Source organism: Oncorhynchus clarkii, chromosome 5 (assembly GCF_045791955.1).
Source record: "Oncorhynchus clarkii lewisi isolate Uvic-CL-2024 chromosome 5, UVic_Ocla_1.0, whole genome shotgun sequence".
NCBI classification, from domain to species: Eukaryota; Metazoa; Chordata; class Actinopteri; order Salmoniformes; family Salmonidae; genus Oncorhynchus; species Oncorhynchus clarkii.
In genome coordinates, this window is record NC_092151.1 from 40,029,130 (window position 1) to 40,096,416 (window position 67,287).

The window sequence follows — 67,287 nt, forward strand, 5'->3', positions numbered from 1 at the left end:
TGCATTTTGGTACACCAGAATTACATTCATTTCCAATGAACCGCTGCGTTGCCTTGCAGCATTGTGTTGCAGATACAGCTCGTTCGGTATGGTACATATGTTGGATTTACCGAACGTGTATGAGTAGATGGCTTGACAAAAATGGTATGATGAACTTTTGTTGAGCGCATATCCAGATGACGCTGCATACTATTTTTCAAAGCGTTACGCTTCGATCACACCAACAGTATCATTACCTTTTGGTACACCAGAATTACATTCATTTCCAATGAAACGCTGCATTTGCCTTGCAACATTGCATTGCAGTTGCAGTGCGTTCGTTTGTGGTGCATACATTGGATTTATCGAACGTATGATAAACTGTGTGCGTAGACGGCTTTACAGAAATAGTAGCAGAAATTGAATGTTGATGATGCTGCGTACTATTTAGCACAAATTCACTGTCGGGGTGTTCGAAGCGTTATTGCATTTTGGTACACCAGAATTACATTCATTTCCAATGAAACGCTGCGTTTGCCTTGCAGCATTTCATTGCAGAGACGTAGACAGCTTGCGCTAGAACGACGTGACGTCATTGGGTCAAAGTTTACAGCTATGGCGTCGGGAAATGGAATTGCTTCTCTGGTGAGAATCCACAAGATTAAATAACAGTATTTTAACTGAATGTACATGTAATATACGGGTATATTGTAGCTGCATATATAAGTGAACTGTTAAAGTATATGATGCATGTTTTATTTGGACTGATGCCGGCCTGCTGTTTAAAATGCCGCTGGCTAAACGAGGACAACGTTGATTGAGTTAAACATGTGCTTACCATTACACTGCAGCAATATTGAATTACTAATGCTAATGACATTTTGTCGTTATATAGGGTGTGATATCAATTGTAATACTTTTCTTTTGTAATGGTTATGTTATTCAGGGCGTGGAGGGAGCTACAGCAGCCGCCCAGGCTCTGTCTCTACCAGCTGAGGCTTATGGGAACGATGTGAGTAACACACCGGTGCTATTTAGGTTTCCTCTCTGACACAAACTCACAACACAATAGTTTTCTAGTGTGTTAGTTTCAAAGTTTATTCGCCACGTGCACAGGATACAACAGGTGTAAAACAGTCAAATTAAATTCTTACCTAGAGAACTCTTTCCCAACATTGCAACTAACCTGTGTGTGTGTGTGTGCCTCAGCCTCAACTGGAGGTGATGTGGGCGATGAAGGCTTACAATCATGCAGAGATCTACTTTAATGTGAGTATCTCTTTCTCACAAGCACCTGAAATCAGGTAAACTACCCACATGGAAAAAATACTACAGTTTACTATAGAATAGTACAGTATTATCCACAAAAAAAACTGTAGTAAATACTACAGTTGTGTGCAAAAACACTACAGTATTTAATTTGCATATACCCTGCCTATTTCCCTCCCCCGATATCCCAATTTGTGCCACCCATAAGTGAGAAACCTACATGCTAAGTATAACCATATTGTGTGCCATACAGGTTATAGAGAAAACTACAGTAAATACTACAGTATATTATTAGTCCTCAAAAACACTACAGTAAATACTACAGCAGTGGATCTACAAGTTTTGCCTCGGGACCCAAATTGAGCCAGGTTGCCTCAGTCGCGACCCAATATACAATCTGGAAAACTATATTTAATGCTATATTGATAGTAAATGTGTAAATTATGACAAGGGAACAACATTCTCACCTCTCATTTTCAATAAATACATTTTGCCCATATTCTTCAAGAATGTTAAACTCACTGGCTTGAGACCACAAAATCAACCAAAATAGTGCTGCTAATAGATCTATTTTGAAACATTGATAGTTCATATTTTCTTCCAGGTTTGTAGTTTTTTTCATTAAAATATAAACTGTATGTATATATTCAAAACCTCCCCGGACCCGAACTGGGGTCACGACCCACCAGTTGAGAATAGCTGTACAACAGTATACAACAGTCCACAAAAACACTACATTAATTACTTTAGTATAAATACTGTAGTAAACACAAGTTAACAGTAAAGTCTGCAAACGCACTATAATACTACAGTATTTAGACCATAGTATGTTTTTTTTATGTGGGTAGGTGGAGCATAATACCAATAATAGCAGCCACATTGCACTGATCTAGTCCTTCCCTCCAGCTAATCGTGTCTGTCTGTGTGTAGCTGATCTCGTCGGTAGACCCCAGTAATCTGAAGCTGACCAAGGTGGATGACCAGATCTATACGTCCTTCAGAGAATCCTTCTCAGACCTCAACATCAAGAACTTGGACCCAGACATGCTCAAAACGGCCGATGCCAAAGAGGTAGGGGACTGGGTGTGTTATAGGTGTCAGAAATACAAAAAGGGACGGCGGAAGAGTGAGAGAGAAACTAACTTAGTCTCTGTGTTGGTGTCTAGAAGTGGCGTCCGTTCTGTAACCAGTTCGACGGGGTGGTGGAGGACTTTAACTACGGGACTTTGCTACGACTTGACTGTGAGAAGGACTACACAGAGGAAAACACCATATTTGGTATGTTCAGCGAGTCACTATTACACATACAAAACGTTGTCACTGTTAAAAAGTGGCATGAGGAGCATAGCAGTGTAAGGGTCCTGTGTAGCCCAGTGACTACACCAGTGTTAACTGCGATCATGTTGTTCCTGCAGCCACCAGGATCCAGTTCTTTGCCATCGAGATCGCTAGGAACAGAGAAGGATTCAACGCCCCTGTTTTTCAGGCCAAAAAACAGCCTTCTTAACCCATACCCTATAACCTTCTTAGCCTAGTCTCCAACACCCTTGTAAACCCAACCAAGGAAGAGTTTCAACAGCCCTGGTTTGACACCCTACCTTTTGACCTAGGTATGGGATACTCTGAACCCCACATCACCTACAACCTCTAACCCAGGAAACAGATAACATTTCAACAGCCCTGGTTACCAGGCTTAACATCCCCATTGCTTGACATCCATCTCCTTACACCTTTCCTGTGTGATTGTCGACTGGATACTAGACCAGTGGCACGTTCAGCAGGGCACCATGTTGTGGAACGTTCATAGATATATAGAACAATGACTTATCTGCAACGTTTGCTTACTGGGGGTGGCCCAGAGGTCCACACTGCAGCCTGCATCCCACTGTGCATGAGTGCGTGTACTGATGTCCAAACTGAGCATGGTAGCTACAGAGCCTTCAGAAAGTATTCACACCCCTTGATTTTCCACATCTTGTTACAGCCTGAATTTAAAGTGGAAGTTGTGATTGTGTCACTGGCCTACACAATACCCCATAATGTCAGTGGAATAATGTTTTTAGAAAATCTAAAGCCTTGAGTCAAGTATTCAACCCCTTATATGGCCAGCCTAAATAGGTTCAGGAGTAGAAATGTGTTTAACATGATTTAACGACTACCTCATCTCTGTAACCCACAGATAATTAAGGTCCCTCAGACGAGCAGTGAATTTCAAACACAGATTTATCCAGATCAGGGAGGTTTTCCAATGTCGCAAAGGGTAGATGGGTAAAAAAAAAAAGACATTGAATATCCATTTGAACATGGTTAAGTTATTACACTTTGGCTGGTGAATTGATACACCCAGTCACAAGGATAAATGCATCCTTCCTAACTCAGTTGCCGGAGAGGAAGGAAACCGCTCAGGGATTTCACCATGAGGCCAATAGTGCATTTAAAACCGTTAGTTTAATGGCTGTGATAGAAAATTGAGGATGGATCAACATTGTAGTTACTCCACAATAACTGAAATGACAGAGTGAAAACACATTCTCCCAAAAATGTATACTGTTTGCAATAAGGCACCAACGTAAAACTGCAAACAATTGGCTAAGAAATTAACTTTGTCCTGAATACAAAGCATTGTTTGAGGCAAATCCAACATCACTGAGTACCACTTAATATTTATGACTAGGGAGTTTGGGATACAAATAAACAAGAGCTAAGCACAGGCGAAAACCTGGTTGTCTGCTTTCCAACATACACTGGGAGACATTCACCTTTCAGCAGGACAATAACCTAAAACAAGGCTAAATATGGTTGCTTACCAAGACGACATTGAATGTTACTGAGTGGCATAGTTGACTTAAATGGCTGTCTAACAATGACCAACTTGACAGAGCTTGAAGAATTTAAGAGAATGTGCAAAGATGATTCTAACATGAATTGACTCGGAGTTGAATACTTGTCTAAAAGATATCATTTTCCCACTTTGACATGAGTATTGTGTAGATTGTTCACACAAAAAATGACTTTTTTTATCCCAGTGTGAATACTTTAAGGCGTTGTAAATGTAATTAGGTTCTCTAATTTGTGGCAATTTCTGGGTATGTTCTTGTACAGTTTGTTTCAAATGACATTCTTTATAGTGAACCACTTTGACCAGTGTGCTGACTAAAAGTGGTGCACTATAAAGGAAAATGGGGTGTCCTTTTTGATTTGCCCGGTGTGTGTATCCGACCGCATTCACTGACTGGTTGCGTGAATGGTAAAAATACAAATCTGAATAAATGGATGTCTGGAATCAGCATGTAGCCTGTGTATGTTTAATCCTTATGACAATATTATCTTGCTAGTCTGCACCACACACTAAAGACATTACCCCATGTTGTGCAGTGGAAGAACTGACAGCGCGGTATACAAACCAAATGACGTTTATTTGCAGTCAATGATGACACTATAATATGTAGCCGACATCCACACAACTCAACCAAGCTACCGATCCAACACACACTCACATCAGAGAACCAAGCTACTGATCCAACACACACACACAAACTTCAGGGAACCAAAACAATAGAAACCAGAAGTCAAATCAACATGGTTAGAGATGAGCTAGTCGTCACAAACAGTTAGCAGCAACATCTGTAGAGTAGCACAAGTTGCTAATGAACTCTGAACCCCCATCTCCTCTAATACACAGTTCTGTATTCTTATTCCTATCATCCATATCCCTGTAATACACAGCTCTGTTCTACTAAAGGTTGCATTCTTCATTTAATCATTTAGAAATAAACAATCCTTCAGGGAGCTTGGAGACGAGTGCTGAAAGTTCTAGAATTTCCTGGTAGGTTCTGGCTGGAGCTCACCACTCCTTCACAGCACCCTAGGAGGCCACACACACACACACACACCTCACACTAACACACCAGAGACTGCAGTGACGCTCCGATCTGTGACCCCTACACACTAGCCTGCTCAGACACTTCACCCCTCCCCTAACCCAACTAACTCCCTTAAGGTTAGTGTCAGCTCCAACCAGCCTACCAGAGGGTAAAGTGGAGCATAACCTTAACCCATTTAACCCTGCCCCACACCCAAATCCTAATGGAACAAGTAATCATTTTCTAGGCAAAGTGTCTCGGTGCTAGGGTTAGTGTCTAGGGAGTAAAGCGGGGTGGGTATTTACAGCACTCCAACTAAAAGGCCAGAGGAAATGTACAACACAGCCACTCTTTCTCTGCCCCTTTGCAGCTCTAGTGCTCTCTCATCCCCTGTAGAAAGTTTGCTCCCCACAGACAAACAGGTGCACTGACTCACTACACTGTAAAAAGTTCAATCACACGTTTCTCATTTTGTTTTAAATTCAATCAATATAAACATTGTTCAAAATGTTATGAAAAAAAATGTACACTTGTTTTGTTGTTTCTATACAAGGCAGGCAGAAGCAGAGAACTACATTTACCAGCTTCCCCATTTTCACCCGCTCTCCTCTTTCACCCCCCCCATTCCTCTCCCGCTAGAATGTGTAGAGGTATCCTCCGTCCATCCTCCTTCTCCTCCCAGCAGAGCGACCTGCGGTGACCTCTACAAACTGGCTTTAAAATAGATCTGTATATTTATAGGCTTCTATAAAAAAGGAGGGGGGAACCAAAAGGGGGAGGAGAGGAAGGGTGAGAGGAGGGGTTGAGTTGGGAGGGGGAAGCTGCTCTGTGTGGAGCAGGAGTGCGTGGAAGGTCAGCTCATCATGTCATTGCTGTTGACGCCGTAAGAAGAGTTCTTCATGCTGTCGTTCACCTCCCTCCGGAACACCGACAAATTCTGGGTGAACCTGCACAGATTAATACAGAGAGAGTTAACAGTGACTGTGCACACCGATAACACGTGTGGAGAGAGGGTCGCTGGGATTGTGTGTACCTGTCTCGGTTCTTGGTTAGCAGGTTGCGTTCTATCCCCTCCATCAGGTTTTCAAAGCAGAGATGCATGGCCTGCTGCTTCTCTGGAGGCTGGCTGTTCACAATACTGTTTCTCAAGTCTGCAAAATACTACACACCCAGACAAAAATTCAGCTTCTCTGATCGGACAAATACTGCAGGAATGGAGGTATACACACACACACGGGTAGAGGCTGTTTTTTTTTACCAGGATCGTCCACTCAGCAACAAGCAAAAAAATCCCATGACAAACGTAAGTCGATCTCAGATGGATTGTCTGGGGCCAAGTTAACCTCCCCTTTCATGTAAGATAGTAATTAACATAATGCTTTTAGGGAAAGGGGTTCATTTTGAACATGTATTTAACTTGCTTAGGGGGTCTGGGGTCTTCCCCGGGATCATTTTTATGTAGGACAGAAGCTAAAAAAACAATCTAATCCAAAATTAATTAAAAATAATGACACCATCTAAAATATAATTTCCACCTCCAGAAATGAGCCCAATAACATACGGGACCATACATAGCCTACACATGGTCTATACTATCAAAGGTGTTATAAGCAATAAGCATGATCATCTGTAGCCCAACTAATGCAGCATAATGGCAAAAAAGAAATGTACATAGGCTGAAGCATGGGGTTTGTTCTTCTGCATTTACCCCACTGGACACAACCTCATTATTATTAACTCCCCAAAAAGTTATGTTGGGGGGGGTTTCTATTACAAAGTATGTGATTGCACTTTTAAAGACACTGTTGCCCCTTTAAGAGCTCTGTTGCGCAGCTGCACCTAAATCTCACTTGTAACTGCATTTGTAAAATGTCACACGCACAATTGAAGGAGTAGAAGAGAATTCAACGTGATATGGTGGTAGCAATGGAAAACTGGGATCAACAGTCAAGGTCAAAAATCCTTCTTTAACCCGTGTCCTCCCCTTCATCTACACTGGGATCATTGCTTTCACCTGGTCAGTCATGGAATGAGACTAACCAGGTGTTCCTAATGTTTTGTATGTCAGTTCAGTGCACACAAGATAAAATATACACTATCGTCTAAAAGTTTGTGGTCACTTAGAAAATGTCCTTGTTTTTGAAAGAAAAGCAATTATTTTGTCCGTTAAAATGACATCAAATTGGTCATATACAGTGTAGACATTGTTAATGTTGTAAATGACTATTGTAGCTGGAAACGGCAGATTTTTTATGGAATATCTACACAGGCTCATTATCAGCAACCATCACTACTGTGTTCCAATGGCACGTTGTGTTAACTAATCCAAGTTTATCATTTTAAAAAGGCTAATTGATCATTAGAAAACCCTTTTGCAGTTATGTTAGCACAGCTGAAGACTTGCGCCGATTAAAGAAGCAATGGCCTTCTTTAGACTAGTTGAGCATCTGTAGCATCAGCATTTGTGGGTTCTATTCCATGTAAGAAATTGCCAAGAAACTGAAGATCTCGTACAACGCTGTGTGCTACTCCCTTTACAAAACGGCACTAACCAGAATAGAAAGAGGAGTGGGAGGCCCCGGTGCACAACTGAGCAAAAGGACAAGTACATTAGAGTGTCTAGTTAGAGAAACAGACACCTCAAGTATTCAACTGGCAGCTTCATTAAATAGTACCCGCAAAACACCAGTCTCAATGTCAACAGTAAAGAGACGACTCCGGGATGCTGGCCTTCTAGGCATAGTTGCAAAGAAAAAGCCATTCTCAGACTGGCCAATAAAAATAAAATATTAAGATGGGCTAAAGAACAGACACTGGATAGAGGAAGATTAGAAAAAAGTGATATGGCCAGACAAATCTGCTTTGGTGGTGGTAAAGTGGGAAATTTAAGAGTATCACTCCATTTTGCAACACCATGCCATACCTTGCACTTAATTGGAGCCAATTTCCTCCTACAACAGGACAATGACCCAAAGCACAGCTCCAAATTATGCAATAACTATTTAGGGAAGAAGCAGTGAACTGGTATTCTGTCTATAATGGAGTGGCAAGCACAGTCACCGGATCTCAACCCTATTGAGCTGTTGTTGGTACATCTTGACCATATGGTACGTAAGAAGTGCCCATCAAGCCAATCCAACTTGTGGGAGGTGCTTCAGAAAGCATGGGGTGAAATCTCTTCAGATTATCTCAACAAATTGACAACTAGAATGCCAAAGGTCTGCAAGGCTGTAATTGCTACAAATGGAGGATTCTTTGACGAAAGCAAAGTTTGAAGGACACAATTATTATTTCAATGAAAAATAATTATTTATAACCTTGTCAATGTCTTGACTATATTTCCTATTCATTTTGGAACTCATTTCATGTATGTTTTCATGGAAAACAAGGACATTGCTAAGTGACCCCAAACTTTTGAACGGTATAGTGTATTTCATAAAACAGACATGATTCTGATTTAGGCCATGTCATTTTCAAACAAGCACCACAGAGATTTTTCTTGCAGATCTCAAAAATGGCCTCTCCAGAATCCATATGACGAAAAATCCTTTAACCCCTGTACATGTGTTCCAGGGAGTGGTGGGATAGTGGGTGTGTGGTTGTGTACCTGTACCTTCTCGTTGAGCAGGATGAGGCCCAGTAGAGGTCTGGACATGGACCACTGGTTCCTGCAGTCCTCAAAGATGATGATGTTCAACACCGTGGACAGCATCTGTAGGACAAACACACAGATTGATTAGTGTGTGTTTGTGTTAGTGATGCGCAGGTCAGCTGTTTGTTCACCAGCACCCACCCGTAATTACTAATAACCCATCTGCCCAACTATGTGATCGTGAAATCCTGAGGCCTGACCCTAACCCGCAAATATAGAAATTGCACTGTACAGTTAGTTCCCTTTTTGTCTCTTCAACAATTACGTTTTTATTCAACATTTTTGTATTGAACAGTAGCCTATTGTTTTCTGAAACCAAAAAAAATGGTAAACAAAAGCCTAAACCAGGGATGGGAAACTGGCAGCCCGCTCAGATCATTGATTTTGTTAGTCTCACTCAGATACACTACATGATGAAAAGTATGCTTGTCAAACATCCCATTCCAAAATCATTGGCATTAAGATGGTCCCACCTTTCCTGCTATAACAGCCTTTACTGTTCTGGGAACATCACTGCGGGGACTTGTTTCCATTCAGTCACAAGAGCATTAGTGAGGTCGGGCACTGATGTTGGCCGATTATGCCTGGCTCGCAGTCGGTGTTCTAATTCATCCCAAAGGTGTTCGATGGTGTTGAGGTCAGGGCTCTGTGTAGGCCAGTCAAGTTGCTCCACACCGATTGACAAACCATTTCTGTATGGACCTCCCTTTGTGCACTGGGGCATTCTCATGCTAAAAAAGGAAACGACCTCCCCCAACCTGTTGCCACAAAGTCGGAAGCACAGAATAGTCTTCAGCACTCGACGGTCCTGTTCTGTGAGCTTGTGGCCTACCATTTCGCGGCTCACCCGTTGTTGCTCCTAGATGTTTCCACTTCACAATAAAAGCACTTACAGTTGAACAGGGCAGCACTTGCAGGGCAGACACTTGTTGGAAATGGGGCATTCTATGACGGTGCAACGTTGAAAGTCACTGAGCTCTTCAGTAAGGCCATTCTACTGTCAATGTTTGTCTATGAAGATTGCACGGCTGGTGGGCTCGATTTTATACACCTGTCAGCAACAGGTGTGGCTGAAATAGCAGAATCCACTAATTTGAAAGAGTGTCCACATACTTTTGTATATATAGTGTATCATATTAAAACCTGCAAACATCTCTCTCCACACTATGGAACATGCTGTAAAAAAAGCTACTTTCTCTCTATGCCCCAAGACAAAATGTGTAGAATTTCACAAAATTAACTCTGTGGATCCCACCCCCAAAGTTGCCCATCCCTGGCCTAAACTGACACCATGTGCATGCCTTTGTGAAAATGCACTGTACAATGAGGCGATTTGCCTACTTTGTCTTCCTTTCTTTTGCAGCACAGTTGAGAAACAGAATAGTACCCATTAGAGGTCTTCACAGGTCCAAAATGTTGGACCAGTGGCTTTCCCACCTAACCCAATATGCATAAATAGAAATAAATAAAACTAGGGCCTGTTCCGAATGGACTCAAGGACAGTCAGACCAGTTCGGAAAAAGGACTGTGGAAAAACAGACCCAGATCGTCTACTACAAAGAGATAGGCGTACAGAAGGAGACTAAATAGTTAATTTAAATCAGAATATTTTTGATAAAGATGAGCATTATATATTGTTACATTAAAGAAGTTACTCTGGTAGGCCTAAAACATTCTTCCTCACATCAAGTTCAACTGTCGAGGCAGTTGGAGCACCGGTTTACACAGGCCTGCTGTAGCTAAAGCCTATCATAGCCACAACACACCAAATGTTCACAAAAGTTTCCAAAATGTATTAGGGTAATAACAAAAGTAAGTAAAGCCATTGTTTATAGGGAAAATATGAACAGGTTATTAAAATGCAGCATTACATTGTTCATTTTTTCATCTCGGTCTACTTGGTTTTTTCTTTTCATGGTTTGAGTGCGATTAACAAATCATAATCCCATTATACTGCTGCAAACACAACATTAAAGTTAGAACTTAATTTAGCCAAAGAAAATGGCTCAACAGAATGAAAAAAATACTTGTTGCATATTTAAAGAAACTGGTTTAAACCTTCACAAAAGTTTTGAACAGCCTATATTGCAGCAATTAGGCTTACCAACAAAATGTGAGTGCCTGTACTATAGGCTACCAAACAAAATGACAGCAATAGGCTAATGATATTTATTTTACAACTGGCCTACTTACAGTGCATTCGGAAAGTATTCAGACCCCGGGATTTTTCCCAAATATTGTTGCTCTAAAATGGAATCTATTTTTATCTACACACAATACCCCATAATGACAAGGCAAAAACCGGTTCTGACATTTTCTGTAAATGTACTCAAAATAAAAAACTGAAATATCATGTGTGTTTGTACCTGTTGGATCATCTCTGGGTGTTGCTGCATGATGTGTAGGAAGCGGTCATCTGTTGCCATAGCTGCAGGTCGTTTCTTAGTGGAGCGAGACAGCTGAATAGAAATAAGACATTTTATTTACATTCATAACAACACAGAACTTACAGGTATAATGTCATATGAATAGATTATAGAGCTACATGGAGGCAGTTGTTACCTGTTTGAACAGGTAGGTGACAATGTGGTCCAGACTGGAACAACACCCAGTACACACCATGGTATCTATAACAAAACACACAAACACATGTTAGTCACACACGTTTTTCAACCACTCCACAAATTTCTTGTTAAACTATAGTTTTGGCAAGTCAGTTAGGACATCTTTGTGCACTACATGTAATTTTTCCAACAATTGTTTACAGACAGATTATTTCACTGTATCACAATTCCAGTGGGTCAGAAGTTTACATACACTAAGTTGATTGTGCCATTAAACAGCTTGGAAAATTACAGAAAATGTAGCCATGGCTTTATAAGCTTCTGATAGGCTAATTGACATCATTTGGGTCAATTGGAGGTGTACCTGTGGATGTATTTCAAGGCTTACCTTCACACTCAGTGCCTCTTTGCTTGACATCATGGGAAAATCAAAAGAAATCAGCCAAGACCTCAGGAAAAAAAATTGTAGACCTTCACAAGTCTTGTTCATCATTGGGAGCAATTTCCAAACGCCTGAAGGCACCACGTTCATCTGTACAAACAATAGTACGCAAGTATAAACACCATGGGACCACGCAGCCGTCATACCGCTCAGGAAGGAGACGCGTTGTCTCCTAGAGATGAACGTACTTTGGTGCGAAAAGTGCAAATCAATCCCAGAACAGGAAAGGACCTTGTGAATATGCTGGAGGAAACAGGTACAAAAATATCTATATCCACAATAAAACGAGTCCTATATCGACATAACCTGAAAGGCCGCTCAGCAAGGAAGAAGCCACTGCTCCAAAACTGCCATAAAAAAGCCAGACTACGGTTTGCAACTGCACATGAGGACAAAGATCGTACTTTTTGGAGAAATGTCCTCTGGTCTGATGAAACAAAAATAGAACTCGTCGGCCATAATGACCATCGTTATGTTTGGAGGAAAAAGGGGGAGGCTTGCAAGCCGAAGAATACCATCCCAACCGTGAAGCACGGGGGTGGCAGCATCATGTTGTGGGGGTGCTTTTCTGCTGAAGGGACTGGTGCACTTCACAAAATAGATGGCATCATGAGGCAGGAAAATTAGGTGGATATATTGAAGCATCATCTCAAGACATCAGTCAGGAAGTTAAAGCGTTGTCGCAAATGGGTCTTCCAAATGGACAATGACCCCAAACATACTTCCAAAGTTGTGCCAAAATGGCTTCAGGACAACAAAGTCAAGGTATTTGAGTGGCCATCACAACGCCCTGACCTCAATCCCATAGAATATTTGTGGGCAGAACTGAAAAAGCATGTGCGAGCAAGGAGGCCTACAAACCTGACTCAGTTACACCAGCTCTGTCAAGAGAAATGGTCCAAAATTCACCCGACCTATTGTGGGAAGCTTGTGGAAGGCTACCCGAAACATTTGACCCAAGTTAAACAATTTAAAGGCAATGCTACAGAATACTAATTGAGTGTATGTAAACTTCTGACCCACTGGGAATGTGATGAAAGAATTCAGACCTGAAATAAATCATTCTCTCTACTATTATTCTGACATTTCACATTCTTAAAATAAAGTGGTGATCCTAACTGAGCTAAAACAGGGAATTTTTACTAGGATTAAATGTTAGGAATTGTGAAAAACTGAATTTAAATGTATTTGGCTAAGGTGTATGTAAACCTCCGACATCAACTGTATACAGTGGGGTAAAAAAGTATTTAGTCAGCCACCAATTGTGCAAGTCCTCCCACTTAAAAGATGAGGCCTGTAATTTTCATCATAGGTAAGCTTTAACTATGACAGACAAAATTAAGAAAAAAAAAACTCCAGAAAATCAGATTGTAGGATTTTTAATGAATTTATTTGCAAATTATGGTGGAAAATAAGTATTTGGTCACCTACAAACAAGCAAGATTTCTGGCTCTCACAGACCTGTAACAACTTATTTAAGAGGCTCCTCTGTCCTCCACTCGTTACCTGTATTAATGGCACCTGTTTGAACTTGTTATCAGTATAAAAGACACCTGTACACAACCTCAAACAGTTACACTCCAAATTCCACTATGGCCAAGACCAAAGAGCTGTCAAAGGACACCAGAAACAAAATTGTAGACCTGCACCAGGCTGGGAAGACGGAATCTGCAATAGGTAAGCAGCTTGGTTTGAAGAAATCAACTGTGGGAGCAATTATTAGGAAATGGAAGACATACAAGACCACTGATAATCTCCCTCGATGTGGGGCTCCACGCAAGATCTCACCCCGTGGGGTCAAAATGATCACAAGAACGGTGAGCAAAAATCCCAGAACCACACCCCCCGTGAACTCTAGTGAATGACCTGCAGAGAGCTGGGACCAAAGTAACAAAGCCTACCATCAGTAACACACTATGCCGCCAGGGACTCAAATCCTGCAGTGTCAGACGTGTCCCCCTGCTTAAGCCAGTACATGTCCAGGCCGTCTGAAGTTTGCTAGAGAGCATTTGGATGATCCAGAAGAAGATTGGGAGAATGTCATATGGTCAGATGAAACCAAAATATAACTTTTTGGTAAAAACTCAACTTGTTGTGTTTGGAGGACAAAGAATGCTGAGTTGCATCCAAAGAACACCATACCTACTGTGATGCATGGGGGTGGAAACATCATGCTTTGGGGCTGTTTTTCTGCAAAGGGACCAGGACGACTGATCCGTGTAAAGGAAAGAATGAATGGGGCCATGTATCGTCAGATTGAGTGAAAACCTCCTTCCATCAGCAAGGATATTGAAGATGAAACGTGGCTGGGTCTTTCAGCATGACAATGATCCCAAACACACCGCCTGGGCAACGAAGGAGTGGCTTCGTAAGAAGCATTTCAAGGTCCTGGAGTGGCCTAGCCAGTCTCCAGATCTCAACCCCATAGAAAATCTTTGGAGGGAGTTGAAAGTCCGTGTTGCCCAGCAACAGCCCCAAAACATCACTGCTCTAGAGGAGATCTGCATGGAGGAATGGGCCAAAATACCAGCAACAGTGTGTGAAAACCTTGTCAAATGTTTTCTGTAAGTCTTCACCTCTGTCATTTGCAACAAAGGGTATATAACAAAGTATTGAGATAAACTTGTGTTATTGACCAAACACTTACTTTCCACCATAATTTGCAAATAAATTCATAAAAAAATCCTACAATGTGATTTTCTGGATTCTTTCCCCTCATTTTGTCTGTCATAGTTGAAGTGTACCTATGATAAATTACAGGCCTCTCTCATCTTTTTAAGTGGGAGAACTTGCACAATTGGTGGCTGACTAAATATTTTTTTGCCCCACTGTATACTACCCAGTGCAGTGTGGTGCAGTGTGTGTGTATGTGTATATATATTACCCAGTGCAGTGAGTCCCTCGGAGATAGATGACAGTATGTACATGACGACATGCGGCTCTAGAGAAGCAATGAAGTTCATGTGATCCTGAGTCAACACCTCCAACAGACTGTAGAACGACTGGCTCAACTTGGGATAGTCCTGGAGGGAGGGATGCAGACAGGAGAGCAAAGGAGAGTTGGTGCAAGTTTTGCTGGAACTGCCATTGTCAGATTGTATATTTACAATGTTCAGAGAAATAGATCACTGTATGTATGCATCTACCAGCAGGTCGCTGTGTGGTATGGACAGCAGCAGTTTGATGAAGGTTTGTAGTGCGTTGTCCAGTGCGTCATCTCCATAGAGACGGAACACCCCGAAATTGACGTAGTTCCCAGAAAGCACAGCCTTCAGCATAGAGAAGCACACACTGACACCCTTCAGCTTCACACTGTACACCTGGTCCTTAGGCACCTCCCCGATGGTCAGGATACGATTACCTGGAGAAGGGGAGAGGGAGAACCAAGGAAATGAACATAAAATTGTGTGGCTGACCAACCAAATCACAATGCTCCAGTGAACAGCAACTGTTGCAATAAGACACTTAAATGTTTTACCATAGGTGGTGATCATCTTGCTGGTTTCTCTGAACAGCAGGATTCCGTTAGGCGACGACACGTCAAACTGTAACCTCTGTGACCTGGAAACAAACAGAGTTCGGGATTCCTATTTTCCAGAAAAATCTAACAAATTTTCCATCCCAAGACTTTCCCAGATATCCCGAGATTCTAGTTCAAACCGGAAATAGTATCTAAAAGCCTATAATACCAGCAAGGGGAAAATGGACAATTATACCACTGTAAATTGAGAAATACACAGAGGAATCTAACGGTTTCTTGTTGTGTTGCAATTGAATCAACTCAAAGTTCTTTCAAAGTCATCCTACTACTTAGTTGCTGTAGCTTATAGTTTTAATGTAGGCCTATGAAGCACTGTTGGCCAAATGGTCAAATAATTGTAGGTTATTACAGCTAGTGAAAATTGTAATTTTACCATCGACAGAAAGATGTCACCCAGCTTGTATGCTCTCTCCTCTCCCCTTTAAGAACAGCTGCCTGGCTATCAGGGAAATTGGGAAGATTCTGACTGTATATACTATGATAAGCGAGTTATGTAGTGACTTTGTTTAGCGCAGCATTAGATACACCATATATACACAAGAGTATGTGGACACCCCTTCAAAATGAGGGAATTCAGGTATTTCAGCCACACCCGTTGCTGACAGGTGTATAGAATTGAGCACATAGCCATGAAATCTCCATAGACAAACATTGGCAGTAGAATGACATTACTGAAAAGCTCAGTGACTTCCAACATGGCACTGTCATAGGATGCCACCTTTCCAACAAGTTCGTCAAATCTCTGCCCTGTTAGAGCTGCCCCGGTCAACTTTAAGTGCTGTTATTGTGAAGTGGAAACGTCTAGGAGCAACAGCTCAGCCGCAAAGTGGTAGGCCACACAAACTCACAGAATGGGACCGGCGAGTACTGAAGCGCGTAGCATGTGAAAATCGCCTGTCCTCGGTTGCAACCCTCACTTCAGAGTTCCAAACTATCTCAGGAAGAAACGTCAGCACAAGAACTGTCTGGAGGTTCACGAAATGGGTTTCCATGGCCGAGAACATCACTATGCGCAACGTCATGCGCCGGCTGGTGTGGTGTAAAGCTCACCGCCATTGGACTCTGGAGCAGTGGAAATGCGTTCTCTGGAGTGATGAATCACGCTTCACCATCTGGCAGTCTGACGGACAAATCTGGGTTTGGCGGATGCCAGGAGAACGCTACCTGCCTCAACGCATAGTGCCAACTGTTAAGTTTGGTGGAGGAAGAAAAATAGTCGGGGTCTGTTTCATGGTCCGGGCTAGGGCCCTTGGTTCCAGTGACGGGAAATCTCAACGCTACAGCATACAATGACATTCTAGACGATTCTGTGCTTCCAACTTTGTGGCAACAGTTTGAGGAAGGCCCTTTCCTGTTTCAACATGACAATGCCTCCATGCACAAAGCAAGGTCCATACAGAAATGGTTTGTCACGATCGTTCTGGAAGAACACGACTAGCCTGCACAGAGCCCTGACCTCAACCCCATCGAACACCTTTGGGATGAATTAGAACACTAACTGCGAGCCAGGCATAATTGGCCTACATCAATGCCCAACCTCACTAATGCTTGTGGCTGAATGGAAGCAAGTCCCCGCAGAAATGTTTCAACATCTAGTGGAAAGCCTTCCCAGAAGAGTGGAGGCTATCAAAGCAGCATAGGGGGGGGACCAATACCATAATAATGCCCATGATATTGGAATGAGAAGTTCGACGAGCAGGTGTCAACATACAAACAGTTGAAATCTGATTTTTACATACAGTGACGTTTTTCAACCACTCCACAAATATCTTAACTATAGTTTTGGCAAGTCGGTTAAGACATCTACTTTGTGCATGACAATTTTTCCAACAATTGTTTACAGACCAATTATTTAACTGTATCACAATTCCAATGGTAAGAAGCAAACATACACACAATTAGTATTTGGTAGCATTGCCTTTAAAATGTTTACCTTGGGTCAAACATTTTAGGTAGCTTCCACAAGCTTCCCACAATAAGATGGGTGAATTTTGGACCATTCCTCCTGACAGAGCTGGTGTAACTGAGTCAGGTTTGTCAGCCTCCTTACTCGCACAGACCTTTTCAGTTCTGCCTACAAATTTTCTATGGGATTGAGGTCAGGGCTTTGTGATGGCCACTCCAATACCTTGACTGTGTTGTCCTTAGACCATTTTGCCACAACTTTGGAAGTATGCTTGGGTCATTGTCCATTTGGAAGACCCATTTGTGACCAAGCAAATGCTGATGTCTTGAGATGTTGCTTCAATATATCCACCTAATTTTCCTGCCTCACGATGCAATCTATTTTGTGAAGTGCACCAGTCCCTCCTGCAGCAAAGCACCTCCACAACATGATGCTGCCACCCCCGTGCTTCACGGTTGGGATGGTGTTTTTTGGCTTGCAAGCCTCCCCTTTTTTCCTCCCCCAAACATAACGATGGTCATTATGGCCAAACAGTTCTATTTTTGTTTCATCAGACCAGAGGACATTTCTCCAAAAAGTACGATCTTTGTCCCCATGTGCAGTTGCAAACCGTAGTCCGGCTTTTTTATGCCGGTTTTGGAGCAGTGGCTTCTTCCTTGCTGAGCGGCCTTTCAGGTTATGTCGATATAAGATTAGTTTTACTCTGGATTTGGATACTTTTGTGCTCGTTTCCTCCAGCATCTTCACAAGGTCCTTTGCTGTTGTTCTGGGATTGATTTGCACTTTGCGCACATCTCTAGGAGACAGAACACGTCTCCTTCCTGAGCGGTATGACGGCTGCGTGGTCCCATACTTTTATACTATATATTGTTTGTACAGATGAGCGTAGTACCTTCAGGCGTTTGGAAATTGCTCCCAAGGAAAAAACAGACTTGGAGGTCTACACATTTTTGCTGAGGTCTTGGCTGATTCCTTTTGATTTTCCCATGACGTCAAGCAATGAGGCACTGAGTTTGAAGGTAGGCCTTAAAATACATCCACAGGTACACCTCCAATTGACTCAAATGATGTCAGTTAGCCTATCAGAAGCTTTAAAGCCATGACATAATTTTATGGAATTTTCCAAGCTGTTTAAAGGCACAGTCATCTTGTAAACTTCTGACCCACTGGAATTAGTGAATAGTGAATTATCACTTATATTATAAGTGAATTATAAGTGAAATAAACTGTCTGTAAACAATTGTTGGAAAAATTACTTGTGTCATGCACAAATTAGATGTCCTAACCGACTTGCCAAAACAATTGTTTGTTAACAAGAAATTTGTGGAGTGGTTGAAAAATGGGTTTTAATGACGCCAACCTAAGTGTATGTAAACTTCTGACTTATACTGTATGTTCACTGTGACAGACAAGCAAACAGCGTCAAATAGTAGTGTTGGGTTCTGAAAATATGAAATATATTTATTCATATCCCTGAGGGAGAGAGGGGAATGTATAACGTTTACATTCTGTCCGTATGCATTATTGTTAGCCAGAAGGGACCATATGGTAGGAAGAGACACATTCTGGGAAGAGTCAACATGACAGCCGTGAGTAGGAATGAGTGAGCACTTTGGGGCAGAGGTCAGGTCAGCTGAAGTGAGGAAGAACAGATATCATTAAGGTTCTATCTAGCAACAGAGATGCATTGGCTGTTCAGATGTGTAGGAGGAGACTCAGCATAGGAAAAAGGGTAAAAAAATAAAGGTTTATTTTTTTTTGTAACTTTAATTTAACTAGGCCAGTCAGTTATTAAGAACAAATTCTTATTTTCAATGACGGCCTCGGAACAGTGGGTTAACTGCCTTGTTCAGGGGCAGAACAACAGATGTTTACCTTTCAGCTCTGGGATTTTTACCTATCAGCTCGAGGATTCAATATTGCAACCTTTCGGTGACTTGTCCAACGCTCTAACCACTAGGCTACATGCCTCCCCATATGAGTGCTTGTGTGAATATGTTTGTCTTATGCAGCTGTATTGACCCAATGGGTGAACAAACTTGGTTTAAGCTTTACTAATCACCCGTGAGTTTTAATAGGTTAATTTAGAACCTAACAGTACTAATAGCATAAAATCAGCACCATGGACAGCTTTCGGTCAATTCCCCAGTAAATCTGAGCCATCGCTTTTGTTAGTGTAACATGGAACATTTTTGCGAATGTCTATTTCCTTGAGCGCTTTTGCAGACAATGTATTAGGCCTTTTGTTAGCAGCCGCTGTTTATATTTTGGTGCAACCAGCGTTGCACTACACTGAAACCGGCGTTGAAGATACGGCCCTATGGCCGTTATTGTTTTGCTGACGAAGCAGAGTTGGGGAGAGTCGCGCATCGTGATGAAAAAGAAAGTGCAGTACACCGCTGTTCTATTGCACATGCAATGATGTCAGAGGGGAATAAACAGTGTTCGTTGTCTACAGAACCCTCATTGTCATTACACAAACGGACATCGCAGTTTCACCATTAAGAATTCCAGCTTTTAACCCCAACACAGGGTTAGAGGTCGAGGGAGAAGTGTCAGGGTTCTGGTAGCATTGCATATTTTGTATTTCCACATAAGTGCGACATCGAAAATTGTACATATTTGTTCCAGTTGCCAAAAACAATTTCCCTTCGGGAATCGGGGATGCACTTGGTCAGAAAAAAAAAAAAAAAAAAATCAGGGCTAGAAGTGTGTGCATGTTTGTGTACCTGTTGTGGACGAGCTCAGCCATGAGCTTTAGGACAGGAGTGGTGCATGCTGGTACGTGGTACCAGAGTTCTATTGCTCTCTGCAGAATGGGCATGTAGGCTGGGTAGCTGGTGGAGGGGTTAAGGACAAAACTGTCAACCAATCACATCTCCGCTGCTACAGTGATTCCCTATTCTGCGACAGACGGTCTTATTTCTTCTAGACAACGCATTCCTAACATTCTGTAACCTTGCAACCTCCTACACCCTGGTCAGTAAAGGTCAGGGGTTACAGGTCAGAGGACAGGATTGAGAGTGTATAGAGGTCTGGGGGCAGTGAAGGATACATCCAGTCGAAGAGCATCATGAAGCTGGTCTTGGCGTTGAAGGCAAAGGCGATACCTCTCAGGTCTCTGACCAGCCCCACCAACGTCCTCTTGGCCTCCTGCTCGTTGAACGTGTTGGTGCTGAACATCTGAGCAACCGCTTCAAACGCTGCCGTCAGGGGCAGCATGAACTGTTCAAACTGGTCCTCATCCTCACCTACACATACACACGAAAAGGTGAAAGAATGAAAAGTTATCCAAATAAGAAATATTACTGATAATTGTGTAGATAGGCGTGTGTGTCTACCTAGGTCGACCATCAGCAGACGTCCCAGCGCGGTGTAGAATGTGGTGCGGCATCTCATGTCGCTGAGGTTTGATTGGTTGTTCACACCCAGGAAGGAGAAGTGCTCGCTCTGACATAGGAGAAAAGCAAAAGGCATTACCGAAAAATAACTGGATCAAAAGGCATAAATTGAGTTTCAGGCGGTTAGGGGTCGGGGTCAGGGTTCTTACTGTGTGGTTGTTCAGCATGAACTGAACAGCGCTGAGTTTCACCAACTTCCTCACACTGCTGTATGTACACACACACCGTCAAGGAGACAACACAGGAGCTGGAATATAACAGAAAACGAAACCCCACCCCTTTTCACACACACGGTAAAGGATATCCTATGGAAAGGTCGTTGAGTAACTGAAGCGTCTTGGAGGTGATCGGTTCACACTGGCCCCAGTACTTCAGATTGGTGATGCTGCAATCACAAATGGTAATCAATCAATCGTTATTTCATAGTACCAGTACTAGTACCAATACCACAGTAGACTCACATTTTTCCGATGAAGACGCTCAGTACCATGGTCTCATCATTTAGCCCCAGAACCTCTGACAGCCGCCGGTACAGCTGGGACACACAGACACACGTCATTAACCATTGGAACACCCCCTAGAGAGAGAGCAGCTACACAGCTAAAGTAGGAGAGAACTAGGATATAATCATCTGCTAGCAGCGTGACACCAGCCATACATCTCCACAGGGTTGAAGACAACACGCACCCATCAACTCTGCTCTCATCTCCCCAGCATGGCCGTACATTCCACCTCAGCTCGGAGGTATATTAGTGTGTGTGAGCAAAATGCCCTTTGTGAACAAACATGTGCACTTCACCCCCCCCCCCCCCCCCTTACTGGCTCTGAATTTGCTGATAGTAAACTACTTTATTTAAGAAAAGTGTACTATTAATGAGAACGTGCATACGGAAAGTATTCAGACCCCTTCTCCACAATTTGTTACATTAAATCCATTTTAGAATAATTGTTTTTTTCCCCGTCAATCTACACACAATACCTCATAATGACAAAGCAAAAAAACAGGTTGACATTTTTGCTAATGTATATCAAATAAAACAATAATATTACATTTTCATAAGTATTCAGACCCTTAGTTGAAGCACCTTCGGCAGTGATTACAGCCTCGAGTCTTCTTGGGTACTTTTTAAAAATGTATTTGACCTTTATTTAACTAGGCAAGTCAGTTAAGAACAAATTCTTATTTTCAATGACGGCCTTGTTCAGGGGCAGAACGACAGATTTTTACCTTGTCAGTTCGGGGATTCGATCCAGCAACCTTTCGGTTACTTGTCCAACGCTCTAACCACTAGGCTACCTGATGCTACAAGCTCAGCACACCTGTATTTGGGGAGTTTCTCCAATTCTTCTCTGCAGATCCTCGTAAGTGCTGTCAAGTTGGATGGGGAGGGTAGCTGCACAGCTATTTTCAGGTCTCTCTAGAGATGTTCGATCAGGTTCAAGTCTGGGCTCTGGCTGGGCCACTCGAGATTCAGAGACTTGTCCGGAAGCAGGTTTTCATCAAGGATGTCTCTGTACTTTGCTCCGTTCATTTTTCCCTTGATCCTGACTAGTCTTCCAGTCCCTGAACAACATCCCAGCAGCATAATGCTGCCACGTTTCACCGTAGGGATGGTGGCAGGTTTCCTCCAGATGTGACGCTTGGCATTCAGGCCAAAGAGTTCAATCTTGGTTTCATTCATTCTCATAGTCAGAGTTCTTTAGATTCCTTTTAGAAAACTCCAAGCGGGCTGTCATGTGCCTTTTACTGAGGAGTGGATTCCGTCTGGCCACTCTACCATAAAGGCCTGATTAGTGGAGTGCTGCAGAGATGGTTGTCCTTCTAGAAGGTTCTCCCATCTCCACAGAGGAACTCTGAAGCTCTGTCAGAGTGACGGGTTCTTTGTCACCTCCCTGACCAAGGCCCTTCTCCCTCGATTGCTCAGTTTGGCAGGACGGACTGCTTTAGGAAGAGGTGGTTCCAAACTTCTTCCATTTAACTATGATGGAGGCCAGTGTTCTTGAAGACCTTCAATGCTGCAGACATTTTTTGGTACCATTCCCCACATCTGTGCCTTGACACAATCCTGTCTCGGAGCTCTATGGACTATTAATTTGACCTCATGGCTTGGTTTTTGCTCTGACATGCACTGTCAACTGTGGGACCTTATATAGACAGGTGTGCCTTTCCAAATCATGTCCAATCAATTGGATTTTACACAGGTGGACTCCAATCAAGTTGTAGTAACATCTCAAGAATGATGGAAACAGGATGCACCTGAGCTCAATTTCCAGTCTCATAGTAAAAGTTCTTAAGATTTATGTAAATAAGGTATTTCTGTTTTGTCATTATGGGGTAGTGTGTAGATTGATGAGGAAAATGTTTTTATTTAATCAATTTTAGAAACGTAACAAAATGTAGAAAAGGGGAAGGGGTCTGAATACTTTCCGAATGCACTGTATGTGGTTTTCCAACCTAGCTATCTTAAGATGAAATCTCTAAATAAGTCGCTAAATGTTTAAAATGTCAAATGAAAATGTGAGGTAGTGTGTGTGTGGTAGAGTGTTAAATTGAGCAGAGCTGAGGGTGATTTGCCTAAGTAGCGGGAGGGAGGGGGGATTAGAGTGAAGGGTATTATAGAGGGGTATGTATGTATCATCTGCTGGTCTTTATTGTTCTTTAATCTGACAGGTCAGACTCATACGGTCCATCTCACACATACACAACTTGAAATATCAGACATTCCAGAGCCCTCATCATACAAATTATTCTAGAACTCCCCTGCCTCCACCCCACTTCCATTGGGCTCTCTCTGGCTAGCCATGTTAGCAGTAACACTGACCATGTCACTAGGAAGGGGTAGGAGAGGATTACTATAACACCAAACAGACATGTAGCGCGGGGGGGGGGGGGGCTGCTCTCTCTACTGTCGCCACTTATCTGGGCTGTTCACATTTTGCAGCCTCTGCCCAGCACAAAGAAAACGCAGTCAGTCAGCCCAAGTTGTATTGTAGAAAGGCTGTGTCTGCTCTAACATACCCACAGACAATGGAGTCTGGGACAAAAGAGCTGCTAGTTAAAATATAACACATAACTCTCACTAGTAACAGTCTAAGAGAGGGAGGGAGAGAGAGAGAGAGAGAAAGAGGGAGGGAAAGGGAGAGAGATTAACAAAGTTAGTCAGACATTTAATAGGATAGGATAAACTGTATTGTCTAGGCTTGGGCACTATCCAGATTTTCATATCGTCCTTCTCTCATCCCGGGATTTATGGTATTACTGGCATAGCACACAAGGGGGTGCTAAAAACGCAAGAAAAGTCCATTGGGCATCCATTACCAGAATGCTAACAAATTTAGCACACACAAATAGCGAAATCACAGATGCTGTTAGCTAAATGCTAACAAGCGAAAACAAACATAAAATAATTGCAAAGACAGGAAAATCCAGCCTATAAAGTTATACAATAGTGGCCAGTAGCTACCAAATATCATTTTTGGTGAGTGTGGCCATTTACAAGAGAAATTGTGTAAATGAACAAAGGGGATGCAGCATGTGTACACGGAGCAGATGGGAGAACAGAGGGGATTTTTTTTAAATATTCATTTATTTAAAAAAATAAAGTAAAATCGCTAGTAAGAAGCAAAGGAAAACAAAATGGTAGCTGTACAGACAACTCATCCAGAGCTCTAACTGGCAGAAATCCATTACAAAATATCTGATGGCAAACACTTAGTAGTTTCATACACGTTTAACTTCACCCACGTTTAACTTCACGTTTAACTTCAACTTCACCTTATGTGCGCTGTACAGGTACAGACTCGCCAATAGATACAGAACGCCATCAGCTCGCTTTCTCCCATTGTGCTATTTACTGTACTAACACGTGACTGGCTCAACTGTTTCCCGGGGAACTACGGTAAGCTTCATAATATGACAGGCGAAATGAAGAACGCAATCAGCTTAATCTCCAAACGTATTGCACAAGTTGACTGAAGGTATTCACTTAAAAAGTAGCTATTCAAGTGTATTGAAAAACTGCAAAGAAAAACCATCCTGTGGCTTTTTCCAAACACCCTGGTATACGGTATACCGCTCAAGCCTAGCATTGTCCTTGGTGGGGGAAATTGTCCTAGACACAACATTGCTGTGGATCATCTCAACATTAGATCACGTTTCAGGTCTGAAGCATAACAGTGTGTGTGTGGTAACAGTACTTACCTTGGAGGACTTTTGCACCTGGTCTCCGATGTAGATTTTCCTGAACTGTTCGAAGAAGCTGAGCATGGCCAACTCCAACCGCTCGTTACCCGCCTGGGCCAGCCGCGAGTCTGTTAGGTTCATCAGCTGGAGCACCCTGAGACGACACACACACACACTGATCAATTCATCTGCTGCAGCATCCATAGCAGGGCTGTCCCAGACAACAACAAATCTTCGACCGAGAGCGGTCCTGTTCTTTCCACTGATCGAAATGTTTCTTTCCATTTATTGACAGACACACCCCCTATGTGTTTGAATAAAAACTACATATGCAATGAGCTTGTCCGACGCTTTAAGCACACCGTTTGATCATTACGACACAGATGACTCAAAAGAGCCCGATGGTCACACTTTAAAAAAAAATGACAGTGAGTGCCTGTGTGACTGGCGCACGTTGTCTCGCTCTCCTCCCTACTGCAGCGAAAAGGTACCACAGCAACTGTTTATTGCGCTGTCCGTGCTGATGCTGCACCATCATTACAGCCATTTAGTTGTTTTACTTGTTTCTAACTGAAAAGTTTTGGTTACCGAAATCCCTAAATTGTTTAGGAAAAACATTCCCTATTCCCTCAACCCTTGCTCTCGTACGTGAAACATGTAAGCATCGTATCCGACCAATATGGCCTGACCTATAATCACATAAACACTGGTAATAAACTCAGAACACTGCTGTTAGATTACCATATAATTTTTTCTGACCATTTAGAAGTGTAAACAAAGTGTCCGTTCTAACCCAAAAATATATTTATAAAGCCTTTATTACAGCAGACTAAACACTGCTGCATGCATTCGTGAATTGCGGTTTATTTATTGCTTAGGCTAATTATTCAACACTCCCCCCGGAATTTAATTTTAAAACTAAAATGCTTGATTGCATTTCAAAAGACTGAATGTCTCGTACGGTGTGTGATGGCATGAACAAATGAATGATTGATACAGTAGCCTATACATTGAAATATAGGCCTAAGTTAGTTACATTATTAAGTCTAAACAGGACACGGTCTTCAGCCTCCAGTTTGATGGTGGTTATACAAGGCTACGATACAAAGCCTATTAATGATAATCACATTACTTATTATAACGATGATCATAATAACAATATGAAGGGGATCAAGAAAAAGGAGGGTATAGGAGCGACAGCTGCGTGCGTATTATGTGACAAACAGGTGCTGTTAGATTACAATATAATTGTTATGCCTGTTTGGAATGGTGTAAACAAAACTAAATAAATTATAAGTAATACCAGTCTATTCTAATGAAAAATAAAGTGTGAAGCCTTTATTAAAGCAATGAAAAGCGTAAAGAAAAACAGCCGAATCTGTGAAATTGCTTTATCCAACATTTTGTCGCTGCATGAGGCTTGGTGCACACGGAATCAGTAAGCTATTAAGCACATTTAACAGTTAGGCTATTGATTATAGACCCAATTTTCTTAGACAATTAGGCAAGGGCTGTTTCCTCGTCTGCTGCCTCCGCCGCAATGTCCTCAATCCCCATATATTATGCACATAGCAACATAGGGAAAAGAGCCAATTCTACAGCGCACTAAATACAATGTTTCAGAACCGTTGACAATGACCGTATCCAACATGGGAGAAAGAGCATGTTATAAAATAATATTTGATTTATTAGTGTTGAGACATTATTTTTTACAGCCTATCGACCAATCAATGGGCCAGTCAACTAAATGGGGTCAGCCCTAATCCGGACAAATATTTCCAATAGGACATGTAGGTGGCGGTATTGGTTAGGGTGAGGTTGTTGTGTGCGGACATACCGACAGACTAGTTCTCCGTCCATGGCATCTTGTTCATCTGTGGAGGCGAAGGACACTCTTCCTCCAATGACCGCCCCGATTATATACACCAACCATGTTAACCTTCCTGTAGAGATATAATTATATACACCAACCGTGTTAACCTTCCTGTAGAGATATAATTATAAACACCAACAACAGCAACCTGCCTGGTAACAAAAACATGTTTGTTTAAAGCGCTATTTTGTCACATATTTCTTTGATTGATTGATAGGGAGAGAGACTCACCCTCCTGGACAGTGATGTCGATGGTACTAGAGTTGGTAGACTGCAGTAGTTCCTGGTAGGTCTGTGCTGATTGGTCAAAGAGCTGGACCAATAGGGCACAGGTCTTCTCGTATTCACAGCGACCGATGGTGGAGAGCTGGTCTAACTGCTGCTGGACTAAACCTGCGTCATCTAGAGGGTCCTCAAGCCCATCCCTACACAGACACACACACATGCGTGAAAATGGTTTCAAAGTTCCACAATTTGACCTGTGAGTTTGAGACAGTTACCTGAGGATGATGCAGACAGACTCGAGGCGGGAGGTGATGTAGGCCTTGGTGACTTCAGGTGTGTATGTCTCTAGCAGGTGAGGCTCGGTGGCTTTAACGTAAGGGACCGACGCTGCCAGGCGCTGCCACAGGCTCAACAGGTAGTGGACAGAGTTAGGGGCAAACTCCCAGTGCTGAAACACACACAATATAAAAAGGTTAACATACAACAACGACAATCTTTTTCTGATATATCAATAAGGAGGAAAAAGGTTTCAGCAGAACATTAACGCTTGCATCTAACATACCATCCCACCCCACGCACAAGTGACATGACTAAGGCATAGGAGCTCACACACACAGTACCTGTAAACTGGTGACAGTGAAGTTGGCTATAAGCCTGATGACTTCTGGGTAGTTTTCTACTTTGACCAGCTCTCCTAGCTGGTAGTTACTCTTCAGCCGCGCCAACAGACGACAAAACTCATGGTAGTTGTTAGGGTCTGACAGGCTCTGGAACACAAGCACAGCGGCGCTGGTTGAGGCACACGATGTGGTATCAGAGAGATATGGGTCAGCAAGAAAAAGAACCCAAAAAGCAAGGATGGATCTGAAGGGAGAACATCATTTCACACAGCACAGGGGCATGTAGCCTAGTGGTTAGAGCGTTGGACAAGTAACTGAAAGGTTGCAAGACCGAATCCCCGAGCTGACATGGTAAAAATCTGTCGTTCTGCCCCTGAACAAGCCAGTTAAACCCACTGTTCCTAGGCCGTCGTTGAAAATAAGAATTTGTTCTTTACTGACTTGTCTAGTTAAATAAAGGTAAAAAAACAAAAACAAATGTTTTACATGTAACACGCAACAGTGTGTGTAATACCTGCGGGTTCTCTAGTATCCTCTTGACTCCGTCCACCAGGTGAGAGAGGAACTTGGCTCGCTCTGCGTTGTTGAACAGAGACCTCCGCACCGACGCTATCTGGACTAGACACGACAACACCTACACACACACACACACACACCATTAAACACTACATCCATTATGCTCTGAAGTGAATATACCAGACACACATTCAGCTTTACTCACCAACGGGGAGAGGGATGGAGGGATGGAATGATACAAATCAAAAAAGAGCTGGAGAGTGGAGGAATCCAAAAACGCTGCGAGAGAAAGAGAGACCGGTTAGGTTACTACACAGTAATGGGTGGCACAGCACAGCTATTTTACAGAATTGGCAAAAGGTGTCACCTGATCTCCAGGAGGTGGGGATCTGAACAGTGCAGAGGTCATCAGAGGACTCGTCTGTGGACGTTCCGATGAAGTCATAGTTCAGACAGTTGTGGCTGAGCTTCAGCAGCTGCATCAGCAGACCATGCTGACTCTCATCATTCAGGTTCAGGTTTTTACCCGACGCCTACACACACAGGTCACAAGAACGACTGGAAATGTCAATACCTTACTACAATCTCTAACACACAGGCTGCTGCTACTACGACTATTGCTACTGCCACCACCACTAAACACACACCTGTTTGAGGAGATTGCAGGACAGGGTGAATATGTCGAAGAGGGACGAGTCTCTGAACGACGACGCAATCTTCCTGTGTTTGGTCAGTGGGTGGCTGGTGTCTGCCTGTACATGCAAACACAGATTTAACTCACACACACTTTCAAAAACAAATACAACACCACCACTTTAAATGAGAGGAAAGAAGGCAAAATAAGAGTAGCTCATTTTCCCCTAACATTGGACACCCCCTAACATCGGACACCCCCTAACATCGGACACTCTCTAGCGGTTGGAGGATTAAAATCAACTCGAGCTCAACATTTAAACGGCCTGGAAAATAAGTGCGTTTTGCGACTAAAGACACCCTTCTAGCTAGCTGACCACCGATTTCCATTGCAGTTTATGCAAGTTAGGTTTTAAGAGTTTTCAACAACAACAAAAAAGTCACATTTTGTGGGACACGCTGTATATTGTAAAATTCGACTGCACGACAGACCAGACATTTAATATCAAACTTTTACCTAAATTATTCATGCTCATGTATATGTGAATATTAAACCGTTATCTACTTTCTCAAAACATAAGATGAATGTGTAAAACACTGAAGAAGACGTTGGTGAAGAACCATTAAGAGTCTACAGGAGGGCGCGCTGGGCTGCGCAATGGAAAGTTGACAGGCAAGCCATTGTTGTTTTTTACTGGAAGGCTAGCCAACTAGTCAACTATCTAGTAAACACTTTGGATACGAGGTTGTTGTCTCTTTTTTTAAACTAAATTAAAAACAGACAGATCTTGTAATTTAACAAAATAGTACGGTGGCCAATAACTGGGGACTGCATGCCGATAATACAGGATGTATTCTTTTTTTTAGCTAATTGCTAACCTGTTAGCTAACATTTTTACTAGACCAATGATCACAAAACATTAAATGGCTTGATCACAAGACACCTTCAACAGTGTTAATAGATTTCTTAAACTCTGTTGAATATGCCAATAACACGAGGTGCTACGCTAGAGAGGTGTGGAGGAGAGGAAAGAGGGAGAGGTAAGTGTACCTGGTTGATCTCATTGGTCAGTTGGGATAGGATGGTGACGCCTATGATGCAGTGTTCTACACTGTCCTGCTGACAGACAGACAGATACAGGCAGATTCGATCAGCTCACTTCCTGTTTCAAGAAAACACATTCTATTGGCTTAAAACACATTCTATTGGCGACACACGTTTGTACCTGTAGGAAGCGTGTGACGTCCGCGATGACGTTTCTGAAGACATAGTCGTCTTTCTGACAGTCGAACCAGCCAAGCTTGGTGATCCTGGAGGAGACAAACACGGAGAGAATTACTCACATGGAGGAGAGACGGATGAGGAGGAGGAGAGAGGACAGCGAAGAGACGTTTACCTGGAGTACAGCTGGATCAGAGCCTGGGTAACAAACTCGGCCAACTTCGGCCGCGTCGCCAGATAGTTTAGCACATAGTTCCCTGCACACACACACAGATATGAGCCTTATGGACTGACTTGTGGAGCATGAATATAGACTGGTGGGATGTGTGTGACTGAGTCTTACGGATGTCAATGCGATGCTCCAAAGGAAGAGGGTTGCTTGTACGCGATACCAGTTTAGACAGACAGGTAGCTGCAAGGAGTTGAGAGTAGGAAGACTGGAGAGAGAAAGAGGGGAATATGGGGATACAGGCATAGACAGGAGACACCGCAACATCAGCGGAGCTTTTTTTGATAAAGTAATAATGTAATATCAACAGTTTATTGATATAGCGTCAGTGTGTGTGTGTATACTACTCACGCTGCCTCTCTCCAGTAGTAACTGACACTTGCTGAGACAGTCGGGGCTGTTAGTGAACTCCACCAGGGCTTTCTCTGCCTGCAGCCTCACCCCCGTCTCTGTTGTCTCGTACAGCTGCTTACATAGGATCTCTAACTGGGCTAGGCTCTACACACACGAGAGAGAGAGAGAGAGAGAGAGACATGAAGTGAGTAGAGCACTAAAAGCGTTCCGTGTCAACCGCCAGGAGACGGGTGTATAGTTGTATTGAGCTGTGTTCAGTACGGCACAACGATGTAGACCGTTCAGACAGAAATAAGACAAGACCACAGCCCATTTTACACAACAGACATGCCTCGCTCTCATTTCTACAACGAGGAGAAAGTTAACCAAAATAAACATTCAGCAGCACCCTATTGAACGCACTCCTCGTTAGATAGAAACACAGGGGCGAGACAGAGAGAGACGGGTGTAGTAGTGGTTAAAGGGGCTGGATGGGACTAGTCACCAGATAGTGTGTTGTACTGGGGTAATGGTTAGTTAACTTACTGACATACCGACTAAACCCATCCACCTAACTGACACTAAATCCACCAGTAACACTGCTGCCGACTATTCACCTCAGCTACCGTCAGTAACACCATTGTTGTAAAGAACTATTTACCTAATCACGCACCTCCCAGCTAGCCTGACCGACACCATATTGTTTCAAGGACTAGTCAGCAGAATCCCAAAGATAGTGTGACGCTAGCTGCTGATATAGTACAGTATGTCCTAGTATAGATAGGGTGGGAGCCACATGGCTGGTGAGAAGAGGACTGCCACGCATAGATAAGAGCTCAATACCCCCAACACTACTGCTGACACACACACACACACTAATATGGCTCCTATGAATACACAGTCCTGATGCTGTGTAGTCCATAGCTGGCTAAGGATGTGGGCTACCTAGAGCATGTCATACCAGGTTCCTGAGAACAGTGTCAAGATCTAATGGTTTGAGCAGGCCAAGATAGAATGTGCGTGTCTAGAGCGTGCAGTGTGTGTGTCGTGCATGATGACTTCGCAATAAGAGACTGTTACATCGCACGGTCAGGCATCCTGACCAGAAAGCACATCCCTCAGTGCGAATGCACCTGCAGTAATTATTGATAAGCTATCTATCCGGGTCTCTCACGAGCCCGCTAAGCTAAAGTTACCTAAATACTGACACTGCAGATCTCTAAATTGTGCATTTCTATGCACAGAATTAACATGGGAGGGGTGAAGACAATTTAATCAACACATAGGTGTTGCTACATAGCTACATGTCCGACTTAGCTATCAACAAAATTATTAGCCAGATACTGTTGCATCAGCAGTGTAGCTGGCTAAGTTAAGTAGTCACCGACAGCTTGAGGTTACTACAAACACAAAAAGGAGCTATGGACAGCATGAGGCAGATATACACAAAGACTTTGTCATTTCAACAGAAACACCGTAGAAAGCACAGTAAATGTGCTTTACAGCATTAAACACTGACTCCATTGTGGGTAAAATTATGAAAAATACTTAGTAATTTTTGACCAGAGGCTTCCAATTAGTTAACATAATGTATTTATTTTCAGTAATAGCTTATGCCTACTGTAGATTAAAATGATCTGTTCCAGGCAACAATCTCATGCTGTCGGGTGAGACATGAAGCTCAGACTATTTTAGTAAAGTGGGTGTGAAGTGGAATAACATTTTCAGCAGCTGCTGGTTTGACTTGCTTATAAGTATCTTTATTGCTAGCCAACTTTGAATTACTGCATGTTTTCTAACCTAACCAGCTAGCTAGCTGGCTAACGTTGCCACAAGCCATTTCTGTCTTCACTAAATTGCTCGGCAAAATATTGACGTACAACCTAGGAAAACATCACCCAAAAATAAATGTTGTGATGATGATAGGCCTCGCTGTACAACAGCTTCTGAATGCCATAAAGAATACACAGATACATAACCGTTTGCAGACCAGGAGTGTCTGTATAGCCTCTCCCTACTAACCATTTGTTTAATTTAAACATTGTTCCATAATGTTACAGTATTAGCTAAACCTGTTCACTTTACCAGTAGTACGCAAACATTCGGTGGCACAGAAAGAAGAAAAAAAAAGGTTGTGAGTCTGGTAAAAAAATCAGTGGTATTGTGTAGGCCAGGGCTTCCAACCCTGTTCCTGGAGAGCTACCGTCCAGTAGGTTCATTACAACCCTAATCTAGTACACCTGACAGGGTTCCCTTAGGAAAATTTGGCGCTGGACAAAGTGACCGGCAAGATTTCAATTTACTGGACATTTGAGAAACTTACCAGACATCCATATGCATTGGGTGCGTAATGCCTTAGGGCATCCACACACAGTGCTCAAAATCACATTCAGATTATTGCAATTCATCTTAATAGAAATTAGCCTGTAAAGTTTTTATAAAGTATGCCAACATGACGTGCTTTTCAATAAAAACCTAACATTGTCCGTTGCGTCTTCATCCCTGCTATAAATCATAAACTAATATCACTTAAAACACTTAGCCTTGAAGAACAAGTTGCCTACACAGTAATAAAACAATGTCAAAATATATCTGTAAAATATCATTTCCAAACGACCTGTTCTATAGGCTATTTGTATGAACATTTTAATTAATAAATAACAAAAACACGTTTTCAAATACAATCTAGGCCTCTCCAATTTGATTTAGCCTAGGCATGAACATTTTAATTAGGCCTAATAAATAACAAAAACATGGCTCTCTAGTAACACCTGGGCCGGCCCGCCCCACTCCTGCTGCGATTCAGCACCACAGCAGTGGAAGGAGGCCACTCCAGACAGTCACGAAATGAAAAAATTATAAAACTGATGTTGGACAAACAAATTCGATATGTAAATAAACATAATTTGTTAAGACTGGTTCATTGAAAGAAAGCCTATTTTACAATGCTCATGTGAAACAAAGACATGTGAAACAAAGACAGAGCCATGTATTTATGAAAGCACTTGTTTCCAAAGCTCAAATGATACCTCTTTTTACACTTATATAATTTTTAAATTAGTGTGGTAATGATGCTCCTATTTGGTTAAATGTGTTAACTGTTGTTACTTCTTTTGCCAATTCCGTTAATTTGCTGTTACCAATTTGAATAAATGCATGTACAAATGTATTGTTTGTCTTACATTTAGATTAAGACACCAGATTTGCCAGCTTAATACTGTCATTTTCATTTACAGCAAAGATGTAATACATTTCATAGTACTATTTTTTTTTACTGTAAAATATTACAGCATCTCTAAATGCACAGCAGGGTTGAGAAAAAAAAAAGTGTTTTATTTAACTAAACAAATCAGCTAAGAACAAATTCTTATTTACAATGACGGCCTAGGAACAGTGGGTTAACTGCCTTCTTCAGGGGCAGAACGACCTTGTCAGCTCGGGGATTCGATCCAGCAACCTTTCGGGCAACTGACCCAACGCTCTAACCACCAGGCTACCTATTAAGCTGGCAACTTCGGTGCCAGTATAATGCTGTACATTTACAGGTAAACATTTTTCAATGTAGTTTATGTATTCATTGCTTGAGGTGACAGCTGTAAGTGCTACCTAATGTCAATGGTACAAGGTGCCCACATGACAGCTCGACATAGCTAGCTTGTAGCTGGAATGCTGGCTATGTAAAATTGGCTGGAAAGCTGGCTAACGTTAACGTTAGTTGATTTGCTAATGCTATGCTAGCTAACTATGCGTGTCAGTTTCGCAGTGGAACATTGCTCTGGTTGCATAATGTGCACGGTGTGGTTTAAGTAGCCAAATAACAACGATGCACGAGCTGTCGAGCTAGCGACATTGCTGCTCACAGCGTGTAAAAACGCAATGATATTTCGAAAGGGGTAGCGCGGGAGAAATGTATTGTGCTGCTTGTAAGCTAGCAACAGCCAACTCCTTCGCTAACCAATAGCACAACATTGAGGTCTGACCAAGCAAGCCAATCACAATCCAAGAATTACATTTGCACATTAGATACATTTTAGTTCAGAGCGGCGAATGCGGTCTTGAGTTGCTAACCAATTAGTGCTAGCTAACAACTTAGCTAGCGTTACTGTAGCAAGTTAGCCCCCCTCCATCTTCTCCTAGCTAGCAGATAGGCCTACCCATTGAACATATCTGTTGAAGGGTTTGTTTAGCGTTACTTCCTTAAATAGGCTAGAGATAAAAACACAATAACTAGCCGGTACAAGCGATACAATCGCCCAGTTCAAACCGTCTTCTTTCATAAACAAAAATGTGTTCTGTCCGCATCTCTAGGTAGTTAGCTAGCTAAACGGCGAAAGTTAACGTTACACGATGACAGGCCACAAGTCAACACTGCAGCCCGCATCCTATACATATATATCCCACACAACCTGTACGGCGACTGCGTAATGGATGCATTCACTATATATCAAATAACGTATCGAAATATATATTACAGATCATTCAAATAGTTATTGTGGATTTATATACTACAAAAACATAAAGCTGTGGTTACCTGCACATGATCCGCCATTTTGCTCCATTCATGCTCCTCTCTCACTCCCCCTAACAAAGTGCATGCGCGCAGATTTTCACATTCAGTAAGCATTTACGCTCGGGAGTCGCGCAATCGTTACGAAAGTTGCCCCGTGCAACTTTACAGAATTTTTAAATCCGTAAAATAAAATACCGCTCACATAAAGCAAACCCCGCTCTTTGTTTACCTCGCTCTTAAAGATAAACTGCTTAATTGCGTTATTTTCTGTTCTGAAATTAGTTTAATCAAACACTATAGAAAGTTTTATGAGTGTGGCACTGCATGCTAAACAGTAGTTAAATACGGTTAAATATGTAGTCTTCCAGTCCTTTGTGTCTGCTTTGGGGATTGGGGACATACATGTTGTAAACCTTTGCTTCCTTTAATAATGCTTTGTTTCACAGTCTAGATGAGCCAACAGAAGTCTTCAGGTCTCGTGGTCACACATCATGGAAGTCTGGTTTCAAACTACTTTTACACTACACCACATTTTGACCTAATTATTCTTGCAGATATCCAGCCGAGTTACAGGCCCAATGTGACTGACAGGATTTGAACTTGGGTCTCCAGGTTCCAAAAAAAGCACATAACCCCCTAAACCAAAACCTGTGCATTCGCTCAGTGAACTATTGGGGAGACAAAACAAGTCATCAGGTCTCAGCTAACGTTACTCAAGTCGATCACCTCTGTTACACTTTTACATGATCACAGATGGACCAGTAGGCCTAAAATACCATTCTCAGTGAGGTCATGCCAGGGCCATTCTCATGAATATGGATTGCTAGGACAGTTCCATGTTTTACCACCAGATGACACCCCCCTCTAACAGGCTATGGTTGAATCGTTTGGTTGAAAAAAAAAAAAAAAGTGCCTGCATATTGTAAATGTCATCATGTCTCAATGAGAAGGTCTGCTGGTGAGATGAGAGGTATACCCTGGTGTTGTCCAGTCACAGTCTGACCTAACCTGTCTGCAGCAGGAGACTGGCTGGGGAGGAAGAAAGATCAAATCATATTTGCCACATGCACAGAGTACAATAGGTTTAGACCTTACTGTGAAATGCTTACTTTACAACCCCTTAAACAATAATGCAGTTCAAGAAATAGAGTTAAGAAAATATTTACTAAATAAAGTAGAAAATACAATAATTTATTATAGGCATCAGATTAGTGTCCTGCTCCTTGAAAGCACCAGTTCCAGCCTTTAGCTCGGTGTGGATATTGCCTGTTTTTATTTGAGATTTTTTTTAATTTCACCTTTATTTAACCAGGTAGGCCAGTTGAGAACAAGTTCTCATTTACAACCGTGACCTGGCCAAGATCAAGCAAAGCAGTGTGACACAAACAACAACACAGAGTTACACATGGAATAAACAAACGTACAGTCAATAACACAATAGAGAAGTCTATATACAGTGTGTGAAAATGAAGTAAGATTAGGGAGGTAAGGCAAAAAATAGGCTGTAGTGGCAAAATAATTACAATTTAGCAAATAAACACTGGAGTGACAGATGTGCAGAAGATGAATGTGCAAGTAGAGATACTGGGGTGCAAAGGAGCAAAAAATATGTAAATAAAATAAATAACAATATGGAAATGAGGTAGTTGGATGGGCTATTTAAAGATGAGCTATGTACAGGTGCAATGATCTGTAAGCTGCTCTGATAGCTGATGCTTAAAGTTAGTGAAGGAGAGTCTCCAGCTTCAGTGATTTTTGCAATTTGTTCCAGTCATTGGCAGCAGAGAACTGGAAGGAAAGACGGCCAAATGAGGAATTGGGGGTGACCAGTGAAATATACCTGCTGGAGTGCGTGCTACGGGTGGGTGCTGCTATGGTGACCAGTGAGCTGAGATAAGGTGGGGCTTTACCTAGCAAAGACTTATAGATGACCTGGAGCCAGTGGGTTTGGCGATAAATATGAATTAATGGGCAGCCAACAAGAGCATACAGGTCGCAGTGGTGGGTAGTATATGGGGCTTTGGTGACGAAACGGATGGCACTGTGATAGCTATTTTGTAAATGACATCACCAAAGTCAAGGATCGGTAGGATAGTCAGTTTTACGAGGGCATGTTTGGCAGCATGAGTGAAGGAGGCTTTGTTGCGAAATAGGAAGCCGAATCTAGATTTCATTTTGGATTGGAGATGCTTAATATGAGTCTGGAAGGAGAGTTTACCGTCTAACCAGACACATAGGTATTTGTAGTTGTCCACATATTCTAAGTCAGAACCGTCCAGAGTAGTGATGCGAGGCAGGCGGGCTGATGAGGGCAGCGATCGGTTGAAGAGCATGCATTTAGTTTACTTGCATTTAAGAGCAGTTGGAGGCCGTGGAAGGAGAGTTGTATGGCATTGAAGCTCTTCTGGAGGTTTGTTAACACAGTGTCCAAAGAAGGGCCAGATGTATACAGAATGGTGTCGTCTGCGTAGAGGTGGATCAGAGAATCACCAGCCGCAAGAGCGGTATCATTGATGTATACAGAGAAAAGAGTCGACCCGAGAATTGAACCCTGTGGCACCCCCTTAGAGATTGCCAGAGGTCCGGACAACAGGCCCTCCGATTTGACACACTGCACTCTATCTGAGAAGTAGCTGGTTAACCAGGCGAGGCAGTCATTTGAGAAACCAAGGCTGTTGAGTCTGCCGATAAGAATGCAGTGATTGACAGAGTTGAAAGCCTTGGCCAGGTCGATGAATACGGCTGCACAGTATTGTCTTTTGTCGATGGCGGTTATGATGTCGATTAGGACCCTGAGCGTGGCTGAGGTGCACCCATGACCAGCTCGGAAACCAGATTGCGTAGCGGAGAAGGTACAGTGGGATTCGAAATGGTCGGTGATCTGTTTGTTAACTTGGCTTTCAAAGGCCTTAGAAAGGCATGGTAGGATAGATATAGGTCTGTAAAAGTTTGGGTCTAGAGTGTCTCCCCCTTTGAAGAGGGGGATGACCGCGGCATCTTTCCAATCTTTGGGGATCTCAGATGAAACAAAAGAGAGGTTGAACAGGCTAGTAATAGGGGTTGCAACAATTGTGGTGGATAATTTTAGAAAGAGAGGGTCCAGATTGTCTAGCCCAGCTGATTTGTAGGGGTCCAGATATTGCAGCTATTTCAGAACATCAGCTATCTGGATTTGGGTGAAGGAGAAATGGGAGAGACTTGTGCAAGTTGCTGTGGGGGGTGCAGAGCTGTTGACCGGGGTAGGGGTAGTCAGGTGGAAAGCATGGCCAGCCGTAGAGAAATGCTTATGGAAATTCTCGATTATCGTTGATTTATCGGTGACAGTGTTTCCTAACCTCAGTGCAGTGGGCAGCTGGGAGGAGGTGCTCTTATTCTCCATGGACTTGACAGTGTCCCAGAACATTTTGGAGTTTGCGCTACAGGATGCACATTTCTGTTTGAAATAGCTAGCCTTTGCTTTCCAACTGCCTGTGTATATTGGTTCCTAACTTCCCTGAAAAATTGCATATCGCGGAGGCTATTCGATGCTAATGCAGTACGCCACAGGGTGTTTTTGTGCTGGTCAAGGGCAGTCAGGTCTGGCGTGAACCAAGGGCTATATCTGTTCCTGGTTCTACATTTATTGAACGGGGCATGCTTATTTAAGATGGTGAGGAATGCACTTTTAAAGAGCAACCAGACATCCTCTACTGATGGGATGAGGTCAATATCCTTCCAGGATACCCAGGCCAGGTCGATTAGAAAGGCCTTCTGGCTGAAGTGTTTTAGGGAGCGTTTGACAGTAATGAGGGATGGTCGTTTGACCGCGGACCCATTACGGACGCAGGCAATGAGGCAGTGATCGCTGAGATCCTGGTTGAAGACAGCCAAGTTGTATTTAGAGGGCAGGTTGGTCAGGATGATATCTATGAGGGTGCCCGAGTTTACGGATTTGGGGTTGTACCTGGTAGGTTCTACAGAAAGTATTCGTACCCCTTGACTTTTTCCACGTTTTGTTAGGTGGCAGCCTTACTCTAAAATGGATTAGATTGTTTTTTTTCTTCATCAATCTACACACAATACCCATAATGACAAAGCAAAAACAGTTATTGCTAACTTACTTTTCAAAAACAAATGAAATATTATATTTCCAAAAGCATTCAGACCTTTTACTCAGTACTTTGTTGAAGCACCCTTGGCAGCGATTACAGCCTTGAGTCTTCTCGGGTATGACGCTACACTCTTGGCACACTTGTATTTGGGGAGTTTCTCCCATTCTTCTCTGCTGATCCTCTCAAGCTCTGTCAGGTTGGATGGGGAGCGTCGCTGCACAACTATTTGAAGGTCTCCCGAAAGATATTAGATTGTGTTCAAGTTCGGGCTCTGACTGGGCCACTCAAGGACATTCAGAAACTTGTCCTGAAGCCACTCCTGCATTGTCTTGGCTGTGTGCTTAGGGTCATTCTCCTGTTGGAAGGTGAACCTTCACCCAAGTCTGAGGTCCTGAGCGGTGTGGAGCAGGTTTTCATTAGGGATCTCTCTGTACTTTGCTCCGTTCATCTATGCCTCAATCCTGACTGGTCTACCAGTCCCTGCCTCTATAAAACATCCCCACAACATGATGCTACTACCACCATGCTTCACCGTAGGGATGGTGGCAGGTTTCCTCGAGATGTGACCCTTGGCATTCAGGCCAAAGAGTTACATTTTGGTTTCATCAGACCAGAGACTCTTGTTTCTCATGGTCTTTAGGTACCTTTTGGCAAATTCCAAGCACAAACACAGAAATTGGTTTATAGAAAAGCACAAACAGAGCACAGAAATGTGTTATCAGAAAAGCACAAACATAAAAATGGCCATCGCATTCCATCCTCTTATCACTTGTGTGAAAATAATCATAACATTTCAATGTAAGCATTTAGATTTTAGCTTGTATATCATATTTCTATTTCAGTAAGGGAAATCATCACAAAAACCCAAACACTTCATCATTTCAAACCCTTCATTCTTGGTTGTACAATCCAATTAGTATGCTAATATTATTATCATAATAAAGGTTATACTTCTATTAACGGGAGTGAATTGATCAAAAATACACACACACACACACACACAGCATGTTAAATATCACAATTCAGACAAACTAAGAAAAAAACACACGCTGCAGCCCATTTTGCAACTTAGGATCCCCAACTTCCAAACAGGAATTCCAACCAAGTTGCAGGCATCCACTCTGTTTGTGGGGAATTATTCTTAGCAACAGTGGCAATGTATTCAGCGAAATCAGTCCTATCAGAAGAGGAACCTGGAACATAAGTACATTCATCGCCAATGATTGCACAAGTGCCCCCTTGACCTGCCAAAAGATAGTCAAGAGCCTCTCTGTTTTGCAGAGCCAATTTACTTTTTTTTTTAGCATTGACAATTTTCTCTACGTCTCTAGATATCTTCCGAATTTGGTCTAGGGCACATGCATATTGACTTTCACAGGGAAGAGAGAGAACACATGTTATAACAGTTCCACACCAACATTGATAAGAATGAGATTGGGGCAAGGTTAGCCCAAGCTAAAATCTAGTGTCTCTCCTCACATTTTAGGGGCATAGCTCTGTCTCAAGAAGCCTCGCATTTCCAAATCATAATTATAACTATTGATAAATTATCCACCCCAAATTTAGAATGACAGTCCTTAGTGCTTCACATTGGTTCTATCACTTTAATTTAAGACCCTCAACTTAGCACACACCGACACATCGATACTGGCAGAATATACATTTACATTGACATACAGTATATTCAAAAATGTCCTATACCGGAGCTTGAGTAAATTACATTACTAAGCTGCTCCCGATTGTACTACGTCAGGACATGGAAATCGATTCTATTGTAGTTCGTGTGGGTTTTAATAACATTATGAAGGCAGCTCTGAACAGTTGAAACTGGATTTTAAAGAGCTGATTGACTCTCTGCTAGACACTAACAAAAGACCCATCATATCTGGCCCTGTGCCCTCTCTGAATCGTGGCATTGAGCGCTTTAGCAGGATTATTTCTCTTCACAACTGGCTTCGTGATTATTGCACCTCAATGATTGTAACTTTTGTTAATCATTTGGATACCTTTTGGTAACAAAACACGTTTTTTAAGGAGGGTGGGATCCACCCAAATCATTTGGGTTCCTGGATCCTTTCACAGCATTATAAGGCTACGTTAAGACAATGACTTATCAATGACCCAAAGCCCAGCTCAGCTAATCCCTACCATTGTGACGCAGAGTTGTCATAATGCTTCAGCCAATGTACATTACACCAGGGGCATTGGTAGACACAATGTAAGTAACCTAATTTATGTCACTCTAACTGCCCTGAATGCCTCTGTTGATCTTACAGCTATTGTATGTAGTAATCATGTGCCTATGAATCAGATTTATACTGTTAGCACTGAGGCGGTGTGCCCTAGGAGGAAGTCCACTATGTGCAGTTCACCCTGCACTAGCATAAATAACATGAGCATATCTACTTCTGCTAAGCTTCCCAGTAAAGCAATGAAAACAAGTAAGCATCCCAGAAGAAAAGTGCTCAAAATAGCTCACGTTAACAAGGTCCCTGAAAACAATAATTTGCTAGTAACAGATGGCATTCATATTCTGAATATCTCTGAAACTCACTTACATAATACCTTTGATGATACAGTGGTAGGAATACAAGGTCAAATTACTGAAGATAATAGCGGACGATATTGCCACATTTTCCATTTAATCCTACTAGAAAGTGTGTGCCCCCAGGCTTGGAGGGAAGTAAAAGTCATTCCGCTACCTAAGAACAGTAAAGCCCGCTTCACTGTCTCAAATAGCCGACCAATCAGCCTGTTACCAACCCTTAGTTACCTTTTGGAAAAAATGTGTTTGACCAGATTCAATGCTATTTTACAGTAAACAAATTGACAACAGACTTTCAGCATGTTTATAGGGAAGGATATTCAACAAGCACAGCACTTACACAAATGTCTGATGATTGGCTGAAAGAAATTGATGATAAAAAGATGGTGGGGGCTGTTTTGTTTGACTACAGTGCGGCTTTTGACATTTTCGATCTAAGACTGCTGGTGGAAAAATGTACAGTACCAGTCAAAGGTTTGGACACACCTACTCATTCAAGGGTTTTTCTTAATTTTTTACTATTTTCTACATTGTAGAAAATAGTGGAGACATCAAAACTGTGAAATAACACATATGGAATCATGTAGTAACCAACATTAAAAAAATATGTATATTTTATATTTGAGATTCTTCAAAGTAGCCACCCTTTGCCTTGATGACAGCTTTACACACTCTTGGTATTCTCTCAACCACCCCCTTCCTACTGGCACTCATCCTTCTGGCATTTCTACATGTTCTTCTTCAGATAGTGTTTCAGTTCGTCCTAGAGTGTTGGAGGCTATTTTGTAAATGACATCGCCGAAGTCAAGGATCGGTAGGCTAGTCAGTTTTACTAGGGTATGTTTGGCAGTGTGAGTGAAGAAGGCTTTGTTGCGAAATAGGAAGCCAATTCTAGATTTAATTTTGGATTGGAGATGCTTAATATGAGTCTGGAAGGAGAGTTTACAAATTAGCCAGACACCTAGGTATTTGTAGTTGTTCACATATTCTAAGTCAGAACCGTTCAGACTAGTGGGTGTGGGCAGCGATCGGTTGAAAACCGCTTGTCTGGAGGTTTGTTAACACAGTGTCCAAAGAAGGGCCAGATGTATACAGAACGGTGTCGTCTGCGTAGAGGTGGATCAAGAAATCACCCGCAGCAAGAGCAACATTGTTGATCGTCCATCATGCCGACACAATGTCTGTGCTCACTTGGGCATGGTTACTGACTGAGAAAAAGTTTTATATAAAACAACTATTTCATTAGAAGAATAAAATCATATTGCTATCTTCACAAAAGTACTCTCATACTTAATCATATATTTTATACAACATTTAGACATAAACTTGATAAATAGAACATGTCCACTTTCAGAGTTACTCTTATTTCGTTATACCATACTTAATGACATCACAAAATAATAATATGACATGATTATTCTTTAGACCCCCACTAATCATTCCAAACATTTGGATGTCAGGAATAATGTTCTAATGTTTACCTTTTTTTAGAAAACGTTTTTGGCAACAATAGTCTCTCTGTAGCAAAGGAGATTTCAGTCTTCAATACTAGAGACCAAAAGGAGTCCTTTTCTGCAAACTGTTTATGACCGGTTGTTACGAGTCATAAAACCGTCCCAACTCCCCCCTCTCCACTCCTGTGGGAGATGGGGAGGGGGAGGTCTGGCTATCTGTCAGCCATTTGCCAAGCTGATCTGACACCTTTGATCCTCACCAAGGAGAGCAAGTCATGACAATGTTACTCTATATATTTATTTCAAATTTATGTTGGATACTCATTTTCAGCTTCACACTTATTAAATGTCCAATTTTAGTATTGCTGGGCTGTAACATGTAATGCTTTGGAGGGATCAATATGTATTACTGGGCTGGCACTGTCTATCAGTCCCCCATAGATGGCATGCTCTGCCCATAATAAGCCTCTACCAAGCACGTAAAACAGTTGAGTAGGTGAATACAGAAAACCATTGGTTCTATTTAACAGGGAATGGGGTTTATTTCAAAATGTATTACCAGGGTGGAAGAAATCTCGCGTTTATAGTTTTATTGGTTAGGGGTAAGTCAAGTCCCGTACAATGCGTTAACCTTATTTTTCTCAAATGATCCACTCTGAACATTCCTCAGAATACTTTTACACCGCTTACGTACATCTGCATGTGCAAGTTGTATATTATTATTATTTTTCTATTGTTACTTCATCAGATCTCTAGTAACCGATTATACTCCCTATTATGTTACTTTATCTCAAGTAACCCATTATACATTTGTGTTACATCACAAATTCCTCCTCTACACCAGTGTTCTATTCATACAGGGGTTTAAATCTCCACTCTAGTGTTCTATTTAACAGCATATTCGGTAATAGTACTTCAATTCTTTCATATCTTAACATTCACTTTTCCCAATATACGTAACTTCTATACTTAGGTATTCACATCCACACCACTCATATAAAACAACACCCCGTGCTCAATAACACCACATGCTATTATTAGTAGTCTCAGACTACGATGGGCAGTGGTGGACGGAACCCCTAGATAACGTTATAGATTTTTTTTAAACTCAGCCACACAGAACTGGAAAACTCAGCTCACACTTCACTCCACATTCACACTGGAGGTAGTCTCCTGACAGCTCTCTTAACACGTCCTTTCCACACTGACACAACCATACACAACTTTCACATCCACATTCACTTAGTACTATTCCCAAACACACTCAGCAATCTCCCTTATTACCCCATGTGTATCTTCAACCATTCTTTGTCCTTACTTCCTATGCACCATATGTAGCTTCACTATACATATAGAATAGCACGTAGTACACATTATGCTATTCTCTACCAGTGGCAGCAAACCACGTAGACACTTCTCTTATAAATGCCTACAGACAGCTGACAACAGGGCATGGTATCATTACTTTCCCTCGCTCTAGTCTTCTCTCTAAGACTAGCTCTAGCCTTCTTCTGTCATATGTATCTTCAACGGTTCCTCTATAGTCTCTACAGTCGCCATAGTCTCTACAGTATCCATGGTCCCTGGGCATTCATAGTCCCTATAGCGTCACAGTCCCTATAGCATCCATAGTATCTATGGTCCCTACAGCCTCCATAGTCCATCACCATCCATAGTATCAATAGTTTATATAGTAATAAATGCTATGGTCTCTATAGACTTTATAGTCTTGCCTCTTCCCATACATATAGAATAACACTTTGTGCTATTACTTAAGACTAGTGGTACCCTCCTTCTACATCTTTATGTTTGGTTTTATTGGTTCTATCATATTTGTATTTTTAAAAAATTATACAAATTAATTTAAATTGACTTACTGAAATCAGTTGTCGTCCCTCAATTGTTTTGCGGATGATGTGTCTCCTCCTGGGCAGCTCACAGTAAGGGTCTGGTCTGGGCTGGTCTGGTCATCTTTTGGTCAGATGGGAATTTCCCTAACGCTTCTTAAAGCGGTTTTCCTCACAGACCCACACTGGAAAGCTCCGCAAGCAGAATCAGTCATCCTGTTCGTTGGAGCCAAATCGTCGAGGAAATTGTTACACAGGGACACTCAAAGTCAATATTATTTTTTATTATTATTATTATTATATATTTTTTTGCTATATTTTTTATTTGATCTTTATTTTGTGTTTACATCTTTTTCTCCCCAAATTTGTGGTATCCAATTGGTAGTTACAGTCCTGTCTCATCGCTGCAACTCCCATACGGACTCGGGAGAGGCAAAGGTTGAGAGCAGGTTATTAGAAAAGTACAAATGTAAAAATGTCCATCACAATAGACAAGTGTGTGCTTTCCCAAATCATGTCCAATCAATTGAATTTACCACAGGTGGATTCCAATAAAGTTGTAGAAACATCGCAGGGATGATCAATGGAAACAGGATGCACCTGAGCTCAATTTCGAGTTTCATAGCAAAGGGTCTGAATACTTATATAAATAAGGTGTTTTCAGTTTTTCTGTTGTCCCTATATGGTATTGTGTGTAGATTGCTGAGGATTTTTATTTATTTAATCGATTTTAGAACAAGGCTGTAACGTAGCAACATTTTGAAAAAGTCAAGGCGTCTTAATACTTTCTGAAGGCACAGTATATGTACATATAAAATAGATGACGAGGAAATAATCTCTCTTTCTCACCATCCCTTTCTCGCTGTTGCCGTTAAGGGTTTGTTTATACTCCAAACATCAACAAAACAGATTGTGGTATGGTCATTTTAGGGACTAATGGCCTGGGTGGGGGTTATTTTAGGATTGACGGACATACAGTATTGGTAATCCCCCATAATCCTTCAGTGCTCCCTCTGTCCACTGAGGAGAGAGAGGTTTTTAATACCCCTACAGGACCATTATCTATGTCTCTCCCCTCTTCTAAGGGATAGTTCGACATTTACTGGGATGGGGGGGCTGGTCCAAATTAGGAGAGGGCTGTCTAACTTTTTTTTGCTTTGGTGAGGGTAGTGCGTTTTGTCCCTGATTAACATTCACCATTTTGCAGGTTTGACTATATAATGTCTTCCATATAGCCACATTTCCTAATTCGCTTGCTCGCTCCTCCCCTATCAAGGTGTTTTGGTACTTCCCATATGCACTGTGCTTTTCTACCAAATTCTTCAAAGTAGCCACCTTTTGCCTTGATGACAGCTTTGCACACTCTTGGCATTCTCTCAACCAGCTTCATGAGGTAGTCGCCTGGAATGCATTTCAAATACCAGGTGTGCCTTCTTAAAAGTTCATTTGTGGAATTTCTTTCCTTCTTAATGCGTTTCAGCCAATCATTTGTGTTGTGACAAGGTAGGGTTGGTATACAGAAGATAGCCCTCTGCCTGTCTCCAATCTCTCTCAACTCTACAGTCGTAGCCCTGTCCCGCTGGTCCTGACCCCGCTCTCCTTCTGACACTCTCTCCCACTGTCACTTGTCCCCTTTTCCTCTCCCCTTGTCACCATTTCCTTATAGTCCCCCCCCACCCTCCCCCTCCTCGCCCCCTGTCTGGCTGTAGCTAGTCCCCTGTGGTGATGCAACAGAAGCATGTCCTTGCCTCTCCTCTAACCTCAGTGTAATGATTTGCCTCTCTGTCCCCCCTCAACCTCTGTTATAGGAATTTAAGCCGCTATGAGACTTTTTTTCAAATCTGGCTGCTGTTGTAAGTTGTTTAGCTGGTGGATGGCGGGTCAGCTCAGGGCAATACAGTACAGTAAGATGAGGTGGAACAAGTCTGTATAGGAGAGTGCATGCGTTATTCTCATCTGGGGTTATCGTCTTTGTTCCTCCATGCATGGCCTTCCTTCACTTAGAGTCTGTATAAGAACATTAGTCAGCAGCTTTGAGCTGTTCTTAGTGGCGCTAGAGGCCACCTGAAGAAACACTTGGTGTGTGTGTTTTCGCTGAGGAGCTGCTGAGCGTAGGACGGTTGCATTGTGAGTGGGCAACGCTGGGGATCTCTGGAACACTTTATCGTGTCTTTCCATATTATACACTCGATTCTAGGTGGAATTCTCATGAAATGTTTTTTTGCTCGAATGAATCCTAAAGAAGCAAAATAGTATGAATTAAGTAAGTATTACGTAATAACACATTTACAACATGTACACGTAGCAAATCTTTCGGATGGGACGTTAAAACGGGGTGTCCTGACTGTGGTCACTAAAGTTTGATCGTTTCTAGTCAGGTATTTCTCAACTCCATCATGATTCAGCGTGAAGTCAATACTTTAAAAAATGTTTTCTTTGTAGAAATCCACACTTTTTCATTTAACGTTAATCAAATACAACCACTGACTGTTTCCTTGTTGCTGTTGTTCGAAGAGGCAACTCAGTGCAAATGCCCATGTGCCAATTAAATGTCAATGAGGAAACAGTCAGGGATTGTATTTGATGAACGTTTATTAAAAAGTATGGATTTCAGCAAACAAAGAAAGGCAGGCAACAACAAAGGCCAAACATAGATATAAAGTACAAGTTTAAGAATGTACATTTTATAAGTAACGACTTCACAGCGACTCGAAGCAACTTGAAGGAGTTGCAGGTTCACTCTAAAAACACGCGTTTTCACTCAACGCCACAGATTTGGTATAGTGGCGTTAAAATACACTGCTCAAAACAAAATCTAATTTATCAACCCATGGAGCTCTGGATTCGGAGTCACACTCAAAATTAAAGTAGAAAACCAAATTACAGGCTGATCCAACTTTGATGTAATGTCCTTAAAACAAGTCAAAATGAGGCTCAGTAGTGTGTGTGGCCTCCACGTGCCTGTATGACCTCCCTACAACGCCTGGGCATGCTCCTGATGAGGTAGCGGATGGTCTCCTGATGGATCTCCTCCCAGACCTGGACTAAAGCATCCGCCAACTCCTGGACAGTCTGTGGTGCAACGTGGCGTTGGTGGATGGAGCGAGACATGATGTCCCAGATGTGCTCAATTGGATTCAGGTCTGGGGAAAGGGCGGGCCAGTCCATAGCATCAATGCCTTCCTCTTGCAGGAACTGCTGACACACTCCAGCCACATGAGGTCTAGCATTGTCTTGCATTAGGAGGAACCCAGGGCCAACCGCACCAGCATATGGTCTCACAAGGGGTCTGAGGATCTCATCTCGGTACCTAATGGCAGTCAGGCTACCTCTGGCGAGCACATGGAGGGCTGTGCGACCCCCCAAAGAAATGCCACCCCACACCATGACTGACCCACCGCCAAACCGATCATGCTGGAGGATGTTGCAGGCAGCAGAACGTTCTCCACAGCGTCTCCAGACAATCACGTCTGTCACATGTGCTCAGTGTGAACCTGCTTTCATCTGTGAAGAGCACAGGGCGCCAGTGGCGAATTTGCCAATCTTGGTGTTCTCTGGCAAATGCCAAACGTCCTGCACGGTGTTGGGCTGTAAGTACAACCCCCACCTGTGGACATTGGGCCCTCATACCACCCTCATGGAGTCTGTTTCTGACCGTTTGAGCAGACACATGCACATTTGTGGCCTGCTGGAGGTAATTTTGCAGGGCTCTGGCAGTGCTCCTCCTGCTCCTCCTTGCACAAAGGCGGAGGTAGCGGTCCTGCTGCTGGGTTGTTGCCCTCCTACGGCCTCCTCCACGTCTCCTGATGTACTGGCCTGTCTCCTGGTAGCGCCTCCATGCTCTGGACACTACGCTGACAGACACAGCAAACCTTCTTGCCACAGCTCGCATTGATGTGCCATCCTGGATGAGCTGCACTACCTGAGCCACTTGTGTGGGTTGTAGACTATGTCTCATGCTACCACTAGAGTGAAAGCACTGCCAGCATTCAAAATTGACCAAAACATCAGCCAGGAAGCATAGGAACTGAGAAGTGGTATGTGGTCACCACCTGCAGAACCACTCCTTTATTGGGGGTGTCTTGCTAATTGCCTATAATTTCCACCTGTTGTCTATTCCATTTGCACAACAGCATGTGAAATTTATTGTCAATCAGTGTTGCTTCCTAAGTGAACAGTCTGATTTCACAGAAGTGTGATTGACTTGGAGTTACATTGTGTTGTTTAAGTGTTCCCTTTATTTTTTTGAGCAGTGTATATTTGTCCATATAATTTACATTCCATTGGTCAGCAACACTGCTGGTCCAGCATAGTAAAACCTACAGTTTCACCTTTTACCGTGAATGAGAGCGAGGGAAGCGCAAACCCTTGTCTAGACTGTACAGAAGACCGTCCGTCGGCCCGCCCCGCCCCGGCAGACAGGCAGACAGACAGACAGTAGCCAGGCTATGCTACAGTGGATTAGACAGAGACAAACAGTAGCTCTAGTCCAGTGGAATACATTACAGCGACCTGTCTCTTTAAATTACAGTCAAAGCCGATTAGCGCTGTTTTCACCGTCTGTTCTCCTCAATCTATTTTGGTTTTACGCTGCTACAGCCTGCACGATAAGTCTTTTGCGATTTTCCATTTGTATAGGCTATATTTTTCTCGTCATTTGGGATGATTTGGATCCCCTTTCTAAAAAGTTTGAGGCATGAGACTTGGGATTATTTATTTATTTCTGTCTTCTTCGCCGCGCACAGAGTGGACCGGACTCAAATTTCCCCCTGCGCGTCTGTGGTGAACTTGGATTAGCGCGCTCTCTCCTCCACATCTACTTTCTCTCTCCTATCCTGTCCAACTCTCTCCGAAGATATGATAGATATGTCACAGATATGACATCAAAAACAACGACCACTTTTTGAAATCGACTGAAAGAGAAGGGGTCTCACGGAAAATGCAGAAGAGCGTGCGCTATAATGAGGGGCACGCTCTATATCTGTCGCTTGTCGCGCGCAAAGAGGGTACGAAACGCGGCATCCTGAGCAAGAAGACGACGGAGAACAGTCGGTGGAATGACAAGTACTTTGCTCTCTACCAGAATGTGCTCTTTTACTTCGAGAACGACCAGAGCACTCGGCCCTCCGGGATTTACTTGCTGGAGGGGTGCACGTGCGAGAGGGTTCCCGCGCCCAAAAGCGCCACGGTCAGTAAGGACATGGTGGACAAGCAGCAGGTGGGTTAGGTACCCTAGTGACCATGGTAGTGCACCACCTGACATGGTTGTGCTTTGGTTTTGGTCTCTGCTCGCTGTGTTGACACTGAGGTTTGGCACCCTACCCTCACCCTGGTTTCTTACGTAAAACAGATTAAGGATTTGCAGCACAGACGGGGATTACGCATAGAAAGTGCACTTTAGTTGGGAGGAGAGGAGGGATGGAGGGATGACAATTGATTTCCTCCGTAGCATACTCTGTCTGTCCCAGAGAGAACCAGAGGCCTGGGACGTTGAGGGACAGCATGGGCAGTTAGATATTACACAGCTAGGCCTACCTAGAATACATGTAGAATATTTCAAAATTTGGCTTTACACTTTTAGAATGAAGCAGCACATACTACTACCAGTATGCCATATCCTCATGACAGTTGCTGTAGTTAATATATTCCCATGTAAAAGGTGCTATCTGGAACCTAAAAGGGTTCTTCGGCTGTCCTCATAGGAGAACGCTTTGAAGAACCCTTTTTGGTTTCAGGTAGAACCCTTTTGAGTTCCCTGTAGAACCTTTTACGCAGAGGGTTCTACCTGGAACCAAAAAGGGTTCTCATATGGGGACCGCTAAAGAACCCTTTAGGAACCCTTTTTTTCTAAGAGTGTAGTGAATGGAAGCTAAATATGGAAATACAAGTCTAATAGTCCCTATGAAGAGCTCCATTACTGGCTGACATCTTTGTAATTGTGATGAGCTGCATGGAGTCAGTGACTGGGTACAGATGTTTTCTTGTTGACCTATTACATCCTCACAGTTGGAGGGTGGAGACAGCACATTCACTGGCTCTGTGTACACTACAGTAGTCTACTAGCTTTGTGTTAGCACATTTATACAAATGTTTCTTCTAACGTATATATATTTTTGCATTCACACAGTAACCTGTAATCTGTCTGTGGGTCTCCACATCTACGTATGTACACTACATGACCAAAAGTATGTGGACACCTGCTCCTGAACATCTCATTCCAAAATCATGGGCATTCATATGGAGTTGGTCCCCCCTTTGATGCTATAACAGTCTCCACTCTTTAGGGAAGGCTTTCCACTAGATTTTGGAACATTGCTGTGGGGACTTAGGCACTGATGTTGGGCAATGAGGCCTGGCTCACAGTCGGCGTTCCAATTAATCCCAAAGGTGTTTGATGGGGTTGAGGTCAGGGCTCTGTGCAGGCCAGTCATGTTGTTGCAGAATGATTGCGACAAAACATTTCTGTATGGACCTGTTGTCATTGTCATGCCGAAAAAGAGAAAGGGCCTTCTCCAAACTGTTTCCACAAAGTTGGAAGCACAGAATCGTCCTCCACCAAACTTTACAGTTAGCAGTATGCATTCTGGCAGGTAGCTTTCTCCTGGCATCCGCCAATCCCAGATTCGTCCATCGGACTGCCAGATGGTGAAGCGTGATTCATCACTCCAGAGAATACGTTTCCACTGCTCCAGAGTCCAATGGTGGCGAGCTTTACAGCACTCCAGCTGACACTTGGCATTTCTCTCTTTAGGTACTTACCTGTGTCTGTATCTCTCCAATGTGTGCTGCTACTGTCACCTTGGCACAGTATTCAACCCCTGCCGTTGAAATGAACCTGCATTCATGTACTGTACTATATATAGGCCTACTGTACTAGACTGAAAAACAATCACTTCATCAACATAAATTTACATGCTCTAGATCAGGGGTGTCAACATAATTTTCCTTCGAATATAATTTCCAGTTTTGTGCTTTTTTTGGGTTAAAACCCCAATGAGAACAGAAGTGTCAGAAGGGCGGCTCATTGTTGGAAATAGGACGACAACAAAAATCACCAACACACCACCACAATCATCCTCTAATGAGACAGAGATCAGCTCATAGCCTGGAGGCAGCAGGAAGAGGGATTTTCATTGTCACATCAGATCAGGTCATGTTATCTTAGAGGTTGGTGTTGTGTGTTTGTGTTGGGGACAAGTTAGATCACATTTTGACCACATTAGATTTCCTCCGCACCCATGTCTGACGTGTGTGTGTGTGTGTGTCTGTCTGACACCCCTGCAAACCAACAGGACCCTAACAGCAATAGCAGCTACAGACACATGGCTTTATTGAACAAACCAAATCAGTCCATACAAGTGTCAATGTTGTGTTGCAGTGAGAAATGGCAACTGCAGTATCTAACTCTTTCCTCCCCCCCCCTCAGACTCTGTTCCTCCTGTGATTGTGATGTTATAGATGAGGTCACTGACCCTACCGTGTGCCATGTACTCAGTTTAGCTCTGGTGTATGTGGTTGACCGTGTGTGTGTGTGTGAGGTCACCGTTTCCACCATGTGCTAGGGAACATGATCCCCAAACAGGTTTGGTACAGCTGTGCAACAAACACGTGGAACAGTCTTACAACAGTATTATACCATTAGTTTGGGCGACTGTAATTACACTGTATTTAGACACATATTACAATGATGTTACTGAGGTCGTAATGTCTATGTATTGTAAACTTAATTGATGTCTATCTGGTGCTTCAGATTAACATATTCATGGGACATCCATGAAAAACAATGCAGTGTTTGATTCTGTCAGATCAAGGCCACTTAGTGGACTACCGAACACACAGCTCCAAAGGCTGGAAAGTGAGAGGGTTTTAAACACAAACACCCATGAAAACGGAAACATGTACGTGCACGCACACACACACCTTCACAAAAACACACACGCAGGCACACGCGCAATCCACAAAGACGTCGAAGCATTTAAACCAGACTAAAACATCAGAGAGCTTCAAAGTGGCAATGTCTGATTGAGAGGCAGAGAAGTGTTCTACTGATGTCCTCTCAGATAGCACGCACACACACACACACACACACACACACACACACACACACACACACACACACACACACACACACACACACACAGAGAGAGCGAGAGAGAGAGTGTTACATTTTGAAATAATAGAGCAGCAGCTTTATCCTCACAGAACATGATATCGTGCCTTAGAGCCGCAGCCTCATGTCCTTAAAGTTGCTGTTGTCATCGTTTTTTAAAACTTCAACTAAATCAACTACTGTAGCGACTGTAAGCGTCTAGGGGGTTTGGGCTGTGTCTTTTGTTAATGTCTCGTGTGTGTGTGTATGTGTGGTCCTGCTCTTGTGAGGTAGTGGAGGATAGCGTGTGTCTGTAGCCAAGCTGCAGGCTCTGAGGGCTCTGAGGGTCTGTGCAGAGCGGGGAGATAGTCACAGAAAATTCTGTGTGAAGGCTCAGTCTCTGGTGAAAAGGACAGACTGTAAACTTACAAACACCAGCAGTTTGGGAAGCAGTGTTTCCTCTAATTATTTTGGGAGGGGGCGTGCAAAGGACCCTAAAGCAACATTGAGAGCTGCAGACGCAAATGAGGCCAAATGAAGCCTTAATTGTTTTATATGGAGGAAGGGGGAAAGGATGGAATGAAGAGAGGAAGGGGGGAGGATAGGGAATGCAGACTGCCTGTAAGTGTGTAAGTGTTTTCTGTCTGTCTGTCTGTATCTCTCTTTCTATCTCTGTCTATCTCTCTTTCCCATCTCTCTCTTTATGTAAGTCCTTAGATAATCTACCTCTCTGTGGTCTCACATAGGAAAGTTCTGTATGCTAATGACGCGGCCTACTATAGGCTACTTCAATGCCAGCCAGCCGGCTGATTGATGGGTTACCATGGTTACCAGGGTTGATAGTTGAAGTGGCACACACAGAAAACATAACACACACACACACACACACACACACAGAAGTAGCACTTCAAGAAATGTTATACAAGGTGGTCTACAAGTTCTGGCAGAGAAAGATAATTAGAAAGACTGAGGGATAGAATGAGAGATGATAAGGGAGTAAAAGGCTGGAGATGAGTAGAGAGAAATATTGTAGATGAGGAGAAAGAGAGAGAGAGGAAGAGATGATGAGTTTGTAAATGAGAGCTGGGATGTGATTGACAGTATTAAGTATGATGTGTGATGAGAAAAAGGGAGGGAATGAGGGGAGGGTTGTAAAGGTTGTGTGTGTGGCCCTCTGCTGTGATGGTGTCTACTCTTAGTACACACGGTTCACTACACTCTGAAAACTGACTGTGACAATTAGAGAACAGAGTTTCCGTTAACCTGCCATTGCCAGCTTTTGGCCGATAAAAAAAAAGATAAACCAATAAATAAAACTGTTGCCGGCCAAAATGATAAGGACAAAACAAATCCCATTGCAAAATAATGCTTTTTATTCAATGATGGAAATACCATTCCATGTAAAAACATTTGACAGTCACACTTATCGGTCTATAGGTTCATTTGCATAATTTTGTGCAATTAAATAGGCTTGTGACCATTCATGGTGGAAAAATTCAAAATGCCATCACGTGTTTAAAACAGTTTTGGTGCAGAATAAAAAAAAAAAGCTACTATTTTTATTTCTCAACTGGTAATTGAAGCTCGGCTCCCATTCACCATTCAAGTGCAGGGAACAGGCTAAATGCACTCACCCACCACTTTACAATGTGAGCTGGAGGCCGTATGCATTTTGAAAACATACTTGTTTGAAACCTAAATGTTTTATTTTATATTATGAGGCATGTCTTACCTTGCTTCAAAGTAGCCTACAGGCAAAATCCAACCATGGGAACTTCGATGAAGTTATTTAATAAAGACTTAATCGGCTGAGCGTGAGTTTAAAGTTTGGGGAAGCTTAAAATGTATCCTACCATTTCTACCGTTCTGCGTCCCAGTGAAGCTTTTCATGTGTGCATTTTCGTGAAACAGTTTCAGTTCAGGAATAAAGTTTCTCAAAATCATTGCCACATGGTCAATCATAAAATTTGAATGAAAATTCAAAAAAAAAAAAAAAATGTGAAAGTTAAAAGTCAACTAATGTGAGATCACCAGCCTCTACCATATGACACATTGATACACCGAGATCCATTGGCGGCTAAAGACATAAGCGCATGGAACTGATAGCCTATAAACCAATGCAGCAGTAGGCCTAAAACGTCCATTGGTTGCTCTTTCACACCGAGGATTGGTGATCATCGAGGGGGAGTTTGTTGGAATGATTTTTCAAATAGCTTACTGTGAGGAACTATAGTTTTAATATATTACCATTTGCAATGGATGTTAAAAAACAAACACTTTCCTACATTTCTGTGCAGCAGGCCAGGAAAGTCTATGCGTGCTCAGGTGATTGCGCTCCCTCAACATTATCAGGACAGAGTAACCAGACACATGCTCATATGGAGCACTCTAGCACAGACATGAAACCAAAACAATGACGCCTGGGGAAGGAACCAAAGGGAGTGACATATAAAGGGCAGGTAATCAAGGAGGTGATGGAGTCCAGGTGAGTGTCATTATGCGCTGATGCGCGTAACGATGGTGACAGGTGTGTGTCATAACGAGCAGCCTGGTGACCTAGAGGCCGGAGAGGGAGCACACGTGACAAATATTGTAATCAGATTGCAGATACTTTTGAAAAATTAGATGATTACTTCTTGGATTACTTTCAAATTCAGAAAGGATGTTTGCGAAAATCAATCTTTGACACTTCTATGTCTTCTCAATGACATTTAGATCAGCATTGAAAAAAGACACAAATTTAAGTTTGTTCCACCTGAGTGAGTCTGACCACAAGTCAGAGACCACTATGATCACACACCAAATGTGACCCAGTTCAAGAAACTAGGCGTATGTCGCAAGTCACGACTTCACAAGAGAGCCTTTTGAACGTAAACAAATATTTATCAAAATGCGTTTTTTGGCAGAAATGCCTTCTCGAATATGTGAACTTTCATGTGCCTTAATATCAAACTTGTATGTCGAATAAAATTGTTGAGACTGCTGTCTTTTTCTGTGGCTAAACCAACTAGGCTCGTAGTTGAACAATTTGATTCATATTTTCAGATGACATACAAGTTTGATGTTAAGGCACATGAAAGTTCACATGTTCAAGAAAGCATGTCTGTGCGTTGTTCGTGTTTTGTATTATGTTTTGTTTATTCATTAAATTTATTCACTCCCTGAACTTGCTTTTTGGCCGAAATGCCTTCTCGCTCATGTGAACTTTCATGTGCCTTATTATCAAACTTGTATGTCATCTGTAAATACAAATAAAATTGTTAAATTACGAGCCTAGGCCTCCTGCCAGTGGTCTAAGGCACTGCATCGCAGTGCTAGCTGTGCCACCAGAGACTCTGGGTTCGAGCCCAGCCCTCTGTCGCAGCTGGCCGCGACCGGGAGGTCCATGGGGCGACGCACAATTGGCCAAGCATCGTCCGGGTTAGGGAAGGTTTGGCCGGTAGGGATATCCTTGTCTCATCGCGCACTAGTGACTTCTGTGACGGGCCGGGCACAGTGCACGCTGACCAGGTCGCTAGGTGTACGGTGTTACCTCCGACACATTGGTGTGGCTGGCTTCCGGGTTGGATGCGCGCTGTGTTAAGAAGCAGTGCTGCTTGGTTGGGTTGTGTTTCGGAGGACGCATGGCTCTCGACCTTCGTCTCTCCCGAGCCCGTACCGGAGGGGTAGCGCTGAGACAAGACAGTAACTACTAACAATTGAATACCACGAAATTGGGGAGAAAAAGGGGGTATAAAAATAAAAATAAATTACGAGCCTAGTTGGTTTAGCCACAGAAAAAGGCAGAGATCTCAATGTCAACAGTGAAGAGGAAACTCCGGGATGTTGGCCTTCTAGGCAGAGTTGCAAAGAAAAAGACAAATCTCAGACTGGCCAATAAAAAGAAAAGATTAAGAGGGGCAAAATAACACAGACACTGGACAGAGGAACTCTGCCTAGAAGGCCAACATCCCGGAGTTGCCTCCTCACTTTTGACATTGAGACTGGTGTTTTGCGGGTGCTATTTAATGAAGCTTCCAGTTGGTGACTTGTGAGGCATCTGTTCTAAAACTAGACACTAATGTACTTGTCCTTTGCTCAGTTTTGCACCAGGGCCTCCCACTCCTCTCTATTCTGGTTTAGAGCCAGTTTGCACTGTTCTGTGAAGGGAGTAGTACACAGCGTTGTAAGAGTTCTTCAGTTTCCAGGCAATTTCTCGCATGGAATAGCCTTCATTTCGCAGAACAAGGTTAGACTGACAAGTTTCAGAAGAAAGTTCTTTGTTTCTGGCCATTTTGAGCCTGTAATCGAACCCACAATTGCTGATGCTCCAGATACTCAACTAGTCTAAAGAAGGCCAGATGTATTGCTTGTTTAATCAGAACAACAGTTTTCAGCTGTGCTAACATAATTGCAAAAGGGTTTTCTAATGATCTATTAGCCTTTTAAAATTAGTAACTTGGATTAGCTAACACAACTTGCCATTGGAACACAGGAGCGATGCTTGCTGATAATGGGCCTCTGAACGCCTATGTAGATATTCAATTAAAAATCTGCCGTTTCAAGCTACAATAGTAATTTACAACAATGTCAACACTGTATTTCTGATCAATTTGATGTTATTTTAATGGACAATTTTTTTTAGCTTTTCTCTCAAGAACAAGGACATTTCTAAGTGACCCCAAACTTTTGAACAGTAGTATATACAGTTGAAGTCGGAAGTTTACATACACCTTAGCCAAATACATTTAAACTCAGTTTTTCACAATTCCTCACATTTAATCCTAGTAAAAATTCCCTGTTTTAGGTCAGTTAGGATCACCACTTTATATGTGAAATGTCAGAATAATTGTAGAGAGAATGATTTATTTCAGCTTTTATTTCTTTCATCACATTCCCAGTGGGTCAGAAGTTTACATATGCTCAATTAGAATTAGCTTTTAAATTGTTTAAACTGGGTCAAACAATTCAGGTAGCCTTCCACCAGCTTCCCACAAAAGGTTGGGTGAATTTTGGCTCATCCCTCCTGACAGAGCTGGTGTAACTGAGTCAGGTTTGTAGGCCTCCTTGCTCGAACATGCTTTTTCAGTTCTGCCCACAAATGTTCTATAGGATTGAGATCAGGGCTTTGTGATGGCCACTCCAATACCTTGACTTTGTTGTCCTTAAGCCATTTTGCCACAACTTTGGAAGTATGCTTGAGTTCATTGTCCATTTGGAAGCCCCATTTGCGACCAAGCCTTAACTTCCTGACTGATGTCTTGAGATGTTGCGTCAATATATCCACATAATTTTTACTTCCTCATGTGCCATCTATTTTGTGAAGTGCACCAGTCCCTCCTGCAGCAAATCACCCACACAACATGATGCTGCCATCCCTGTGCTTCACGGTTGGGATGGTGTGCTTCGGCTTGCTAGCCTTCCCCTTTTTCCTCCAAACATAACAATGGTCATTATGGCCAAACAGTTCTATTTTGTTTCATCAGACCAGAGGACATTTCTCCAAAAAGTATGATCTTTGTCCCCATGTGCATTTGCAAACTGTAGTCTGGCTTTTTTATGGTGGTTTTGGAGCAGTGGCTTCTTACTTGCTGAGCGGACTTTTAGGTTATGTCGATAAATGACTCGTTTTACTGTGGATATAGATACTTTTGCACCCGTTTCCTCCAGCATCTTCACAATGTTCTTTGCTGTTGTTCTGGGATTGAATTGCAATTTTCGCACCAAAGTACGTTTAGAACTCATCTCCTTCCTGAGCTGTATGACGGCTGCGTGGTCCCATGGTGTTTATACTTGCGTACTATTGTTTGTACAGATGAACGTGGTACCTTCAGGCATTTGGAAATTGCTCCCAAGGATGAACCAGACTTGTGGAGGTCTACATTTTCTTTGAGGTCTTGGCTGATTTCTTTTGATTTTGCCATGATGTCAAGCAACGAGTTTGAAGGTAGGCCTTGAAATCCATCCACAGGTACACTTCCAATTGACTCATATGATGTCAATTAGCCTATCAGAAGCTTCTAAAGCCATTACATAATTTTCTGGAATTTTCCACGCTGTTTAAAGGCACAGTCAACTTAGTGTATGTAAACTTCTGACCCACTGGAATTGTGATACCGTGAATTATTAATTAAATAATGTGTCTGTAAACACGTGTTGGAAATATTTCTTGTTTCATGCACCAAGCAGATGTCCTAACCGACTTGCCAAAACTATAGTTTGTTAACAAGACATTTGTGGAGTGGTTGAAAAACAAGTTTTAATGACTCCAACCTAAGTATGTAAACTCCCGACTTCAACTGTATATACACACACACATTGATTATTGAAGAATATAATTTTAAAATGCCTCATGAGTTTAGTTCAAGTGTCACACCCAAAACCCCAAGTAAGCGTGTTTTTCTCCAATGTTTGTAAACATTGTAAATGTAAACACACCGTATACCCTCAAAACATGGTTAAAACAATCATTTTGATATCGTGGCTGGTCAGTCCTTGCATCCATAGTGCTGAGCAGTTAGGTTTCTCCAGGCCCATCCCTCAACTTTTTACCAAAACAGAGGCAGGGCGGCCATTTTGTTATTGTTTCATCTGTGGATTTGTCTTTTAAACAGCTGCATTATCAAGATATCAAAGTGTCACCCACTAAAAAGGTTAACAATAGGCCTATAGCAAATGCAGTATAAGGCATTAATTATTTTGCTCAAAGCATGCCATACCATGAGCGTAGCATAAACTTTTTAAACTAGAATCAATGAGTCCAATCAGTCCTCCATGACAAAGTCATAAACAGAGTAGAGCTGGCTAAGAAGTCCTTTGTTTTGGGGTTATGCTCAAGTAAAACAATTTGGCTAACCTATACTTCCATAATTCAAAGTCCTATTCTTGAAGATCAAGGGGTGTACAATTTATTGGAATTAGGTTGCTAGATCAAATCCCTGAGCTGACAAGGTAAAAAATATGCCGTTCTGCCAGTGAACGAGGCAGTTTTTTTTCTCAGAATTTGTTCTTAACTGATTTACCTGACTTACCTAGTAAATATAAAAAAATAAAATGGCAGGCAGAGGTCAATAATCCAGAGAGGTGTAAAGCACCGGAACAGCAGGCTGGGTCAGGTCAGGCAGGGGTCAATAATCCAGAGAGGGTGTAAAGCACCGGAACAGCAGGCTGGGTCAGGTCAGGCAGAGATCAATAATCCAGAGAGGTGTAAAAGCACCGGAACAGCAGGCTGGGTCAGGTCAGGCAGGGGTCAATAATCCAGAGAGGTGTAAAGCACCGGAACAGCAGGCTGGGTCAGGTCAGGCCGGGGTCAATAATCCAGAGAGGTGTAAAGCACCAGAACAGCAGGCTGGGTCAGGTCAGGCAGGGGTCAATAATCCAGAGAGGTGTAAAGCACCGGAACAGCAGGCTGGGTCAGGTCAGGCAGGGGTCAATAATCCAGAGAGGGTGTAAAGCACCGGAACAGCAGGCTGGGTCAGGTCAGGCAGAGATCAATAATCCAGAGAGGTGTAAAGCACCGGAACAGCAGGCTGGGTCAGGTCAGGCAGGGGTCAATAATCCAGAGAGGTGTAAAGCACCGGAACAGCAGGCTGGGTCAGGTCAGGCCGGGGTCAATAATCCAGAGAGGTGTAAAGCACCAGAACAGCAGGCTGGGTCAGGTCAGGCAGAGGTCAATAATCCAGAGAGGTGTAAAGCACCAGAACATTAGGCTGGGTCAGGTCAGGCAGGGGTCAATATTCCAGAGAGGGTGTGTTGCAGGAATTAAATTCCTCTGTTTTAATACCTAATTAAAATTAAACACTCTGTCAATTCATAAGAATTTGTATGACTCTTATTTGTATAAAATGGACAGAGCCCAGTCTTAAAGTCAACCAGCAGCGTTTATTCACGAGAGTACTGCCCATTATACATTTTACCACAGGTTATAAACTGAAAATGACGTCATTAGTTTTGGTACTATCCCGTCTCATCTCCGCTCCAGTACAATGGCTGTATGGTTCTCACATCGTCTCCCCCTATTAAGATAATTTATGACCAAACCAAGGCCAGTCTGGCTATAAATTCATTAATTTCTACCAAGGTACAGACAGTCATTTTTCTAATTCTTGATTATATTTACACACATTATATTCAGTACTAGGATTAAAAAGAAAATTCATACATATACAGTAACATAATAGTATTCTGATTAGTCAGTCCTGATTGAAATGTATACATAATTAGTCATTATTGATAAAAAAAAAATCCCTTAACAGGGTGGAACAGCAGGCGGGGTCAGGTCAGGCAGAGGTCGGTAATCTAGAGAGGGTGGAACAGCAGGCTGGGTCAGGTCAGGCAGAGGTCGGTAATCCAGAGAGGGTGGAACAGCAGGCTGGGTCAGGTCAAGCAGAGGTCGGTAATCCAGAGAGGGTGGAACAGCAGGCTGGGTCAGGTCAGGCAGAGGTCGGTAATCCAGAGTGAGGCAAAGGTACAGGACGGCTGTAACGGTTGTCGTCGGGAGAAGGAGAAGAGGACCAAAGTGCAGCGTGGTACGTATTCATAATGATTTTAATAAAGATGAATAATGAACAAAAACAACAAACCGACAAACGAACAGTTCTGTAAAATGCAACAAAAACACTAAACAGAAAATAACTACCCACAACCCATAGTGGGAAAACAGGCTGCCTAAGTATGGTTCTCAATCAGAGACAACGATTGCCAGCTGCCTCTGATTGGGAACCATACCAGGCCAAACACATAGAAATAGAAAACATAGAACACAAAACATAGAATGCCCACCCCAACTCACACCCTGACCAAACTAAAATAGAGACATAAAAAAGGAACTAAGGTCAGGACGTGACAACGGCAGGCAGGAAAGGTCAAAAACAGGGACTATAGCAAAGAAGGGAAACCCCTGGTAGGTTTGAATGAAGAAAACAAACTCGCACAGACAGAAAACACAGGTATACAGTGGGGCAAAAAAGTATTTAGTCAGAGAGACAAAATGAGAGACAAAATGAGAAAAAAAATCCAGAAAATCACATTGTATGATTTTTAATGAATTTATTTGCAAATTATGGTGGAAAATAAGTATTTGGTCAATAACAAAAGTTTATCTCAATACTTTGTTATATACCCTTTGTTGGCAATGACAGAGGTCAAACGTTTTCTGTAAGTCTTCACAAGGTTTTCACACACTGTTGCTGGTATTTTGGCCCGTTCCTCCATGCAGATCTCCTCTAGAGCAATGATGTTTTGGGGCTGTTGCTGGGCAACACGGACTTTCAACTCCCTCCAAAGATTTTCTATGGGGTTGAGTTCTGAAGACTGGCTAGGCCACTCCAGGACCTTGAAATGCTTCCTACGAAGCCACTCTTTCGTTGCCCGGGCAGTGTGTTTGGGATCATTGTCATACTGAAAGACCCAGCAATGTTTCATCTTCAATGCCTTTGCTGATGGAAGGTGGTTTTCACTCAAAATCTCACGATGCATGGCCCCATTCATTCTTTCCTTTACACGGATCAGTCGTCCTGGTTCCTTTGCAGAAAAACAGCCCCAAAGCATGATGTTTCCACCCCCATGCTTCACAGTAGGTATGGTGTTCTTTGGATGCAACTCAGCATTCTTTGTCCTCCAAACACGACGAGTTGAGTTTTTACCAAAAAGTTATATTTTGGTTTCATCTGACCATATGACATTCTCCCAATCTTCTTCTGGATCATCCAAATGCTCTCTAGCAAACTTCAGACGGGCCTGGACATGTACTGGCTTAAGCAGGGGGACACGTCTGGCACTGCAGGATTTGAGTCCCTGGCGGCGTAGTGTGTTACTGATGGTAGGCTTTGTTATTTTGGTCCCAGCTCTCTGCAGGTCATCAAATCAAATCAAATCAAATTTTATTTGTCACATACACATGGTTAGCAGATGTTAGTGCGAGTGTAGCGAAATGCTTGTGCTTCTAGTTCCGACAATGCAGTAATAACCAACAAGTAATCTAGCTAACAATTCCAAAACTACTACCTTATAGACACAAGTGTAAGGGGATAAAGAATATGTACATAAAGATATATGAATGAGTGATGGTACAGAGCGGCATAGGCAAGATACAGTAGATGGTATTGAGTGCAGTATATACATATGAGATGAGTATGTAAACAAAGTGGCATAGTTAAAGTGGCTAGTGATACATGTATTACATAAGGATGCAGTAGATGATATAGAGTACAGTATATACATATACATATGAGATGAGTAATGTAGGGAACATTATATTAGGTAGCATTGTTTAAAGTGGCTAGTGATATATTTTACATCATTTCCCATCAATTCCCATTATTAAAGTGGCTGGAGTTGAGTCAGTGTGTTGGCAGCAGCCACTCAATGTTAGTGGTGGGTGTTTAACAGTCTGATGGCCTTGAGCTAGAAGCTGTTTTTCAGTCTCTCGGTCCCAGCTTTGATGCACCTGTACTGACCTCGCCTTCTGGATGATAGCGGGGTGAACAGGCAGTGGCTCGGGTGGTTGCTGTCCTTGATGATCTTTATGGCCTTCCTGTGACATCGGGTGGTGTAGGTGTCCTGGAGGGCAGGTAGTTTGCCCCCGGTGATGCGTTGTGCAGACCTCACTACCCTCTGGAGAGCCTTACGGTTGTGGGCGGAGCAGTTGCCGTACCAGGCGGTGATACAGCCCGACAGGATGCTCTCGATTGTGCATCTGTAGAAGTTTGTGAGTGCTTTTGGTGATAAGCCGAATTTCTTCAGCCTCCTGAGGTTGAAGAGGCGCTGCTGCGCCTTCTTCACGATGCTGTCTGTGTGGTCGGACCAATTCAGTTTGTCTGTGATGTGTACGCCGAGGAACTTAACTTACTACCCTCTCCACTACTGTTCCATCGATGTGGATAGGGGGGGTGTTCCCTCTGCTGTTTCCTGAAGTCCACAATCATCTCCTTAGTTTTGTTGACGTTGAGTGTGAGGTTATTTTCCTGACACCACACTCCGAGGGCCCTCACCTCCTCCCTGTAGGCCGTCTCGTCGTTGTTGGTAATCAAGCCTACCACTGTTGTGTCGTCCGCAAACTTGATGATTGAGTTGGAGGCGTACGTGGCCACGCAGTCGTGGGTGAACAGGGAGTACAGGAGAGGGCTCAGAACGCACCCTTGTGGGGCCCCAGTGTTGAGGATCAGCGGGGTGGAGATGTTGTTGCCTACCCTCACCACCTGGGGGCGGCCCGTCAGGAAGTCCAGTACCCAGTTGCACAGGGCGGGGTCAAGACCCAGGGTCTCGAGCTTGATGACGAGCTTGGAGGGCACTATGGTGTTAAATGCCGAGCTGTAGTCGATGAACAGCATTCTCACATAGGTATTCCTCTTGTCCAGATGGGTTAGGGCAGTGTGCAGTGTGGTTGAGATTGCATCGTCTGTGGACCTATTTGGGCGGTAAGCAAATTGGAGTGGGTCTAGGGTGTCAGGTAGGGTGGAGGTGATATGGTCCTTGACTAGTCTCTCAAAGCACTTCATGATGACGGAAGTGAGTGCTACGGGGCGGTAGTCGTATAGCTCAGTTACCTTAGCTTTCTTGGGAACAGGAACAATGGTGGCCATCTTGAAGCATGTGGGAACAACAGACTGGGATAGGGATTGATTGAATATGTCCGTAAACACACCAGCCAGCTGGTCTGCGCATGCTCTGAGGGCGCGGCTGGGGATGCCGTCTGGGCCTGCAGCCTTGCGAGGGTTGACACGTTTAAATGTTTTCCTCACGTCGGCTGCAGTGAAGGAGAGTCCGCATGTTTTAGTTGCGGGCAGTGTCAGTGGCACTGTATTGTCCTCAAAGCGGGCAAAAAAGTTATTTAGTCTGCCTGGGAGCAAGACATCCTGGTCCGTGACGGTGCTGGTTCTCTTTTTGTAATCCGTGATTGACTGTAGACCCTGCCACATACCTCTTGTGTCTGAGCCGTTGAATTGAGATTCTACTTTGTCTCTATACTGACGCTTAGCTTGTTTGATTGCCTTGCGGAGGGAATAGTTACACTGTTTGTATTCGGTCATGTTTCCAGTCACCTTGCCCTGATTAAAAGGAGTGGTTCGCGCTTTCAGTTTCACGCGAATGCTGCCATCAATCCACGGTTTCTGGTTTGGGAATGTTTTAATCGTTGCTATGGGAACGACATCTTCAACGCACGTTCTAATGAACTCGCACACCGAATCAGCGTATTCGTCAATGTTGTCGTCTGACGCAATACGGAACATATCCCAGTCCACGTGATGGAAACAGTCTTGGAGTGTGGAATCAGATTGGTCGGACCAGCGTTGAACAGACCTCAGCGCGGGAGCTTCTTGTTTTAGTTTCTGTCTGTAGGCAGGGATCAACAAAATGGAGTCGTGGTCAGCTTTTCCGAAAGGAGGGCGGGGCAGGGCCTTATATGCGTCGCGGAAGTTGGAATAGCAATGATCCAAGGTTTTTCCCGCCCTGGTTGCGCAATCGATATGCTGATAAAATTTAGGGAGTCTTGTTTTCAGATTAGCCTTGTTAAAATCCCCAGCTACAATGAATGCAGCTTCCGGATATATGGATTCCAGTTTGCAAAGAGTCAAATAAAGTTTGTTCAGAGCCATCGATGTGTCTGCTTGGGGGGGAATATACACGGCTGTGATTATAATCGAAGAGAATTCCCTTGGTAGATAATGCGGTCTACATTTGATTGTGAGGAATTCTAAATCAGGTGAACAGAAGGACTTGAGTTCCTGTATGTTGTTTTGGCCACACCACGTCATGTTAACCATAAAGCATACGCCCCCCGCCCCTCTTCTTACCAGAAAGATGTTTGTTTCTGTCGGCGCGATGCGTGGAGAAACCCGCTGGCTGCACCGCCTCCGATAGCGTCTCTCCAGTGAGCCATGTTTCCGTGAAGCAAAGAACGTTACAGTCTCTGATGTCCCTCTGGAATGCTACCCTTGCTCGGATTTCATCAACCTTGTTGTCAAGAGACTGGACATTGGCGAGGAGAATGCTAGGGAGTGGTGCACGATGTGCCCGTCTCCGGAGTCTGACCAGAAGACCGCTTCGTTTTCCCCTTTTTCAAAGTCGTTTTTTGGGGTCGCTGGCTGGGATCCATTCCGTTGTCCTGGGTGAAAGGCAGAACACAGGGTCCGCTTCGCGAAAGTCATATTCTTGGTCGTACTGATGGTGAGTTGACGCTGCTCTTATGTTCAGTAGTTCTTCTCGACTGTATGTAATGACCTGGGGTACCAATGTAAGAAATAACACGTAAAAAAACTAAAAACTGCATAGTTTCCTAGGAACGCGAAGTGTGGTTCTGGGATTTTTGCTCACCGTTCTTGTGATCATTTTGACCCCACGGGGTGAGATCTTGCGTGGAGCCCCAGATCGAGGGAGATTATCAGTGGTCTTGTATGTCTTCCATTTCCTAATAATTGCTCCCACAGTTGATTTCTTCAAACCAGGCTGCATACCTATTGCAGATTCAGTCTTCCCAGCCTGGTGCAGGTCTACAATTTTGTTTCTGGTGTCCTTTGACAGCTCTTTGGTCTTTAGCCATAGTGGAGTTTGGAGTGTGACTGTTTGAGGTTGTGGACAGGTGTCTTTTATACTGATAACAAGTTCAAACAGGTGCCATTAATACAGGTAACGAGTGGAGGACAGAGGAGCCTCTTAAAGAATGATGTACAGGTCTGTGAGAGCCAGAAATCTTGCTTGTTTGTAGGTGACCAAATACTTATTTTCCACCATAATTTGCAAATAAATTCATTAAAAATCCTACAATGTGATTTTCTGGATTTTTTCTCTCTCATTTTGTCTCTCATAGTTGAAGTGAACCTATGATGAAAATTACAGGCCTCTCTCATATTTTTAAATGGGAGAACTTGCACAATTGGTGGCTGACTAAATACACTGCTCAAAAAAATAAAGGGAACACTTAAACAACACAATGTAACTCCAAGTCAATCACACTTCTGTGAAATCAAACTGTCCACTTAGGAAGCAACACTGATTGACAATACATTTCACATGCTGTTGTGCAAATGGAATAGACAACAGGTGGAAATTATAGGCAATTAGCAAGACACCCCCAATAAAGGAGTGGTTCTGCAGGTGGTGACCACAGACCACTTCTCAGTTCCTATGCTTCCTGGCTGATGTTTTGGTCACTTTTGAATGCTGGCGGTGCTTTCACTCTAGTGGTAGCATGAGATGGCGTCTACAACCCACACAAGTGGCTCAGGTAGTGCAGCTCATCCAGGATGGCACATCAATGCGAGCTGTGGCAAGAAGGTTTGCTGTGTCTGTCAGCGTAGTGTCCAGAGCATGGAGGCGCTACC

General features: G+C 42.9%; 3 protein-coding genes across 12 annotated transcripts in view; 2 read left to right on the plus strand and 1 right to left on the minus strand.

Moving 5' to 3' along the window:
* Positions 1-304: 304 nt before the first annotated feature.
* LOC139408817 (polysaccharide biosynthesis domain containing 1) lies at positions 305-4,534 on the plus strand. The gene is made up of 6 exons (XM_071153172.1): positions 305-624; positions 926-991; positions 1,189-1,248; positions 2,179-2,319; positions 2,415-2,526; positions 2,664-4,534. Exons 1-6 carry the CDS (start codon positions 595-597, stop codon positions 2,753-2,755), a joined length of 501 nt encoding a protein of 166 aa, XP_071009273.1. The 5' UTR covers positions 305-594; the 3' UTR covers positions 2,756-4,534.
* A 109-nt stretch (positions 4,535-4,643) lies between these two features.
* On the minus strand, positions 4,644-35,055 carry LOC139408816 (exportin 7). Of its 7 annotated transcripts, none has more exons than XM_071153169.1 (29): positions 34,983-35,044; positions 30,470-30,616; positions 30,233-30,326; positions 30,065-30,146; positions 29,894-29,978; positions 29,719-29,787; positions 28,682-28,786; positions 28,402-28,567; positions 28,240-28,313; positions 28,033-28,152; positions 27,519-27,665; positions 27,174-27,346; positions 26,905-27,098; positions 26,638-26,743; positions 24,819-24,954; positions 21,079-21,152; positions 20,922-21,002; positions 20,767-20,830; positions 20,558-20,666; positions 20,272-20,467; positions 19,946-20,053; positions 15,248-15,330; positions 14,916-15,130; positions 14,654-14,792; positions 11,326-11,390; positions 11,130-11,222; positions 8,725-8,823; positions 6,145-6,272; positions 4,644-6,058 (listed from the first exon to the last, which is right to left on the minus strand). In XM_071153169.1, exons 1-29 carry the CDS (start codon positions 34,998-35,000, stop codon positions 5,965-5,967), a joined length of 3,264 nt encoding a protein of 1,087 aa, XP_071009270.1. In that variant the 5' UTR covers positions 35,001-35,044; the 3' UTR covers positions 4,644-5,964. The 7 variants fall into 7 exon arrangements, with proteins under 7 accessions (XP_071009270.1, XP_071009271.1, XP_071009272.1 ...); XM_071153170.1 differs by having other exon boundaries at positions 29,719-29,784; positions 34,983-35,036; XM_071153171.1 differs by lacking the exon at positions 34,983-35,044 and adding an exon at positions 31,113-31,219 and having other exon boundaries at positions 29,719-29,784.
* Positions 35,056-49,744: 14,689 nt separating this feature from the next.
* LOC139408818 (ras-specific guanine nucleotide-releasing factor 2-like) overlaps positions 49,745-67,287 on the plus strand; it is a 56,024-nt gene continuing 38,481 nt past the window's right edge. For all 4 annotated transcript variants that reach the window (XM_071153177.1, XM_071153173.1, XM_071153175.1 and 1 more), the window contains exon 1: positions 49,745-50,116. In XM_071153177.1, the coding sequence (XP_071009278.1) occupies positions 49,838-50,116 (279 nt within the window). In that variant the 5' untranslated portion in view covers positions 49,745-49,837. The remainder of the gene's footprint in view (positions 50,117-67,287) is intronic.

Excerpts from the sequence above, each read along its gene's own strand:
- LOC139408817 (XM_071153172.1), top strand. The coding sequence starts at position 595 with ATGGCGTCGGGAAATGGAATTGCTTCTCTG. Across the intron at positions 992-1,188 it reads CTGAGGCTTATGGGAACGAT|CCTCAACTGGAGGTGATGTG; the intron begins GTGAGTAACACA and ends TGTGTGCCTCAG. Across the intron at positions 2,320-2,414 it reads AAACGGCCGATGCCAAAGAG|AAGTGGCGTCCGTTCTGTAA; the intron begins GTAGGGGACTGG and ends GTTGGTGTCTAG.
- LOC139408816 (XM_071153165.1), bottom strand. Across the intron at positions 27,347-27,518 it reads TCACTGTCACCAGTTTACAG|CACTGGGAGTTTGCCCCTAA; the intron begins GTACTGTGTGTG and ends TGTGTGTTTCAG. Across the intron at positions 11,223-11,325 it reads TCACCTACCTGTTCAAACAG|CTGTCTCGCTCCACTAAGAA; the intron begins GTAACAACTGCC and ends ATTTCTATTCAG.